The sequence below is a fragment of the Cololabis saira genome, chromosome 7, assembly GCF_033807715.1.
Source record: "Cololabis saira isolate AMF1-May2022 chromosome 7, fColSai1.1, whole genome shotgun sequence".
Classification (NCBI taxonomy): Eukaryota; Metazoa; Chordata; class Actinopteri; order Beloniformes; family Belonidae; genus Cololabis; species Cololabis saira.
This window is the reverse complement of record NC_084593.1, coordinates 37780361-37851630: the sequence shown is the minus strand read 5'-3', so window position 1 is coordinate 37851630 and position 71270 is coordinate 37780361. Positions and strand designations below refer to the sequence as shown.

At 42.4% G+C, this 71270-nt stretch overlaps 3 protein-coding genes across 6 annotated transcripts; 2 read left to right on the top strand and 1 right to left on the bottom strand.

Moving 5' to 3' along the window:
* The first annotated feature begins 8992 nt into the window (after nucleotides 1–8992).
* On the top strand, nucleotides 8993–10669 carry LOC133447395 (serine/threonine-protein kinase pim-1-like). The gene is made up of 7 exons (XM_061726066.1): nucleotides 8993–9260; nucleotides 9389–9483; nucleotides 9559–9606; nucleotides 9718–9939; nucleotides 10041–10218; nucleotides 10298–10471; nucleotides 10563–10669. The coding sequence occupies exons 1-7, from the start codon at nucleotides 8993–8995 to the stop codon at nucleotides 10667–10669; spliced, it is 1092 nt and encodes a 363-aa protein (XP_061582050.1).
* A 3010-nt stretch (nucleotides 10670–13679) lies between these two features.
* Nucleotides 13680–53285, top strand: afap1l1a (actin filament associated protein 1-like 1a). 4 transcript variants are annotated; one of them, XM_061725810.1, is made up of 19 exons: nucleotides 13680–13795; nucleotides 35104–35229; nucleotides 36498–36581; nucleotides 36690–36772; nucleotides 37191–37329; nucleotides 37494–37589; nucleotides 37681–37895; nucleotides 38870–39049; nucleotides 39128–39211; nucleotides 40474–40546; nucleotides 41617–41736; nucleotides 41822–42033; nucleotides 43149–43294; nucleotides 43389–43461; nucleotides 43862–43976; nucleotides 46107–46274; nucleotides 47693–47868; nucleotides 47950–48075; nucleotides 51720–53285. In XM_061725810.1, exons 1-19 carry the CDS (start codon nucleotides 13765–13767, stop codon nucleotides 51744–51746), a joined length of 2274 nt encoding a protein of 757 aa, XP_061581794.1. In that variant the 5' UTR covers nucleotides 13680–13764; the 3' UTR covers nucleotides 51747–53285. The 4 variants fall into 4 exon arrangements, with proteins under 4 accessions (XP_061581794.1, XP_061581795.1, XP_061581793.1 ...); XM_061725811.1 differs by lacking the exon at nucleotides 13680–13795 and adding an exon at nucleotides 30948–31110 and having other exon boundaries at nucleotides 37494–37577; XM_061725809.1 differs by lacking the exon at nucleotides 13680–13795 and adding an exon at nucleotides 30948–31110.
* On the bottom strand, nucleotides 53101–61142 carry gabrp (gamma-aminobutyric acid type A receptor subunit pi). The gene is made up of 10 exons (XM_061725814.1): nucleotides 61060–61142; nucleotides 59566–59648; nucleotides 59322–59434; nucleotides 59179–59246; nucleotides 58864–59081; nucleotides 57409–57491; nucleotides 57168–57305; nucleotides 56936–57088; nucleotides 54126–54319; nucleotides 53101–54036 (listed from the first exon to the last, which is right to left on the bottom strand). The coding sequence occupies exons 2-10, from the start codon at nucleotides 59616–59618 to the stop codon at nucleotides 53704–53706; spliced, it is 1353 nt and encodes a 450-aa protein (XP_061581798.1). The 5' UTR covers nucleotides 59619–59648; nucleotides 61060–61142; the 3' UTR covers nucleotides 53101–53703.
* Between the last annotated feature and the right edge of the window lie 10128 nt (nucleotides 61143–71270).

Genomic DNA, 71270 nt, shown 5'->3' with positions numbered 1-71270 from the left:
TGTGAGATAACATCGTCTCGCCTTTAACTGTTTTATCAGAAACATCTGTCCCCACAGTAGTTTGACCAAGTAAACGTGGAAGATTTCAATCAGCTGGCTCAGTGGGAGTAAAATCAGCTGACGTACCGGTTCCCAAATAGGTCCAAACATCACAAGACTTTCTGTGCCCAAAGGTCAAAGCTACTTTTGCACTTGTAGCCTATAAAATCCCACTGGATTATGTGGGATCATCAATTCTCCCTGACGGTGAAGGGCATCAAGCACAGCTGTTACACACACACAGGGGTGTGTTGACTATAGGTGTGTATTTTGTAAAACTGAAGGTAAATAACTAAAATTCTTGACATTGTGCAGAATCGGCCATTGATGCTTCGTATGTACGACGTTGATGCAGTCAAAGGAACCGTGATGCTTGATACCTGCTGTTTTCAGTCTCACGGGTGTGGAGTACCTCAAATTTGGTAATGAGCTCCAAGCTTAACTTCAAGCTCATTCAGTGGTCAAAGAACGACTTCCTGCCGAATAGATCCAAGAAAAACCTTGGATTGTCAACATGGCGAGCTGTTGCTCCCAGACCGGCCAATCATTCAGTGTCAGGTCTTTCTCCTGTAACTGCCCGAGACCTAAACACCCTGGTAAAAGTGAAACCAAGACCCAGTAAAAACATCACACTTGACATTTGATCAATAAACTTTTTATTTTCTTTCTTTTTTACAATTGAGGCGGTGTTTCAAAGAAATCATGTTTGAACCCACGAGGTGAAGAAAGTTACCTTTTATATAAAAAAGGTAGATAGATTGATGATACGCCTACTGGCCACATGAATAACTGATGATTATCCATCATACGACCAGTCAAAAGTAATTATATACAAGATAAAAAATGCCTTTTTTTTGTTGTTAAATATCGAGATAACTACCTATGTGGTCCATATTAAAAGAACCAGTGAAATGATGAGGTGGACGTGAAGGGAGCCACTTTTGGCCTGTTTGAGCAAATCTCCAAAGGCACGTCAGGGCTGCTCACCAGAAAGATGTCACAATAGATTATTTCACACAGCTTGATGCTGATGTCCCCATGCTGACCCTGCATGCTGCTAAAAGCATCCCGAGTGAGCCTGAGAGGGTCAGATGTGGGCTACAGTAGCACCAGTGAAGGTCATCTGGGGTGATGGAGAGGCGGCGGGGGGATGGGAGGAGGCTGAGCCAACGGAGACGGTGTGACGTCCTGGGAACTGTCCCGCTGGGTCTTTCCACGTGGTTTAAAATAAACCACATCAGGCAAAATTATATGAAGCAATACATGTATGTATGTATAAATAGCAGCACAGATTTGATTGGTGACTGCCTGGTGGCGCCAAATCACAACAAATGTAATCTAAACGCACTACAATAATACAGTTTGACTCATTACAAACATGTCTGATTAATACAAAGCCAATACAATAACAATGCTAATAATTATTATTGCTTCGCAATCGAAACCATCAGATTGCAAAAACACTTGCATCTTTTATATACTTTTTTTATAAATAATACTCTTCATGTAACTAATGGGGTGAGACAGGGTGGCACCTGTCCTCTTCAATATTTACATAGATAATCATTCCATGAAGCTTAGTCAGTGCAAGACCGGATGTATGATAGGTGATAGTCTTATTAATCACCTCATATATGCTGATGACCTGGTAATGGTGTCTCCATACAGTGCTGGGCTACAGCAACTGCTTAAAGTGTGCTCTAGCTATGGAGTCCAGTATGACATTGTGTTTAACCCTAAGAAGAGTGTTATTCTGATTGTTAAAGCTAAGGAGAATCAGAAACAAAAGTTTCCCCCATTCTTACTGTCTGACCGCCCCTTAGATGTTGTTAAGAGAGTACGGTATTTGAGTCACATCATAAATGAGGATCTATGTGATGATGATGACATCCAGCGTCAGTGCTGTAAGCTCTATACTCGCCTATTGTCCACCTCTTTACACAGCTCACCTTTGGTGTAATTATACCACCAAAGCCAAGCTAAAGAAGTTGCAGGTAGCATTATAATGATGCGTTCAGGTTCCTACTTAAGCTTCCAAGATGGACAAGTGCAAGCACTTTATTTGTTAATTGTTATGTCCCCACTTCCATGCTCTACTGAGGAATTTTATGTTTAAATTTATGTGTCGATTCCATGAGTCAGAAATTGTCTAATAACTGCACTCACTAACATCAAATGGAGCTACACATCTGGACTATGGAAACATTGGAACAGATGTTTGCATGTATTTTAATGTGTGACCTGTAATTTGTATGTATTTTTATGTATTTTATATGGAACCTTTTGAGTCTGTAATAAAGTATTCATATCATAATCCTCCATCCTTAGCAAACATCAGGCGACTGTGTACAGGGATATCTCCCCTTTAACTGGAAGAGACGTCTGGCAGGACCAGACTCAGGATTGGCACCTGCCTCACCCGGGTGGAGGTGGAGAAAGACAGGAAGGAGGAGAAAACAGCAACAACAACAAGTCAGGCCTGTTGGGAACAAGGTCAACAACAACAACAGCCATGTGATTGATGGATTTGGAGCAGCAGAGAAAAGAGTGAGGAGAGGTGCATCATGGGAGGTCCCTCAGCAGCCCGGGCCTATAGCAGCATAACTGAGGGATGTTTCAGGTCACCTGAACCTCCCTAAGCTTTATCAAAAAGGAAAGTTTTAAGTGAATCGTAAAGGCAGAAAGGGCTTCCCAAACAACTGCCATAAAGTTTATCTAAGCAGTTAGCCCTTTGAGCTAATCCAGTGTCGCAAACATGGCTTCTGCTAGAAAAACTTGGCACCAGATGACGTGACCAGCAGGTTTTCAATTTACCGGACAAATGTTTGAAATGCTGGTCAAATATTATCTAAAGCTTAAAATGAGAATAATATCAAGGCATGTGGATTCAGAATATTTTTTTTATTGAAAAGTAGGCAGCTATATAAAATAAAACGAGTACTGTCAATTAACTCACTTGCGTGACTAAAATAAATAAATAAATAAATATTGCACAAGCCCAGTCTCTTTAAACATGAACATGAAGAAACTGAACGCCTACCTGTTCTCAGGTGAAATAATTTGCAAACAAAAACACATCTGCACGGGATCATGTTGATAACGCTGCGTGCTGCTGACTCTCTCGCAGCATTTGCAAAACATTTTTTCTGATCCATCGATGATGTTGCACCTCAGCCAGGGATATTTCTCTTTCCATTCGGGCCAGAACGCCAGACTTTTCTGTTTCTTTTTGACTGGAGCCAGGGCATTATCCGTGACAATCTCAGTGATTTTAGCATCTCGGTCTCATCATCATCTTTCTCCTCAGACTGGTTTGGTTTCAGAAAATTGTTTTTAAGATTAGCCTCTTTCAACATGTTTGCATGTTTTAACTGGAGGAGCCTAAAAGAAACAGACAAGCTTCGTTTCACATAAAAAAAGGAAACAGTTTTGTTCCACATATGCCTGGCCTGCACATAACACTGACAAATGCTTAGAGGGAATATTTCGACCCAACATTTTGACCAGATGGGTTTAAAAATGCCAGACGTCTGCAGATTTTACCAGTCAAAGTCCGGTAATTACCGGATAACGGAAACCCAGGTCGCAAAGATGCCGCAATCAGTGCTGATTTCACCCCAACAAGATATTTGAAACAGGATATTCTGCTATAATGTCAATAGCTCCCCCGGTGTAAATCAGCTGAAAAAACTAATTCTTCAGAAATCCTATAGGTGACATAGATGAGTTATTCAGTAGATTTTACAGTCTACGCGTTTGACACTTCACCTCTGAGTGTTAACAACTGTTAACCAATGAAATCATAAAGTTTGGGTGGAGGAGTTTCAAAGCATTGGGTTGTGTGAGTAGGGAGCATACCTGTCAAGTTTTGTATTTAAAAATACGGGACATTTTCCGCCGCTGTCCCTCCAGCCCAACCGAGGTCCATTATTACATTTTAAGACGGATTTACGAGAACTTCAAAATAACTACCTGTCAACCACGTACAAACTACAAATATGTGCCCATAGCCTGATAGGCCGACCTTTGTTGACACTGAAATGCCGTGGACATTCCTATGTATGTGATTCCTATAATAGAGCCGAAATGAAAACACAAAAGTGACTTAAACGACACTTGTTTTTTTAAAAATATATTTTCAGTTTATATACACATTGATTGTCTTCAAGTGAAACATTTACATTTTCTTTTAATTTGTCATTTTCAGTCATGTGGCTCTCTGGCGCCGCCCTGGTGCTGCTGATGGACATCGATCCTTCCCCCGTGAGAGACACTAAAATCACCCCATCCTGCTCCTCTTTAGGAAAGTAAATTTAATATCCCATTTTAGAGATATTCATACGAAGTCTTTGGTTTTTTGGCAGAAATGTCTCCTCTCTTGTTACATCCATCCATTTCTGATTTGAGACCCTTTCTGTACCCATGCAAGACTGTTTTCAGGTGTTTGGGTGCAGCAGTTCTATCCACCCAAGCATGCCAGTAACAAGAGACTTTGGCTGACAGATTATTCTTTTGCTCTGGTTCAAACACGCCTTCATATTAACACTGAAATTAAGTTGTTGGAAAATATCAGTTTGAGTTGGGTTTTTCCTTTTAAGATGAATAAGATTGTACGTGGGTGAATATAAATTCACATCATAAACAATGTACACATTTATGTATAGATGAATACAGGGGCTCAGGGTAAATAGTGTTCGTATACAGTGACATAGAACTGCACATGGCAATAATAACTCTGGGATCTGCTACTTTATACTCAGGTTTACCACAATATATTTTTATACTGTGTAAAACTATGACTATTATACTATACTATTAATTGGTGTAACTTCTAAGTACGTCAAGATTTTTTGATATCTAATAACGAGGGCCGAGACTGCTGCTACCAAAAAAAAAGTGTCTCTTGCATTCATTGTTGAAGTATCTTTAAGCATGTCTGTTATTTTATACTGCCATCATGTTTGACATAAAGATCTTTGAAATTAATTGAATGTGCAACTAAAAAGAAGTTGAAGTTCTTTGGCTGACGGCTGGAGGCTGACTCTAATAACGTGTCAATATTCACCGACTCACATGTTGAAAATGTCCAACTTTACAGCAGAGATGAACATATTTAAAGTCTGGTTAAAAAAATAGTTTGGGTCTCCACAGAAAGATTTCATCTCCATGACATTTGAGAGGTTTGCTGTCTGTTACCTTTGCTGTGTTTCATTTTAAAATGCAAATTTTCCAAATAAAACCATCGTCAGATATGATACGGCTACAGGTTGGAGGGGGGGGGGGTTGCGGCATCACAGGCTGTCATGGTCTTAATGTGATGTTGTAAAAGAGGAAATCAGAACCAAACCAATCCCAACTAAACCCCCAATGAGGTCCTTTATTTTGAAAGACTTGATAGGTTGAAAACACATCAAGTGTGACAAAAGAGACATATTAAATCTGATGGGTTGTGACGATGCTTCGTTGTTGTGAAGGATTCAGTGTTTGACAGAAAATGAAGGGAAATCATCGTTATTTTTTCCCCTTCTGGGAAGTTTGTGACTTTTTTAAAAACCACAATTTTTCTACCACCAGTGTGCATCAGGTGATGTTGGAATGATTTCTCCTTGTTGTTGTTGTCCCTTGTGATGTCATAGAACTAATTGCATCACAGTGGAATCACTGAGTTCCAAAACCAACTGTTCCAAAACCAACTGTTCTGCCACATTTACATTCGACCTGAACTTCTGGATACCAGCGGTGACGTTTGAGTGTGAATTATTCCTGTTCAAAATGAATATGAATAACTCGGTTTGTGAGTCGTCCGACGTCCATAATCCTCCAACCTCTGAGAGAGACTCAGGTGACACATCTGCCGGTTTTCTTGCAAAAACCTTCCTGTTGACTCTGTGTTAGTCTGTATTGTGTATATTTCTCAGCTAAACTAGAAAATATGATAAAAACAAATATTTTTACATATTTTTCTACTTTAAACTAAAGATTCTCAGTTTTTAATCATCAAATTGTCTTTGTTATTCTATGGAAAACGTGTTTTTTCTCTTTTATGTCAAGAAACACTTAGCTCACTGAACGCTGCTGAAAAAAATGACCTATATTTGTGTTTATACCGTGTTACTTGCTGTTAAACAAGAGTTAAGACGCACAACAGCATAAATAACTTATTTCCGGGGGGGGTTAGCAGTTCGTTGCTGAAGTGTGCTGCATCAGAGTCAGTAGTGAATCAAAACTTACAGAAAAGTGTTGAAACCAAAGTCTAAAGACACTGTTGACAGACTTATATTCACATTTTATTTATATAAAAAGCTCATTGCCAATATGCTGCTTACTTACATGTTTTCGCAGGTTACTAACTTGTTGAATTACTTGGATGGGTTTTGTTAATTGTTCTGTTGGAAAATGAATATAAATACATTTAAAATGAATATTTCACCGCCAAACCTTTTTGAAGTTATGATAAACATAGTTATTCATATTCAGCCAAGAACTTAACACATACAGTTCATAATAATTGCATATAACTGTAATAATCAATCAATCAATCAATCAATCAATCAATCAATCAAATATTAACTCTCTGACGTCAGAACTGCAGGTTTTACTACATGCATCCAAGTTAATATCAGCTTCTTTACCTGGTTTCAGTGTCATGTTTAGCTCACCACCTATCCATCTATAGACATGGAGGGGTTCTTCACTCTTGTAGTAAATGTGTCTGTGTACTTACAAAGTACTATCAATAAGTACTGCACACTGTGCCACTGCGCCGGTTAGTACAAAGTACGTTACTATAAAACCACGATGCTACAATGTATTAAACACTAACAAAGACAGTTACGTGACTGATTGCTCCAACCGTCTCCCCGGTAGTGGTGCATTGCATTGTGGGGCATATTATTAGGGGTACACAGGTAGAAAATTTTGTAGAAGTATCAAACATCTAAATACTGTCATAATAAGCAATATAATAATTGCTCGGCGGTCATGTTCTGGGTCTCTGGAAAGTGCCTAGAGACAACTTCTGTTGTAATATACGCTATGTTAATAAAATTGAATTGAATTGAATTGAATTGAATTGAATTGAATTGAATTAAATTAAATTTAATTGAATACTTCTTACATTCTGCAAACTGTGTAACTGTTCACAAATGGTGTACTATGTAGTACATTTTGGTGAATCAGTTAACACTAGTAGTTCATTTTTTTTTACGGTAAACAAAAGATTTTCAGTTTTTTAATCATCAAATTGTCTTTGTTATTCACTAGGACACTTTTTTTTCTCTTTTATGTCAAGAAACACACTTTGTTAAAACTCACTGAACGCTGCTGAAAACAAATGACATATATTTGTGTTTATACTGTGTTACTTGCTGTTAAAGGAGCCGTCTGTAAGAAATGTCCAAAACTGGTACTGCAGTCACTTTCAAAATATTGTTGAGCGGCGTGTACCCTCCCCCTCCTCCCCCCGACCAGAGGTTGCCAGGTAGGCTGCAGAATGCAGCAGGAACGTAGGCTGCCATGGCTGCCATAATTAGAGCCGAGCTGGCAACCCGGATGCCGAAACAATACTGACTTTGTGATTGGGAGATAGGTGGAGGGTGGAGCTTCAGAAACAATACTGACTTGGTGATTGGGAGATAGGTGGAGGGTGGAGCTTCAGAAACAATACTGACTTGGTGATTGGGAGATAGGTGGAGGGTGGAGCTTCAGAAACAATACTGACTTGGTGATTGGGAGATAGGTGGAGGGTGGAGCTTCAGAAACAATACTGACTTGGTGATTGGGAGATAGGTGGAGGGTGGAGCTTCAGAAACAATACTGACTTGGTGATTGGGAGATAGGTGGAGGGTGGAGCTTCAGAAACAATACTGACTTGGTGATTGGGAGATAGGTGGAGGGTGGAGCTTCAGGCCAAAACAAAAAATGACAACATAAACATCAGTTGAGGGCTGCAACTCCTCTTTTTAAACTGGAATATCCTGGCTTGAGTGCTGTTGTCAGTGACATAAGTATTTGAAATGAACATGATTTTTAAATGTCTGTTGACATATCGGGGTAATTTTATGATTCGTTTTATTATTGCTCTTACATACAGCTCCTTTAAACGAGAGTTTAAGATGCAGAACAGAATAAATTACTTATTTCTGGGGGGCTTAGCAGGTTGATGCTGAAGTGTGCTGCATCAGATGTCAGTGGTTGACATTTCCCCCAGTTTGTGTTTCTGTTTTGCCCCGCCTGTCTTCCATCTGCCCTGATTGTTCACACCTGTGTCTCGTTACCCCCTTGTGTATATCTGGTCTTGTCTTTCCCTTGCTCCTTGTGGTTCCGTACTGTTTGCTCCCTCCATGTGTCCCATAGTTTTTCGATCCCTGTTTCTATGTTTTTTGATCCTGATAAGCAGCGCTTTGGTTTTTGGTTCTTAGTTCTTGCCTTTTTTTTTAAATAAACCCTTTTGGCTGAACTCCTGCCTCTCGCTCTCCTGCATCTGGGTCCTCATCCTACCACTCCGTGACATCAGAGTCGGTAGTGAATCCAAATTTAGAGAAAAGTGTTGAAACCAAAGTCTAAAGTTACTGCTGACCAACCTATATTCAAGTTTTATTTTTATAAAAAACTCATTTCCAATATGCTGCTGTACTCACAGGTTACTAACTTGTTGAATTACTTGGGGGGGTTTGTTAATTTTTCCATTGGAAAATGAATATAAATACATTTAAAAGGAATATTTCAACCTTTTTGAAGTTATGATAAACATAGTTATTCATATTCAGCCCAGAACTTAACACATAGTTAATAATAATTGCATATAACTGTAATAATGCAGAACTTTATAAAAGAGAGACATCAAATATTAACTCTCTTATGTCAGAACTGCAGATTTTACTACATGCATCCAAGTTAATATCAGCTTCTTTACCTGGTTTCAGAGGGCGGTGGCAGCACCACCAAACCCATCATGGTCCTCCGGGAGGATGACAGGGTTCCTGCCACTAAGAGGAAGGCCAGCAGGCCTCCAGAGGCCCCTGGAAAGAGGTCCAGGGATGCAGGTGAACCCGCTGTTGTCTCAGCAGAGACCGTCAGGGAGAGGAAGAGGGAGAGCTGTACCGAGCGGCTGTCGACCACAGAGACCCCTGGTAGCTGTGATGTCCAGCCAAGCTCCAGCAACCCCTCAACCCCCCGACAGGACAACGGGAACACCTACACGTCAGCCTCAGAGAGCAGAGGTACTCATGGTGGTCTGAAGACACATGAAGGAACTTTTACTGTCATGTTTAGATCACCACCTATCCATCTATAGACATGGAGGGGTTCTTCACTCCTGTAGTAAATGTGTCTGTGTTTGTGTCTGCAGCACGTTTTGAAAGAAAGTACCTGCAGCTTCAGATTCTCGGGGAAGGAGGCTTCGGATCAGTTTATTCTGGGAGAAGAAGAGCTGATCATTTCCCGGTAGGTATCACACCTCTGTTCTCAAGCCTCATGAGTACCGACTCTATCTGACACACTGCTGACTCTGACCTGCAGGTGGCCATCAAACACATCCCTAAAGAGTGTGTGGAGACTCAACCAGTGGTGAGCAGTCTGATCCTCAATTTTCTTTTCCCATTTATTTGTTGACGATGAAGAAGTCACACATACGAAACTACATCTACTTCATCGTCTGTTTTGTTCCTCACATTTCAGTTCCACCTTGGGAAGGTGCTCCAGGTCCCGCTGGAGGTGCTGCTCATGATGAAAGCGGCAGGCCGACCGGCTTCAGTGGGGAAATCTGCAGTCGTGTCGTTCTTGGACTGGTATGACCTGGAGCAGGAGGTTCTCCTGGTCATGGAGAGACCAGTTCCCTCCGTGGACCTGTTCACCTACATCCTGAACAACGATGGTCCCCTGCAGGAGGACATGGCTCTGGTACTGAAGCTGGGTGGAAACCTGCTTTGTTGAAGCTTCCACAGAGACAGGAACCAGCTCCTCCTGCAGCTCTTTAACCCACGTGTATCTCCGTGTTTCAGAGCATCATGAAGCAGCTGGTGGATGCAGTCATGCACATGCACTCCAACGGAGTCTTCCATCGGGACATCAAGTCAGAGAATATCCTCATACAGACCGACTCCGACGGTCTTCGAGTGAGGATCATAGACTTCGGATGTGGGTGCATCTTGACTGACGGAGCTTACAGCGAGTTTGCTGGTACGTCTGACTCCCGTTCTCCGTTCCTCTGCTGATCTTCGTGCCTGGTCCTTAACTTCTCCTTCCTCCTGGCTTGTAGGAACCTCTGACTTCACGCCCCCAGAGTTTTACAGGTGTGGGGGCTACGAGGCCGGCCCCACCACAGTGTGGCAGTTAGGTGCTCTGCTCTATGAAATGCTGGATGGACTTCACCAGTTTACCACCACCAAGTTCATCCGCAACAAAATCAGATTCAGCAGTGAGCTGTCGCGCGGTGAGAGGAGGCTGTTTTTGGGACAATTCGAATCTCCCAGAAATAGGTGAAAGTATTTCCTGATCCGTAATGTTTGTGGCCTCTCTTCCAGGCTGCCTGGACCTACTGAACCTGTGTTTGGCTGTGGACCCTTCGGAGCGGGCCACCCTGGAGCAGCTGCAGCGGCACCCCTGCTTAACACCACACTGCTCAGGCTGATTCACCTCCCCTGAGCTGTGGACTTTTTTACTGACATTTTTTTTATATGCTATTATCTGTAAATAGGATCTCAGGTCTTCACTATTCAAATGCACCTTAAACTTTTTTATATTTTTATACTATTTACATTTCTTATATTCTTATATTTCTTATTGTTTGCACTATTGTTTCTTATTTGTCTTGCACTGGAGAGGTGATGCTGATTTCAATCTCACTGTACCCAGGTACATTGACAATAAAGTATTCTATTCTATTCTATTTTACTTTCTCTGATATTTCCATACTAGTTTTGATACTAGAACTCCATCTCCAGTTATGAAACTGGCTATTAAAGTATTTTTATTGTGTGATTGGTAGTGTTGTCCAGATCAATCGGCCGCCCGATCGATCGGGCCCGATCACGGCATTTTCAAAACATCGGTATCGGCCAAAAAAGTAGCGGGAGATACCTAGTTATTAATGTTTTTAATATATATTAAATTGTTTTATATATCGTTGCATTTAACGTCACTTCCGGTGTAGCTTGCGGCCCGGCGGAAGTAAGCGAAACTAATATGGTTTACATGTTTGAATTGTGAAATTTTATATATTCATGTTGCATTAAGCTGCTGCTGCTGTTCATTTCATGCCATTCAGAATGTTGCACTAAGGTTAAGCCAAAAAGTATTTTAATTTTCTTGTGTTTGTGAGTTTGATTGGATGTCATTCAACTACCTCTTTTGAAGTTAAATGTATTTATTTTTGTTATTGCACTATTTCCAAAAATACCATTTAGCTACCAATAAATGAGACAAGGACCACTGCACCAGTCATATAACGAGAAAGCACTGAACAGTAGTCATACTAGCATCCTGAAACTAAAAACTGCACAAAAAACAAGTCAACGCCTGGGTAACTTTGCTTCCTACACTTTAGCCTCCATTAGCATCTGTTGGCAGTGATGCTAACAGACAAATTGGAGCTGATCAACTAGAATTACTAAGTTAACAACATTTGGAGCTGTAAAAATTTTAATTTTCTAAAGCTGGACATTTGGGAGATTGTCTCACTTTTGGGGCCTCCAGTTGTCAGTGGAGCAACAAGAGCCTCAACCTTGAAGTTAGATGGTTGGCACTTCAGCGACTACCTGAAGAGGTCAAGGCAATGCTGGTCAGTTCAGAAGGATGCAGGACAACTTGGCTGCAGGAGCCGGCTCTTCTGGGCCTGCCAGAAGAAACCAACGAGCTACAATCCTGCAACAGTTAGTCCAAGAAACCAACTGGTTCATTCGTATGAAGGTGGTTTCTGGGAGATGTTGATTTGAGCTTAGGTCTCTGACTCAAGGCCAGATTGTGGTGGTCTGTTTGTACTATTATATATATAGCAGTGGGGAACCTTCAGGGCCTTCTACGCCTTCAGAGAAGGCCTAAAAAAAGTAAATAATAATAAATGTAGTAATAATAATAGTGATAATTAAAGCTGCAAGCAGCGATGAACAGGCCCTCGCACCCTTGTGCATGTTCAGGCTTGCTGCAGTGGAAGCGCTTGTATGACTTGCATGTAGATTCTTCAGGCCTGGACATTTAGCGTAGGACACAGCCAAACCAAGTCCGATGACACCACCCACGACTCTGTATGTCAAACCATTCAAAAGTTATGGCAGAAAATAGGATCTATCAAATATCGACCAATAAGAAGAAGGGGCGGGGCTATTTCAGGCCAATGAAGGTCAAGTACTCAAAACCGAGTCAGATGACACCACCCACGACTCTTTATGTCAAACCACCAGATGAAGGTGGGGGGCGCGCTTTTTGGCGTCTATCGTCGTCACGGTAACGCTTTTGACTTAGAAAAGTAATGCACGTCGTCGCAGGATGGAGACGCACATTTTGAGGTATAACACACCTGGGTGCACGTTACGGTTCGGGCCGCATTAACTGCCGAAGGAATGGCATAAATTTCGCCAAAATTACACAATTAATTCAAAATGGCCGACTTCCTGTTCGGTTTCGGCCATGGCGCCAAGAGACTTTTCTTTAATTTGCGACATGATACAGGTGTGTACCAATTTCCGTGCATGCACGTCAAACCATAATGTGGGGCTTGAGGCACGAAGTTTTCTAGGGGGCGCTGTTGAGCCGTTAGGCCTCGCCCATTAATGCAAACCATGAAATATCACATTTTTTGCCAGGCCTGGCTTGCGTGCAAAATTTGGTGACTTTTGGGGAACTATCAAATATCGACCAATCAGATGAAGGGGGGGCGTGCTTTTTGGCGTCTATCGTCGCCACGGTAACGCTTTTGAAAGAGAAAAGTAATGCGCGTCGTCGCAGGATCGAGACGCACATTTTGATGTATAACACACCTGGGTGCACGTTACGGCTCTGGCCATATTAACTACCAAAGGAATGGCATAAATTGTGCCATAATTACACGATTAATTCAAAATGGCCGACTTCTTGTTCGGTTTCGGCCATGGCGCCAAGAGACTTTTCTTTAAGTTGCGACATGATACAGGTGTGTACCGATTTTCGTGCATGTACGTCAAACCGTATTGTGGGGCTTGAGGCACAAAGTTTTCAAGGGGGCGCTGTTGAGCCATTAGGCCACGCCCATTAATGCAAACCAATAAATATCTAATTTTTCGCCAGGCCTGGCTTGCGTGCAAAATTTGCTGACTTTTGGGGCACGTTTAGGGGGGCAAAAAGGCCCTCCTTTCATTGGAAAAATAAAAAAGAAAGAAAGAAAGAAGGAAGAAAGAAACATTCCTACAGATACAATAGGGCCTTCGCACTGTAAGTGCTCGGGCCCTAATCAGAGATGCCCCCCTGGGAAGCCAGAGGGGATGATGGGATGACGGTTCCACCATGCGGTTTGGAGAGGAGCTAAACCCAGGTGCCTCTAGGACCCAGCGGATACAGGCTGCCCTGCGGCTCCCGGCCTGCGGTGCTGCTGCATGGATGTATTATATTGCTGCTGTACCGGTGGTGTCTGTCAGCAGCAGCAGCAGCACCAGCAGCTCTGCCAGCAGCAGCAGCTCTGCCAGCAGCAGCAGCTCCGTCCACACGCCCTCACACACTCACCCATGCGTCTGCACCACACTTCCACAGGTCTGCATGGACAGCATCTGCAGCACTATGGACACATGTAAGTGCTGGAGCTCTCTACTCACACACTGCAGCTCTAAAGAGTGACAGGTTGAGATTTTTTTCTTGTTTTGTTTTTGTTTTTGCAGCTGTTGTGGTTTTTGTCAACTTGGATTTAAATGTGCATGCATTTCTTATTCCTTTGTTTGTGTGTGTGTGTGTGTGTGTGTGTGTGTGTGTGTGTGTGTGTGTGTGTGTGTGTGTGTGTGTGTGTGTGTGTGTGTGTGTGTGTGTGTTTGTGTTGTCCCAGTCATTCTGGGGTGTAGACGAGACATAGATTGGTCTGATATTGGACACTGTCAGCGGTGAATTTCCTGCAGATTTACAGCACCCAATGTTGAAATAGCTGGAAATACAAAAAGTCTTTCAACAATGTGTTTTCTCAAGGAGGGGCTCATTCTCCCCCTTTGTCCCCCTCCCTCAAAAATAATATGTCCCCCACACTGCAACAAAAAACAAATACACTTCCTCCCTTGTTTTAGGCTTGAGAAGAGCATTGACCAGGCTGTGATCTGATGATGTGCGTCTGATGTGTTGTTATTCTCCCCCTGATGTTTCCGTATGCTTGTAAAGCCTTAAAATCTTGTTGCCATCTGCCAGGCAGGTAAACACGTGAAAGTGATTATAATAGACTTTTTTTTTTTTTAACTCCACTAACGTTGACCTGAAGAGGGATCCGGATTAACAACATGTGCATTTCTGCTTGCAAAAATGCACCCTTTCAGGCAAATGTGTGACTTTTGGCTTTGCCTGCTCCACCAGTTCCTGCAGATTACCCACATGTCAGTCTGAGCAGCGGGTTTGGGCTGTTTGCAGAGTTTCTGAGAAAGGAAGTCCTAAGTTCTGGTCCAGGGTGGGAGCAGTCCTCATCTGTCATTCCTATCTGTCTCCACACACACACACACACACATGCACACACACACACACACACATTCAAGAATGTAACTTAACTAGCTGTGCTGTGTGTTTGGATAAACACCATAAGAGCAAACACACTGTGATCCCCAGGGATCACCCTGCTGTTTATATTGTCCCCATAGTCTCCAAATTGGCTGCTACTAAATGACTTTTACTTGACTGGCTCAACTCACCCTCCACTGTTTATTCTAAATAAGCAAACTGTCGCTTTCTAGTGGCTTGTTTGGTCTGAACTGTGGTTTGAAAACCTGAGAGGATTCTGTCAGTAATGATGTGACCCAGTGACCATTTGTAAATCCTCATACAAGCTGAACGCTGCAGATAATTGATCGATAAAACCTTAGGAGGAAATCACAGGTAAGATTTGTTTTATTTGCCTCCGAATCACAGCTCAAAAGAAGAAACGTGTTAAAGCAATTAGTACATTTACATGCTCAATTTAATGCAGCCATGGCTACAGCTCAACTAGGCTATTTAAAAGGACTCATTCCTTTTTTCTAGGTTTATGTGCACAAGAAGAGAACCGCCTCGCCTACCAATGAGAGTCAGACCCCAGGTTTCTGGTTGACCTGTAACCCCACGCACCAAAATAACACATAAATCTTTGCACAAGTGATGAATAGTGAAGTGGATAAGCTTGCAACTCTGTACCATTTTCACATTCTGAACCCTTTAATGTTTTTCCTCTCTGTAACGAAGGAGGGAGCTCGTGTAGGGCAGCTGGAGGCCGGTCGAACATGCTCAAGGATTAACCCGACTTTAGTTTCAGTATGAGAAGTTCAGTTTTAGTCCGACTAAGAGGTTTACATGTTTTATATGTTGGGGTTTTTTTTTCAGACTAATGCAACGATTCGATTTTATTTGAATGTCTCGTAAATACACTGGCCGTTGGGCTGCAGGTGGCACAGAGAGGACAAGGAAAGCCTGAGGAGACCATGAGTTTAGCTTACTGATAGTTTGCTATTTCACAGACAAACAAAAATATAGGAAAAGCATCAGTCTAACACGCTGAAGTGAAATAACTGCACTTTTGCTGAATCCTGTCAGAGTGTCAGAGAAGACCTCTATCTAGGGCTGGGCGATATATCGAGATTTTAATATATATCGATATATTTTCAAACACGATATGGTACGAGACAATATCGTTTATATCGATTTAAAAAAAAAAAAAAAAAAATTATATATATATATATATATATATACATTTTTTTTTTTTTTTTTTTTTAATGATTTTGATATAGCTTATTTTGTGACAAATTGACTTGAATGTTTTATTTGAGATTTGCACAAATGTTTTGTTATTTGCACAACTGTCAACCTCAGTGGAAAAGTCTGCCTGTTACTGTCTACATTGTATTAATTGCACAGTGTATTTTAATTTAATTGTTATGCAGGAAAGGGATATTTGTTTTATTTTATTCAAGAAGCATTTTTATTCTATATATGCAGGCAGTTTATTTTTATTTCATTTGTTTTATACATTTTGATATTGTGCAGACCTCTGTTAATAAAGGAACCTGTGTGACATTTGGCACAAGGCTTTGTATTAAAACTGACTGTTTTTTTAAGGGTTTGCCTCAGAAAAAATGAAGCTAACAGAGATGCTATGCTATAATGCTTTGGGGGAAACCCCAATTAAGGCACAGAAATAATATCGAGATATATATCGAGTATCGCCATTCAGCTAGAAAATATCGAGATATGACTTTTGGTCCATATCGTCCAGCCCTACCTCTATCCATACCTAACCGCCACGAATGCTCTTCATATAAGAACAGGAAATACATTGATGTCAGGTTAGGTTTGTAGATTGGTAGAGGGAACTTTTGAAAGTTTTTTTTCCTTCCTTGATGAGCCTGTGGTTGGTAGAAGGAACTTCTCTGGTAAAATAGGAGGATGCTTCTTTCTTCCTTGTCTCATCCAGAACCGGTGTCCCTGGTTTGGCTGAAGACTCCATACGGAAATAACCTTTTGTCGCAGACAGCTTTCACAACATCCAGCAGTAATGTGGACGGCTCACGTAACCATGATTAAACTTTTTAAAACAACACCTCACTGGTGAGGACGTAACCTTAGACAACACAAGCCTTCCTGCTTGGCTACATCAACTCTTCAGTTACCAGCTGTCCAGTATGCTTAAGTTTAAGACAGTGATATTTCTCAGCTCCTGCTCACTTCCAGTTTGTTGTTTGGCACATCATCAGCAGCCTGCTCTGTCCCAGTCAATGCGGTTGCTCCTCTCTTTAGGTCTGGCATGCATGAAATGAATCAGAAGTGCTGCACCAGCATGGGAACTGTCACCAACCCTGTTAAACTGACAAAAACCAAAAAGGAGGAATAATTCAGTTTTCATTCAAGTTTCATAATCCAGCTTCCAGCTCAATTTACTAATCTTTTGACTCAGTTGTGGCAACTTCTGCTTCATGTTTTCTTTTATGTTTGCTGCTGAAGGTTCATTTGCCTGGAGGCTTCATCAGACCCGTCTGTTGTTGTTGTCATTGTTCACGATCTTATTCAAATCTATGGTTTTTAGTTGGCACCTTTTTTTTTTTTTTAAACTCAGATTGTGATGTGGAGTGTCATGACTTCATCTGTCAAGCTTGGTAAGAACGAGAAGAGGCAGGCAGGAGCTTGAATGGCAGAAATCTCTTGCTATGCATCACCCAAGCCAGAAGGAGCTGCAGAGTGGAAAAGGTTTCCTGGTCTATACTGTGAGAGGGAGAGCGTCAGGTGGGTGTGAGGAGGGAGAGGCCGTCCCTTCAGAGATGCATTTCAGTGCTGGGATTGTCGGTGATTTGGCCCATTTGATATGATGAATTGTTTCTATTGTTTGGACTTTTTGGAGCATGTGGAAGAGCTCTCGGACTAACAATGATCTACTATCTGCACTCAAAAATCATGGGGAAGTGTCACAGCGCTCATGTGAGCTCGAGTCGGGATACATGCGAAATGCATGCTGCGCCCATGCCTGTCTGGTCACATGACGTTTGGAGCGCACGTTATGAATGAAACCCTGAATTCAGTAAACTAGCAGGGCGAAAGAGCACAATTAAAATGCAGCCGTCTGATTTAATTTAACCAGAGGTGAGTGACCTCACTGTGTCGGCATTTCTTACTCATTAGACATTCTGTGACCTGTATTTCTTCATAACACAGGCGAGGCTTGTCAGGTTAAGTATCTTTTTAATGCTGTACTATCCCGAAAAGAACACCAGTTTTTTTATAAGCAGAGTTTTCCTGTCAGTTTTAAGCAAAGGTGATCAAAATCAAGCAAACGCTAAGGACAAAGTGTTTGTAATGGTCTAAAAAGAATGAATTAAAAAAGTCCAAGACTCTGCTTGATATTCAATAGTCAGATAATGATTATAGTATATTATTAATAGCACAATAATCCGTGCTTGCACTGACATATCATAGTTTTTCTGAAGTTACCTCCCCCTCCTTTTGAAAGATCTATAAGATATATATATAGTAACCTGAAAGATATATGTGATGCTGCATTTTTGTTTTAATAGAATTAATTTAAAGCCATCAATAACATGGACTCGGATCCAAAAAGCAGGAATATATGACGTGTGTTATTGGATGTATAGCCCAGAGGTTCACGAGGTTGTGTTGTGTTAGCTTGACCAGGTTTCATCAAGAGTTTCTACACCTTAAAAAGCTGCACGTCCAATCTGGCGAGACAGTAATAATAACATATTCAGCATGATGTATATATGTGCGGCCGATCATGCACGACCATATATTATGCATGATTGTAGACCAGCTCTATATGAAGTGGAATTCCCCTCCTTGCAAGAATAGGTCGGTGTGATTTATACGGCTGAGATGTGTGTGAATGTGCACATGCGGGAGTTCACATGCACATTCTGCATGAGCCCCGATCCTTCTCTGCACAGACTCTTAGGTGGGGTTTCAATGGCAATACGCTGCACACGACACCGTGTCAGGGGACAACAGAGTGCATGTGACACTCACAAAGGGAGTGAGTGCCTGCGGTGTGCGTGCACACGGGGGCAAGCCGTGCAGAGAAAATTGTAATTTATTGAAGAGACTTGGCAGGAAAAGACCTGCATAACCTGTTATCTGTTGAGGGTTCATATATGATCCATGACAGCAGCTGCAATTTTGCAGGATTTATGCTATGTTAATATGTTGTTGGAGGTGGTTAATCCCCAGAGCACAAAACTATCTGTCAGGAGCAGGAAAAAAACCAAAACGGATGAAATTCAAGCATTTGTACGTCGGTTCTGAATTTTGTTGGGAACTCGTGAAGGGAGGCTGATACGGGACTGGTAACACACTGTTCTCCTAGAAGACCAAGGCCTGCGGAAGGAGATGAACAGGACCTTTCAAATGTCGGGAGGATGGATGACAGCAGTTGGTTTTTCTTTTTCAAAACTAAAAGAAACAGCTTGGTAATGAGAGGTTCAGAATTCAAGCATTGATCAAAGACCAAGCTCGGTTTCCTTGAGGCCGTCTTGATGGAAGTCAGATTAAAGTTCTTTAAAAGCGCCGCATCTTCCGTCGAGGATTTGAATGACAGCTTTTCCCTGTAATTAGCTAAATCTGTGGCATCCCGGGAGTTTTTTTTTTTTTGTCTTTAAGATGAGGTACTTTTCTGAAAGACTGTTTTGGGAATGGCACACGTTCAGAGTAATGAGATTGATCAGGAGCAAAAGGTTTGGGAAATAACTGCAACAACTTGTTTAAGATATTTTGTTACATTTAAGTCTGAAGGGCAGGAAAAAAGGAAGCAACTGTAAAACTATAGACTGGCTTCTTGCTTACAAGGATTAGGCGGGTGTGCACAGACAGATAGATATGCTAAACATGCAGCATTAGTAACAATGAGCCAGCTTAGTGCTGGAAAGTGGCTGGCACTGACGACACAGTGAGATCAGACGCTGTTTCTCATGTTTAAACGATTTATCAACAATGCTCAAAGTTGATCAGATTCTGAAAGTTTCAGCAAACAGACTCCTCAAGTGAGCAGTAGCCAGATACACGTGTGTCACTGAGAACCCCTGTTTTTTATACAAAGGAAAATCTCCAAACATAAAAATCTATACGTGCATGAAATCGTGTTTCAGAGTTTTGCATTTTAAGACACATCGTGGTGAAACCTTTGCAACTCACGGGTTCCCGGTTTGCCCTTGTAGTCTCCTGGATGTAGAGACTTGTATGAGTTTTGACCGGAAACGACTGATTATATTAATTTATTTTTAAACCCTACCTAAAGATGCTGAAATGCTATCCACTGAGTGCATTAGTAGGTGCAACCACCTACGCTGTCTGGAATTAAGTGATAAGTGTTGGTGATTCATGTTAGTTTCTATAATTTCCTCATCCCAGGTGTCCTTCATCCCATATTTAATAGCTTCTCAACTACACAGTACATGAACCAGCGTTGCCAGGCATGATGGGTGGATTCAGACGGAAGAAAAAAGAGACAGTGTCTGAATTTTCAGCTGAAGAACTGAAGGCAGTGCTCCGGTCACAATCCTATTAACCCGGCGAATCCCAAACCGAGACAAAATAGCCTCTTTTCATGAGCGTGTATGGGTGCGTGTGTCTGTGTCGTGTATATTTTCCTTGTCTGTCCAGCATCAGTACAGCAGGGCTTCCACTTGCAGGACAGCATCTTTTTTTTTTTTGGTCAGTGTGTGAATACTTTTCTGTGAGGAAGACATAGCATTGTGGTGATGTCATAGGACTCAGGGCAGATATGGGATCTGAATAATACTGACTGCACTGTAGGGCCTTTGTCTGGCGCCAGGCTGAGTCAAGCCCTCGTTGCCACCCCGGACCTGAATAAATGAGAGTAGAAAATGAGAAATGGGTGCAAGGGGTTTGCAGCAGACAGACATCCTCTCATATTGATCAGTTTTGCAGCCTCTGACCTTACGCCATACTGGGAAATCCCCAGAGCCAACTGTCGCCACCTGGTCACTGCAGCTATTCTGTTATCGCACAAGCTGCTCCCATCTGTTCATTTATTTTAAAAATCTGTTTTTATATTTTTTTTCATTGTAGGCTTAAAAAAAATATCAGATGATATCACAATCAACAGGAAAAGATTACCAGCACAATCTACTGTAATAATAGTCACACTTACAAGACGATGCTTGGTGGTTTGAGGTTGAGGTTCTCGTATTTTGGTCATAAATAGTAGATTTGACACTGCAAGGAGTGAGGGATTTACCTGGGCTTGAGCGTGCCAGTCGGTTGAGCATGCCAAAAGGAGCGTCATTAATGTTTCAGCGTTGTGGAGTGATGTTTTGGCTTGTTCATGCCTCCCAGCTCTTTGTTCACGGTGTACGTTTGCAAAACGAGCACGCTGGAGGCAAATGCCTGTGAACAGAACTGTATGCACTTCTGTGATGGTCCCTGTGTCATCAACCCCACTGCAGAGGAAGTGCATTCATCTTTGACAGGATTCCTGGACACAGAGCCTGCCGGAACGGGGCCATAGCATTGCAACCTTTATGGATGAACCAAAATTCATGTTTTGTCACTTACATGGCACAAATCAGTCACATATAGGGCTGGGGATCGATTCAAATGTCAAGAATCGATTCGATTCCGATTCTTAAGATTTAGAATCGATTATCAAGATTTGATTCAATCCGATTCGATTCCGATATTGATTTGGGTTAGTGTTATTAAAACAGTTTTTTGAGCTGTTTTGAGCATGAATTATATGACTGTAGTTATGCAAAATATTATTACTACTATTATATTGAGATTAAACAGCAATTATTGGCAGCTAATAATGCTGTAAGGACCAATCAGCTCCCCAGAATGCTGATAGAACTGCTTTCAGAAACATTATGTGAGTCAGAATTACCAAACAGATCCGGGGCAGCAAACAGAGACGGATGAAATCGGTTTTATTTTTCCCACATTACGTTTTTATTTGTTCCATTTTCGGTCTATTTTGCTTTTTTAATTTTTTTTGGTTTTTAGCATTTTTTGCAAATGTAACCCCAAGACAGTATATAAAGTAATGAAATATAGACAATTTATGCAATTATAACCTAACACTTTAATGTTTTCATCCCTTTAAACATATTTAAAGGCAAAAACAAAACATAAACAAAAAAATAACCAAAAGTTGTAATGTAATGATGAAAAAAAATAAAAGAAAAAAGACCCCCCCCCTCAAAAAAAAAATCTATCTTTAGACATATGAATCGATTTTTAGGAATTAATATGAGAATCGATTTAGATTTGGGAAATCGATTTTTTCAACACAGGCCTAGTCACATATACCACATTATCAGGGATTTTTCTACCACTCTGCATGACTTCGGCGGTGTATATCCTTGTTTTGTGAAGTTGTCCACTTGTCAGTTTTATCCGTGACTTGAGCTTCCTGAAGCAAAGTAAAACCACAAACCAAACATGAGGCCGGAGGTGGGAAAATGGGCAGCAATGCTTCACTCGCCTAACCTGGAGCTGAGGCCCTTGACTCTTTTGAGATAAGCACTCTGGCGTTTGCTTGCTCTCCCAGAGTCCTCGGCTGTGGATCTGTGTGTGCGGACATGTGTGTCTGAACATCAAAAGCTTCATTGTGTAATGGCTGACCTTTAAAAGTCTGCTCATGCTCAAGCAGGTGAGTGCACAGACCCATCATTCTCCCACACAGTCACCCTAGAAACATCCAAGCTGCCCAGGAGGCCAAACAACTTTGAGTTGATCCATTTTATTCCCTAAAACCCCTGGATAAGCTCATCATGAGTGAGAATGTAAGCCAGAAATTTGTCAGACACGATGACTGCAAGTTGCTTACGCACCCCTTTTTTGAAGGATGCAGACACAAATTTGATAAGAGGGGCTAGATTTAATCTGAGCCTTGTTTTACCTCAGAGATTTGGCTGAAGTGGTGTAATTGTGCTATGGAATGCATGTTTTTGTATGCATGCTCTTGACAAATGTAAGATTGTGAAATCATGTTTTGCAGTCAGCCGTTCGCTGACGCGTGAGTCAGTGTGAGTCTATAGCGGCTTTTTCTGCATCCAGGGTGGAAGAAGACAGATTGCATTCTTGGGGCATTTTCCATCTTCGTTGCCTTTATTATGTTTGTGCACTTGTATCATGGAGTGTCGGATCTTTGCGGTATTTTATGATAACCTGAAGCATCTTCGAGTGCTATAAAAACAGTAGGGAGAGTTTTTATTTTTTTCCTCCTCTCTCCCCATAATTTGGTAAATCTTTACAACTCCTCCAGAGTAAATAAGCTTTTCCACATGCTCCGGTGGTTTTTCAGCGTTGTAATTTGGATTACTATATGTCTTATAGTATATTTCAGCCGTATAATAATGGTAACTGGCAAAGTATGAGACAGAAATTCTCACTCTCAAGGGGGTCACCATGTAGATGCTAAATAAAAACTGAACTCCAGTTAATTATCTTTTGAAACGCAGCTCTGTGAGGAGACACATTCAACTCTATCTTGCAAGGGGCTCTGGACAGCACAATCAGAACAGGGTCACCAGAGACAGTACGGTAAAAATGGGGATTGGGTCAGCTGTCAGGAAGAGGAAACAGAAGGCCGGAGGTGATACGTGATGTCATCAGGAGAGGGAGGAAGTCCATCTCTATAGGGGGCACATGGGGCAACCCCATACTGTTGGGCAGACTGTTTATTCATCTAAGAGAGGAAAGGCATTCTGTCCAGAGCCTGGAAAATAAAACCTCCTTTTACACGTGGAGTTTTCCATTCATTGTCACAATTAGTGATGGTAACAGTTAACAGTAACTATCTGATTGGTTTGGACTCATTCACTCATATGTGTAACTTTTAGCACCAATCTGAGCTGCTCCAGTTAGGCCACGTTTACACGTAGCCGGGTATTTACAAAAACGGATATTTTCCCCTCTACGTTTTCAAAAATATCCTCGTTTACACGGACCCGCATGAAAACGTTGTTAACGTCATGCAAGCCAATCAGAATCCTGTAAAAAACATCAACAAATGACACGTGTAACTTCCAGTTAAGGCTGATTTATGGTTCCGCGTTACACCAACGCAGAGCCTACGGCGTAGGGTATACGGCGACGCACACCGTACGGCGCGCATCGCCGCGTACCCTACGCCGTAGACTCTGCGTTGGTGTAACGCGGAACTATAATTCAGGCTTTACTTCCAAGACAGAACGAGAGTCTTTCGTTTGGAGTGACAGAGAAGTGGAGTTACTTTTACGTGTGACTTTAGAATATAAAACAGGTAAAATACAAGAAAATATTGACGGTGGCCAAACTAATTGTAAACACAGGTCGCACACATGACGCTGGTGACGTTTCTTTTGCATAATGTGACGTTCTGAAGCCTAAATCTCCGTTTTCCTCTGTTTAGACGCAAATGTGAAAACTGAGTTTTTGAAAATCTCCACTTTGGCCGGAGTTTTCAGAAATTATCGTTTTTGGTGACTTTGAGCTCCGTTTTCGTGTAAACGAACGGCCAAAACGCATGAAAACGCCTCCATTTTTGCTCCGTGTAAACAAGGCCTTACTTTAACAAACAGGGATGCGCTGCAGTATGTGTTAATTTGGATCTTGATCAGCTTTTCGTAGGAATGCAACAGAATCGTATATCGTCCCTCATCTGGGATTGAGATTTCAGTGGCATAAGCCTGAGTAGAGACCCCAGATTCTCCTCCTGCTCTTCTGAGGCATTCTCAAGACAGTCCAGAGATATTATCTCTCCAGCCAGTCACTGGTCTGCCCTCGGGCTTCCTTCCGATGGGGAGGAGGAAAGTTCGGACAGGGCTGTTTTTGTTTACTTCTTTAATAATGCTGTCCCTCTGATTCCAGGGGGAATCAAACAGATTGCATTTTCTAAAATAAACAACACTGTCCCACATGTCCTCCTGTTTAAAAGACGTACCTGTGTAACATTGCATCACATTGTATCTAAAACACGTTCAAAAGTACAGCTTGAAAATTGAAAAGATGAAGATGGAAAAAGTGTGTCTTCATGAGCTTCTTCAAGGTAGAGGGACAACCCTGCCCTGATAGCAACTAGCACATCGTATATAGTTAGGTGAGACTTGACTTTCTTTAGGTTGTACAGTGGACGTTGGTGTAATGAGGTAACTGCAACAACCTGGTTAAAGAAGAAAGCTGGTACTCAATCTTGACAGAGTTTTTCACCACCTTGGAAGGTGTGATAAATGTTGAGGTGGTGTTTATTCTGAAATCCTGGTGGAGATATCATAGAGGTAGGTAGATATTCTTGCTGCTTAGTCTTAGCCATCTGGTCATCTGGCTTAAAAAATACAAGAAAAGCCGGGTTTTTCTCACAGCAGTGATATGAGAACACAGATGATGTGGACCATTGAAGTTGTGTAAAATGCAAATAGAAGAGACCCAACCACGAGCCTTGGGGAACCCCTGTGGGGAGACGATGAGACACTTTGAATGATCACCTTGTGAGATACAGTTGAGAAACCATGAGTGCTTTATTAAAGCATTCATGCCATATTAAAGAGGACTGATAGAATAGTTATCTATACCAAACCCAAAAGGTCTATTAGGACAAGGACTGCAGATTGACACGTAACTGCTGCTTTCAAGGACTCTGTTACAGATAGAGAGCTGTTCCAGTTGAGGGACAGGAAAGAAAGTAGCCAGACCAGCCTGTAGTTCTCAACCTGATCAGGATTAAGAGACTTTTTTTTAAGAAGAATCTTCACCCACATCTGAAGCACATAATTTAAAGAAGTCTGAGACGAAAGATCCAGACTTTCAGCTGAAGGTTCGGATTCTGTGTCTAATAGAAAAAACAAAAAAGCAGCTACAGGAAAATTCTAACTGTAGAAGGATTTATGGGAATTTTCCATTATATAGTAGGCTTTATTTGTTTATTTGATCTTTTATTTTTCTATTGTAGGTAGCGCCACAACTGAACCTTTGGTACTAGGCAAGGCAAGTTTATTTGTATAGCACAATTCAACACTAGGTAATTCAAAGTGCTTTACATCAACATACTACCCACCGCTTCCTCACTAAAGGTTGCACTACCAGATAGCATATACCATCACAACTCAACTACAGTAACTAGGTGATTTTAAGTGGTAGTCGAAGCATCCAGGTGATTCTGCATGGCTGTTGTCACCATGGTACATAAGACTGAACCCAAAGGGAAATGAAGCATTACTTTGGGTGATGTTCACATCTGTCAGTCAGAGGCCAGGTGGGGATACCGTTATCTCATTATTTCCAGTTTTATGGTGCAAAAACTTAACACAGACCTGTACCGGGTAAAACTCATTCAAGTATGAGGAGGACATGCAACAGAAAGGCCCCAGCTGGGATTCAAACCTTTTACATCTGAGCAATGAGGCCCAGGGCCAAGCACCGAGCCATCATGCTGACATGTTTCCAAATTCAGAACTAAACACTGCAGAGCGAAAGATGCCAAAATGCTCCAGAGAAAAGGAAACTGCAATCAGTTTTTAATTGCTAGAAACCTTCCAGTCTAAACAAGCATGTTGTTCCCTTGTCTCTACGATCAGATATGAGCCATTTAAGTGTTTTTATGACAGTCAGAAGCCCTGGAAGTCTATCTCATGCGGTCGGTATGGAGTGCACAGGAGACCTTAACATGATATCATGTGAACATTTTATAGTTTATTGGTTTGGTGTGGGAATATATGTTTCACGTACACTTAGGCTGCCTGTCCGTTATGTCGGGAGTGATTATTGCATTCAGATGCATCACTTTCCTAAATGTCATCATGTACAGGTGGACACTTATGGAGAAACAGTACCTGCTCATTGAATGCATTGACATAGACCAGGGGTCGGCAACCCGCGGCTCTAGAGCCGCATGCGGCTCTTTAGCGCCGCCCTAGTGGCTCCTTGAGCTTTTTCAAAAATATTTGACCTTTTTTTCTCTTTTTTTTCTTTTCCTTTTTTCCCTCTTTTTTTCTTTTTCCTTTTTTTTTAAATTTTTCTTCTTTTTTCCTTTTTTTATCTTTTTTCCTTCCTTTTTTCTTTCCTTTTTAATCTCGACATTTTGACTTTTTTCACGAAATTCTGAATATTTCCTCAACTTTTTTCTCGACATTTCAACTTTTTGCTCAAGATTGTACTTCAACATTAATCTCGACATTTCAAATGTTTTTCTCGAAATTTTGACTTTTTTCTCGTCATTTCGACTTTTTTCTCGACATTTCGACTTTTTTCTCAAGATTGTACTTCAACATTAATCTTGACATTTCGACTTTTTTCTCGAAATTTTGACTTTTTTCTCGACATTTCGACTTTTTTCTCGAGATTGTACTTCAACATTAATCTCGACATTTCAAATGTTTTTCTCGAAATTTTGACTTTTTTCTCAACATTTCGACTTTTTTCTCGACATTTTGCCTTTCGACATTTTCCCTCATTCTAAGGCTTATACATACAAGACTTTTCATTTTTTGCGGCTCCAGACATATTTGTTTTTTGTGTTTTTGGTCCAATACGGCTCTTTCAACATTTTGGGTTACCGACCCCTGACATAGACAGCACTGTTTGGGCCGGCACCAGAACTCTGACTGGATAACTCCTTCAGATGGATCGTTTGCATAAAGTTTTTTTTTTCTGGATGCGTTCCTTTCCTGAGAAGATTTTTATGGGTATTGATTTCTTTGTTCTCCACATTAAACGAAGAACTAAAGTACTAAATAAAGTGTAAATGACATCTAATGTGAGCAGATCAGCTCCTCCTCCACTATTGACGTAAAAGAGTTTAACAAAAAGACTGTCGGGTCACAGTTTCACTCATCAGGCTGATATGCATTATCTTCCCAACGATCCAGCACCGTCTGTGTTTTACCTGCTGTGGGCTCTGGAGATGTGGGTGTGTGAACGCCCAGACACGTTAATAAGAGGCTTCAGGTCATCATAAAAACCGTTTGCGTTTTCTGAATTTTCCTTTTCTGAATGTTTTTATTCAGCTGCTGTCTGTAAGCATGGATGCCTCATGGTGGTGTTTAGATAACCCTCTCACGGTAGGAAGATAGTATTCAAACTGTGCTGTCTCTACTGAAACATCTCTCCTATGACTGGCTTAACGCGAGATAATATTATGCTCTGTCAGAAAACAAAGAAAAGAAGCTCCTGGGTTATATTGTTCAGCTGATAGAGAGACTCCCACGCTATATTCCTGGACACCTCAATATCTTCAACCTGCAGCGCTCTTTCATCTCAGATCAGGTTGGGAAGTGGTTGCATGTCCAAAAACAATAAGGAAGGGGGAGACTTCCAAGGAAAATCCAGCAGTTTTCATTAGACGCTGATCTCTTGTGGAGTCACAGATGGTACGGGGCGTTTGAAGTTCTCCCTGCAGCTCTGTTAGCGGGACCTACGGTTCGGACTTTGTTTGGTATTGTGGACCAGACTATCGCTACTCCAGTTTCATGAATGTTGTCTGTACTGAATGTTGTGTTTTTGTTTTGCAAAAAAGAAAGTATGAGCTCATCTGGTGAGGCAACGCGACGTGGATCTCTGCCGTCCCTCCTGCCATTTCCACGGCTCCGCATGGGGTCACGACTTCATTCCTGAGGTCAGAGGTCACATTTAGTCACAGTGAGCAGTGGTTTGTCAGGCCGTAACCGGGCCTAGCAGGGATTGCCTGTATATTTGTCACAGTTCAGGGAGGTTTTGAACTAGTTGTGAAACACTATATGCCTCCAGGAAGTTCTGTCTTTTATATCATCAAGTTTGGAGGCAGTCCAGTCTCTCGTATTTGTGTATTTACCACATTGGTCCTCGGCCCAAATACATACTGCTTTACACAAGAAAGGCTCGGAAGTCTTAATATACATATGTTGTGCCTGTTGTGTTTTTGTTTTCTTTTCTTTTGTGTTTTGGCCTCTTCCCCTCTGTGTTTGCCTCCGCGCAACCTGATACCCCAGCAAAGTACCGGAGAAGCCGCATTAGAGTTGTGTTTTGGTTCAAGTGTGAAAGGTGCAAGTGCACAACATGTGACAAGTGTGTACGAGTCTGAATTCAAAAACTAAAGGGATGGTGGAGACCTGGATTCAGATCCGGGGTGACATCAATACTTTTACACTTTCAACTAATGTCTTTAAACATTATTTGCACATGTTTTCGGTTTGCTTTTTTTTTTTTTTGTTAACATTATTTTAAGATTCTTCAATTTGTGGTTTAGTGATGTTTAGGCACCAGAATACTTAAAGGTCGTCTTTATTTTTATAGCAATCAGTCTAGCCAGGGGTTGTCGGATAAAAACCCTGCCCTTTATCCTGGCAGTGCTCTGCTGTCGGTGTCCTGGCGGCTCTGAATGTCCAAACGCTTTCGCTTCTTATCTCAAATCATTTACACCTAATAGTTAAAGTGTTCTTATTAAATTCAACCTTGTTAAAGGGGACATATTATGAAAAACAAGTTTTTTCCTCGCTTTAACATATATAAAGTGGTCTCCCCTCAGCCTGCCAACTCAGAGAAGGAGGAAAGCAAACAAATTCTGCAGTGTCTGTACAGCCGCCCGGATGATCCATCCAGTGTGATGTGACTTCTACGAGCCGTTCAGATTTGCGCATTTTCGTTACGTAACCAAAATTCAAACCACGGCCACAACTATAAAACCGTGTAACTGTTTCAACTAACTGGATCAGCCGTTCCTCATCATGACTGTTTCCTACAGCGATTTCAACCAGCTTTCAACCAGCTTTCAATGCGAGCGGCAGGAAACGGCCAGCTCAAAACGGCGCGCTGCATCGCTGCGTCACTGCGGCCAGTTAGGACAGTCCAATACAAAATAAAGCAATGGAATTGATTTTGTCGCTGATGCTCTCTCGCATCGCATGCAGTTATGACACGGTGTAACTCCGCTGGCCGAAGCTTCCACCATTTTTTCGTAGCGGTGTATGGCATCATTCGCGTCATTGCGTCAGGCAGCCAATCAGCACAGAGCCTCATTATCATAGCCCTGCGCACTCAGAATCCTGCATAGAGAAGGAGGTTAGAGAATGGGAAGATAAAGACATTGTTTAGAGGCTGAACTTCTAATTTATTTAGCAAAATCAATCAAAAGCTTGTTCTTAAGACATTCAAGGCCTGTTTAAAATAGGGATTAGATGCCATAATAGGTCCCCTTTAAGTTTCACCTTTTGGAAAGCTTCTGTTTCAACCCTACAGCTGAAAAAAAGAGAAACATTTATTTGACACTTCTATGTACTTTTTCTTTATGAGCAATCAACACATAATTGTGTGAAACTGATGTTTGACAGAAGGATGTTGCGCCAGTCTTCCCTCTCTCAGCTTTTCCTTTCATGGGGTCGCCACAGCGAATTACGGCGTTCCACATATTGATTTGGCACAGCTCTTTTACGTGGGCTTGAGACCGGCAATATGAGAGCCCCGGTTTTTTAACCTTTTTGAGGCTTGCTGCCAGACGCCGTGGCATACTTCCACTCTGACGTTCACTAGCCGTGTTGCTACACAACCAGTCAACATGAGTCCTCCTTCCTCGAGTTTGCTCAGCCAACACGAGCCTCTAACTCTTAACAAGAAAGCAGATTCCCAGAGGTATGATACCCAGCTTGGCGTTTTTCATGTCCACCTCCTCTCTGGTTACACCAGCGATTGTCTGGAGCTCTGTGGAGGAGCTCCAGTCAGCTGATGGTAAAAGGCTTCTGGTATGTCTTTCTCTCCATATTGTGCTGTGTGTGTATTGAAATGTGTGTGTGCTTGCTGGGCTTTTTTTGTGTGCAACATTTGTACCTGTACGGCGAACAACGTGTTGCGTCGTGTTGGGCCACATGAGTCAGCCTCCAGGCAACAAGTCATCCACGTGTACCTGTGTTAAAGGTCTCGACTTGTCTCGGCTTCAAACTCCCTCCAGCTACAACATCCTGCTTCTTTGGGGGGTTTTTTTCACGATATACTTCATACCTGCTCTGAGTGGGAAGTTGGTCAGTACAGGTTAAAAAGTTGCGAAAGAATGTAAGAGAATAAAGAATGTGGGTTAGCCATTAGTCGGTGTGTGTGTGTTTACATAGCAAGCTTTTCCCAGGTGCAACACAATCCCTGGGATTACAGTGGAGGGAGATCTAACATGCACACACACACACACAGAAACACACACTCTCTCACACAGAGCCCAACCACCTCCCTATATCCCCCCCCACACCCCGCCAGGAAGAAAAGAGGAGGGGAGCCCGAGTGTGAGAGGGAGGTGGAGGGAGATAACAGATCAGATGGAGGAAGGGAGAGGTAAAGGGAGTGTGTATTCACTACAAAAGCTTCCCAGGACGGAGCAGGCAGGGAGGCTTCGGCTGGAATATTTCCTACGTATCTGCTTTGTGTATGAATGAGCTGGTTTGACTCCTTTGTGACTCTACAGCATGGTGGGACTCTCCTCTGGTGCTCCTGAGGGTAAGTTCTGCAGAAAGGTCTCTGGAAGTTGTATCCACAACCAATGCCAGGCTGTTTTAGAGAAAGGAAATGCGAGCTCTATAGGGGATGTAAAGGTGCCGGAGGTGTTTTTGTCTTGCTGAAATAACAAGAATGACAATGGTCTTCGTTGTGATTTAAAATCCTTTAAACACTCTTTGTGGTTTGCACGTGTTTGTGTGAGTATTCGGACGAGGTGAGGCGATAATGTTGCGAAACAGAACTGTTTCTAAGTCACTTCAAACTGTCACCTTTGACGCGGTTTGGAGGTCATTTACATATGTGATGAGTGAGGGACGTCTCATCTGGAGGATGGAAACAGAAAAACCTGCGCACACACGATCTGGGTCGCGTTATTCCTCAGATGGGAGTTTGTTGGACATGTTAGCACAGGTGCTCCACGTCGCGAGCCTCGCTCCCCCGGCCACCCCCCTCTCCCCTCTCCCACACCCTTCCCTCCATCCCCTGCAGAGCTGGTGCAGGGAGGCTGCCGGTGGAAGCTCCTCGTAAAGGAGTTAAGCAAACTACTCTCCCTGCCTCACAAAAGTGCACAAATACACAAGCAAATGCACCAAGCAGGGCTTCACACTGTTAACAAGGTGAGGAATGTGGCTGGTGTTTAACGACGATCGTCAGGGAGGTGTGAAGGCATGAATGTTTCAGTGTGTTTAGGGTCTTCAAAAGCTACACACATTCCTGCATGAACCTTTTTGTTGTGTTGGTTTGTTTTCTTCCCCTTAAATCTTTACACAATCAGAGCATCATCAGTCCAGAAACAGGCTCGTCCCTCTAAACCCCATCAAACCTGTTTGATGCTGAAACACTCAAGAAGTAGTTTCATTGACTTAAGACGTTAAAGTGTCATTTAACAAAGATTTAAAGGGCTTTGTGCTGTTTGGAAACCCATCTGAGGCCCCGTTTACACGTAGCCGGGTATTTACAAAAACGGAGGCGTTTTCATGCGTTTTGGCCGTTCGTTTACACGTAAACGCAGCTCAAAGCCCCCAAAAACGATCATTTCTGAAAACTCCGGCCAAAGTGGAGATTTTCAAAAACTCCGTTTTCCCGTTTGCGTCTAAACGGAGGAAAACGGAGGAAAACGGAGATTTAAGCTTCAGAACGTCACATTATGCACCAGAAACTCACCAGCGTCATGTGTGCGACCTGTGTTTACAATTAGTTTGGCCACCGTCAATATTTTCTTGTATTTTACCTGTTTAATATTCTAAAGTCACACTTAAAAGTAACTCCCCCCCCCCCCCCGTCCAGCCTCCTGCTCATTCAAGCCTGTGAGCGCGTCAGCCAGCAGCATGAAGCCTGAATTACGGTTCCGCGTTAAATCGACGGCGTAGGGTACGCGGCGACGCGCAAGGTACGTGCGCGTCGCCGCGTACCCTACGCCGTAGGCTCTGCGTTAATGTAACGCGGAACCATAAATCAGCCTTAACTGGAAGTTACACACGTGTCATTTGTTGATGTTTTTCCAGGATTCTGATTGGCTTGCATGACGTTAAGAGCGTTTTCATGCGGGTCCGTGTAAACGAGGATTTTTTTGAAAACGTAGAGGGGAAAATATCCGTTTTTGTAAATACCCGGCTACGTGTAAACGTGGCCTGAGTGTCATGTTGTTGATTTTGAGAGGCGTGACCAGCTGTTTAAGTGTGTTCTCGTGCACTTTACATGTAAAACACTACAATGAAGTTCCTCTTTGCTCATTTTGGCTGAACCTTAATAGTGCCGTAATCCTCCAATTGGATAATCAGCTTTTTAAAGTAGTGAAAGAGTTTTTTACGAGTGTGCCGTCCGATTTCACGCCAACTCCCTGAAAGCGCTGCCCTGATTCCTGGGTCGTATTTGATTTAGTGCTGACTGGTGTGAATTTGGACTTCTCTCTGCAGCGAGTGAGTCATGCTCTGGAAACGGTTTCGCCTTACACTTGGTTAGGGGAAGCCCAGCGCTGCGCTGCAGCCAGGATATCAACAGCTGGAACCACTGGCAAGGATGCAGCATTCACCAGGCCAAGACATGACACTCTCATACACGTCTTCTCCATGAACTTCACTTCCTCGCCACCCCCCCCCACGGGTGAACGGGATCCTAATGAGGAGACATTCCAGGTTCCTGCATGGATGCATTCCTCATGCCCACTTTACAGAGGGTGAGATGTTGTTACAATAGGAGGAAACCGCTCTGGTGAATAGACACAAGACAAATAGCTGCTGTTGCTCTCGACCACAGACTTGGCGAAGTATTAAGCCCAAAGGAAGACCCACCTCATGGAAGCATTTCTGCTTGTGGAGGGGGGGATGACTCTGAGATGAAGAACATGCATCACTGCCCAAACAATCAGCTTCATCCAGCTTATCAGGGCCGTCGACATGACGATAGGGCTGGGCGATTTTGGACAAAAATAAAATCCCGATTTTTTCTTTTTTTTTTTTCTCTGAAAACCCGATTTTCGATTTCGATTTTTTTGGTAAAACTACAAAAGACAATGGTATACATTGTTTCAAATATTTTATCTTTATTTTTAAAGAAAAATAGCAAAGAAATTTCCCTATTGGGAATGAAGTGCAATTGAAAGATACTGTAAATCCTCCTTGAGTTTAGTAAAGTGACAACATTTACAATTTTCTTGACCAAACAAAGATGACTAGACGAGCTCTGTCTGTAATGCAGCCAGCTGCAAAAAAGGAAAATCGATTTTCCGATTTTCCTTTTTTTAACATCGTCTTGATTAATAAATCCGATTTAGATTTAAAATCGATTAATCGCACAGCCCTACATGACGACAAAAAAAACACGATTGCTGAGTCAGGGTAATGCATGCAACAGAGTCAAGAGACTTTTCTAAACATACACCATAAGTCCCCCAAGGTTTCTTTCTTTCTCTCCGTGTGTGCATGTGTTTCTCGTGCAACAGGTCTTGTTGCCATATGACCGCCCAGTGAACAAAGCGGTTTCTGGCTCAGCGGCTGTCCTGCGCCTGACCCCGGCGAGGTGCACGGCTCAGCAGCTTTAGTGGGACTGGACTGTGAAAGTGCAGCTGGTGGGGGGGGGGGGGTAATGTAAACAAATGTGCCAACAGTGACTCAGGTCTCACAGAGGATGGCAGGAAGTGAGGTTGGCTTGGTGGCACTTGCTCGTAAAGGAGGACTGAACACCCGGATCAGCAGCAGGTTGGAGAGGCTTGCTCAGGGAGTCCAGCCCCGCGGGAGTTCCAGGCCGTTTATTTAAGTTTTGCTGTGAAAACAGGGAGTGGAGCAGCCCCACCCCTCAGGTCAACACATGTTGTGAAGCATATACTTCTATAATCTGAGTTTTACTGGATCTTAAGAACCATATGACATTCTTGACTTGAGTCTCCCAACTTTTAGATAAGGATCGGGTCTCTGTGAATGAATACGTGCTCGCTGGCTCGCTCCGGCTCGCTCCGGCTCCTTCAGTCCTTGTCGGAAGCCCATTCCAGTGGTTAACATTAGTTAAATCTGCTGCAGTCAGTGCGCACGGTCTCAAGCGTCTGCCAAGATCATTACGGTCCTGGGAGTCGGCTTGCCTTCTTAGGATTGCGAGTCGCGTTTGATTGAAGTTTGAGTTTTTGCCCATTTGTTTGCCGGCCAATTACATTTCAGAGTTGCTCTTTATTCAAACAAGCGCTGCGTAGATGCTTGTTAGTTTTGACAACTTCACGAACTCTCTAATTCCCCATTAGCTAACATGTTTCATGTCCCCGAAGCCTCTGGCTGCTGTTTAGTCTGGTTTCGGCCGAAGATGGAGACTCTGTGATTAGATGGCAGATGGATATTGACCCTCTGTGAGGCAAAGTGGCATGAAATGAAAGACGGACTCGAGGAGAGCGGAGCACAAAAGGGCCGTTGCACAAACACCTGGGGTTTGTTTAGACTCGTCCGTCTGACCTCTGCCCTCTCTGCTCAGACACTGAAATGGTGACCCTTTTTGCCTCCCTTCCCCCAGCAATGGACACGCTGGTGAGTGAGCTGGGCGTGCTGCTGAAGATGCTGGACCAGGAGAACCTCAGCTCCTCCACGCAGGAGAAGAAGACGTCCGTGTGGAACCTCCTGCAACAAGTCCAGCCTTCAGGTCAGAGAGGGGAGAACACATGGGACCTGAGGGGGGGGGGGGAACTGTGGGACGTCCACGATGCACCAACGGGGATCCGCACATTAAATATAAGTCGTATTCACACTCACAAAAGTTTTTGCTCTTTTTTTTTTGTTTTGATATTTTTATTAGGGGGTAAGGCACAGTTGAACAGGAATAAACAAAAAAAGATATACAGTCTACCTCTTTTTTTTTTTTTTTTTTTGGATTAAGAACAGAACAAAAAATCCACACAAAATAATGACAAATACATGAAAATTATTATATTCTTATATATAAGTAATATTTAAGTATTAAAGCTAAACAGTATGAATTAAAAAATAGATGAATAAAAAGGGGGAGAAAAAAAGAAAAAAAAAAAAAAATCCAAAGCAAAAAAAAAAAACAAAAAAACCCAAAAACAAAAGAAAAGTAAATAAAAAGATAAATAAAAAGGAGGAAGAAAGAGAGGAATGAGAGAAGAGAGGGAGGGGGGGATCCGTCAATCAGGACTGGAGAGAGTGGAAGAATGTAAGAAAGGGAAGCCACTTATTATAAAATTTGTTGCAACTACCCTTCAGTGAATATTTAATCTTTTCCAGCTTCAGAAAAAACATGGTGTCGTAAGTTTTTGCTCTTTAAAAAAAAAAGTCATAAAGCCTTCTTTCTATTCTTTTTAGAGTGGTACAGCCAAAGCAACGTTTTTATTTTAAGGCCTGCATGATTTCTGCATTATTTCTGCATGATTTCTGCCTGATTTTCTCTAAAGTCTCTTAAGTTGGGACACAAGAACCAAAAGGACAGAAATGTTCTGTGGTTCATTGCACACGTGCACAGCCCCGAGGCCGAAGGCCAGGGCGTCTTCGGTGTGCATCTGGTCTGGATTTGGAGGTAGTAACAGAGGTATAAGATGTGAGACGAGCTCTCTATGACGCAGGGAAATGCTGCTTTTATCTCTCAGATGATTCTTGGAATAAGGCACGCACAGACCTCACTTCAAAAGGGAAACAGCAGCCGCTTAAATCCTGGCTGTACAGCCGGGGGGCGAGTCAAGCAAACTGTACATCATAGCGGGTCTCTCACTAGCCCGTCCTGGGAAGTACACGCCACAGATTTGAGGGGTTTTATTGTGATGTCTAAACTAGACTGAAAGACCAACAGACATTGGAGTGCAAACACACCACAGGGATTTACATGTAATGTTTACCTGAATGAACATTATGAATGAACTGGTGCTGATGGGAACCTGTTTTGACTTTGTCCCCCAGGGTCGGGAACAGATTACATCTACGTGAACTCCTCCGTGTACAGAAATGGCACCAGCTTTGTGGAGTCTCTCTTTGACACGTTTGGTGCGTCCCAGTCCCGGCTTGGTGACATGTATATTTCATATATATATATATTACACTCTTTTATTCATGCAAAGTTTGAATTTAAAGTCCAGTTTTGTCTGTGTGCAGACTGTGAGCTTGGAGACTTGAAGGATGTCACAGATGACCCGAAAGAAGACAAGAAAACGCAACCCGACTCTTTAAAAAAACAGGCATGTATAAACGTTATCTTTTCTTATCGAGTACAGTTGTGTTGGCTTTAAATGTTTGAGGGTGTGTGAGTGCGTGGGATGGCTGTTTTGGTAAATCCATACCATCAGCCATCAGCACTCTTACGCTGCCTTGCACAGGCTTTGAAAATGAATATTACTGCTTTTTGTAACGACATGTGGAGACGAGGTGGTGAAAAACCAACCCCGTTCCGTGTATGTGGGGCTTTCCCACGTTCACATGCTCATCAGTCTGCACCCCGCCTGCAGAACGGGGGTTGAGGGGACCCACCCATGCGTCTAATTTATGAAAATAATTGATCGTAAAGGTTTATGCAATGCCGCTCTTTTTGGCTTTGAAAAATATTTGGCAAGTGGAGGGAATCTGACTTTGTTTGTGTTTGTGCGTCTCCCTCTGCAGAGCGGTGCAGACTCCCCCCCCGCCCCACACTCGCCCCACTCCCCTCCTCCGCTGCCCACCACGCTCCCTCCAGAGGAGTACTACGAGGAGGCAGTGCCCCTCAGCCCCGGCACGATGCCCGAGTACATCCTCGCACGAGGTCAGCACCTTGTCAGCACTTGTCAGCACTCACAGTTTTATTTAAAAACCTTGAGGTCAATACTCGGGGAATAACTCATGCAAACATAGCCGCACGGCAGTAATTAAAAGCTCAACTTTAAGTGCTTCAAGATAAAGTTGGGGTTCAACTTCTTCCACTTCCAGGGAAGCCCAGCCCGCCCAACTCGATAGAAGATGGTTACGAAGACGCTGAAAACCACTACCCGACCACCTGCATAAACTCACAACGTAAAAACTCCTGTGAGCTTAAAAACACTGAATATGGTCCCAGATTACAGCATTAGGCAGGATTAACAAATAACACATCCTTTTATCTCTTCTGCTTGCTCAGACAATGACTCGGACGCTCTGAGCAGTTCCTATGAGTCGTACGAGGAGGACGAGGAGGAGAGGAGCCCTGGAGTCCGGCTGACTCACCAGTGGCCGTCGGACGAGAGCTCCATGCCTCCTGCCAGAGACTGTCGCATCTGTGCTTTCCTGCTGCGGAAGAAACGCTTCGGCCAGTGGGCCAAACAACTCACGGTTATACGGGAGAACAGATTACAGGTGAAGCATTTTACTGTTACCGCTTTTTATTTTTTCCTGCCATTACAGTAGTAGTAGTTTATTTGTTTTGGTCATTTACATTAAAGATATTTGCATATACACACTGTATATGTATACACACAGGTATGTGTGTATATATATATATATATATATATATATATATATATATATATATATATATATATATATATATATATATATATATATATATATATATATATATATATATATATATATATATATATATATACTGTCTGTGTCTGTGTGTGTGTGTGTATATATATATATATATATATATATATATATATATATATACAAATTTCTTTTTTTTAGACCAAAAAGGTATAGGCTGAAGCCTCATGGCTTATTTTGCCTATCCTTTTCAACAAAAGGCAGACTAGAGAAAAGGAAGGAAAAAAAAAGATACTAATAAGAAAACAAAATGAATCAACAAAACAAAGAAGATGACCAAGAAGAGAAGAAAATAAATTTGGTCACTCACGATTGAGGACAACATAATTTAGACAGTTGGATATTTAAGAAATAGCTTGTCATAGTAAATATATAGTTGGTAATAATTAGTATAGTTTCTGTTAGCGTATCAAGATAATTTATATTAGTGTTCTATATTTATCTATTATTTCAGATTTTTTTTGAATTTGTAAATTAAGTTACTTTTTTTTAGTTCCTCATCCAGGCGGTTCCACAGTTTCACCCCTTCGACACTGATACATCTTGACATTTTATTTGTTCTTGGCCATTTCTGCTCAAAAATGCCATAGCCCCTTAGGTTGTAGCTACTTTCTCTCACCTGGAACAACTCCAGGATACAGCGTGGGAGAATCTGGTTGTGTGCCTTGTACATTGCTATTGCTGTCTTGAATTTGATTAGATCGTGTAGTTTTAGGGTGTTTGTCTGAATGAAAAGTCAAACACCCTACATCTCATTAACTATTTCCTCTTTGCTTCTGCAGTGCTATAAGAGCTCTAAGGACCCGTGCCCCTATGTGGACCTGCTGCTGCCTCAGTGCACCGTTGTCTACGTGCCTAAAGACAGCAAGAGAAAGCACCACGAGCTTCGCTTTACCTTACCCAACGGGGACGGGATCGTGCTGGCGGTGCAGAGCAAGGAGCAGGCCCACCGATGGCTGACGGTAACCACAGAGCGTCCGCAGGAACAGATCCCTCGCCAGCGCGCGGCGGTAGTAACACGTGTGAATCCTCCGTCACAGGTCGTCAGGGAAGCCAGCGGTCAGAGTGCGGGACCCGAGGAAACGGCATCGCCCGTCACTCCGAGGAAAACTGACCCCGACAAGGTATGTGAGGAAAAGAGGATGCCGCCGTCTTCCTCTGCTGCTGCCGGTTTGATTCCCGAGGTGTCATTTAGCAGCGTGGCGAGGAAAGGGCTGCACTTAGGGGTGATTGTGCTGTCACCATCCGTTTTCCTGGACACATTATTTGGCCTGACGGAACACACCGCAGTGCCTGCGCAGGCCTTGCAGAAGCATGGGAGATATGGAGTAATGAGGTGTTGAGGCGGCAATGACGGGGGGCAGTGAGTCAGTGCGTCAACAGACACGTTGTCCGCAGCTTTCCTCTTCAGAGGAGCATAAACTACTCCCACAGAAAACCACAGACAGGATCTGAGTCCAAGAAGACAACAAATCTGAGTAGCGCTGCACTGATTCCTCGAGTAACTCGATTACTAAAAATGATTGGGGAATTTCCTCTGCCTTGAAGGCTTGTTTAAATAAAAATCAAATTTAAACTTCAGGTTTCCCACGGATTGTTTTTAATATGACACAATGTGCTAACAAGCATGTGTCCCTTAAGACTCTTGTTCCGAGTCCCGGTCCACAGCCAAGCATTTCTTATTAAATGTGATGGTTCTTCAACTGGGTGATATAATGGGGAAAAAATCGGGATAAAAAATAAAATAAATATATATATATATATATATATATATATATATATATATATATATATATATATATATATATATATATATATATTAAAAAAAAAGTGTTGGTTCTGAATGTGAAGTTGCACAATTTAAAAGCAGTGTCTTTTTTTATTTTTGATACTTTTTTTATTTTTGTTTCAGAAAATGTTAAGTTTAAAATAATTGTATTTATTTTTATTGGAAAATTTAACAAACAGTTTACTAGTTTGCATAATATGTAAATAATTGTCAATTATTCTCATAAAAGAAACAAATTAGTTGTTTTTAATCAAGTAATCTGTCTTGTTTTCTTTTGTATATTTATAATTGGGCCTTAATAAAGCAAACGTAAGTTTTATCCGATTACTCGATTAATCGATTGAACATTTCATAGAATAATCAATCACCAAAATATTCGATAGCTGCAGCCCTAACTCTGAGTACACGCCCTTTTTTGTCTCATTGAATCATGTCTTCATCCTCGTGAATCAGCTGCCGACACAATCCAGCGAGGAGGAAACTGGTCGTAATTACAGTTATTGAGCTTGCTGCTAGTAAAAGACAAGCTGCCATTTGCAGGGGGGAGGACGCAGGTGTGGTCTCTCCAGGTGAAAGTGTGAACCTTGTCTCCCACAGAGGTTGTCTGCGGAGAGGAACACGTCGGACTCAGACAGCGTGGGCGTGTCGGCGGGAGAGAACAAGGAGAACGGTGAGCTTCATCTCTCCTTTATGTTATTAGCGGATTAAGTTTGCTCAGAGGACGCTGGTCAAACTCTGGACGATGCTATAGATGTATGAATATAGTATGAATATATAAACTGTAACGATAGAAAAATATGTGTTTCAGAGTATTTACAGTCCCAGTATGTTGGAGATTAAAGGGGACCTATTATGGCATCTAATACCTATTTTAAACAGGCCTTGAATGTCTTAAAAACAAGCTTTTGATTGTGTTTGCTAAATAAATTAGAAATTCAGCCTCTGAGCCATGTCTTTATCTTCCCATTCTCTAACCTCATTATCTATGCAGGATTCTGAGTGGGCGGGGCTATGATAATGAGGCTCTGTGCTGATTGGCTGCCTGAATGACGTGATACACCGCTACGAAAAAAATGGCGGAAGCTCCGGCCGGCGGAGTTACACCGTGTCCTAACTGCATGCGATGCGAGCGAGCGTCAGCGACAAAATTAATTCCATTGCTTTATTTTTCTATTTGACTGTCCTAACTGGACGCAGCGACGCAGCGCCATTTTGAGCTGAACATTTGTCGGACGCCCTGCTTCTATTTTCTTCCTGTCGCGTGCGTTGAAAGCCGGTTGAAAGCGCTGTAGGAAACGGTCATGGATGAGGAACGGCTGATCCAGTTAGTTGAAATAAGAAGTTATCTCAATGATTCCTCCTTATTTCACTACAAAAACCTCAATAAAGTGGCAGCTGCTGGAGGGAGATGGACAGAGAGCGTCTGATGTCACGCAGTGCTACGTGATAGTCAGACGCTCACATGCAGTTACACGATTTTATAGTTGTGGGCGTGGTTTGCATTTTGGTTACGTAACGACGGGGGCAGAATCTGAACGGCTCGTAGATCCACATCACACTGGACGGCTCATCCGGGCGGCTGTACAGACACTGCAGAATTTGGTTGCTTTCCTCCTTCTCTGAGTTGGCAGGCTGAGGGGAGACCACTTTATATACGTTAAAGCAAGAGAAAACCTGTTTTTCATAATAGGTCCCGTTTAAGTTGGGAAAAAGCAAGTAATGACTTTTTTTTTGATAAAGGTAAGGTGAAAAAGGGCCCCTTTTCTGCGGGCCGTAAGATCACACGCATCATCAGCTTCTCCAAGAAGAAGTGCTCCCGGCCGGGCGACTCGCGGACGGCCTTTAGCGACCCCCGACAAGGTACGGGCTCGCCCCCCCGTCACTCCTCAGGTCTCCAGGTTTGCAGACCTGTCATGATTCTTCTCCCTCCCCCTCCACCACACAGGCTACCTGGCGGTGCTGGTGAACCAGGTGTGGCGGGAGCACTGGTGCTGCGTCTGCAGGGGGTCCCTGCACTTCTGTCCTGACAGGGGGGACTCGCGGGCCTCCAAGCCCTCCCTGCCCCTGCTCGGCTGCGACGTCGTTCCAGGACTCGGACCCAAACACCCCTTTGCTTTCCGCATCCTGCGGAGCGGCGTGGAGGTGGCTGCTCTCGAGGTAGGAAGCTGTTCGGGGGCTATTCAGGTCCTCCGGTGTGTGTTTGTGTTGTGTTAGAGAAGCTTGGTCACACAAGGAGAATCTGGCTCCCAGCTCATCACATCCAGCTCATCTTAGTTGGTACCGTAAAGATGCTGTCACCTCCAGGTTCTGATAAACCCCCTGTCGAGCAATAATCCGCTTGTGAACCAGATGTGTTTCCTTAGACTGGGTGGAGGCAAAATCACAATTTGAAGATGATTAAATATTGTACTTGCAACAGGTTAATACACTGCAAAAACTCACAATCTTAACAAGAATATTTGTCTTATTTCTAGTTAAAATTCTATTAAAAAATCTCATTACACTTAAAACAAGACTCATCACTGGAAAAAACAACAATTTTCACCTGTTTCAAGTAGATTTTCACTTAAAATAAGTAGAAAAATCTGCCAGTGGAACAAGATTTATTTTGCTTGTAATGAGAAGATAAATCTTGTCCCACTGGCAGATTTTTCTACTTACCCGGTATTTCAAGTGAAAATGTACTTAAACAGGTGAAAATTGTAAAATAACAAGTTATTTTTCTGGTAATGACTCTTGTTTTAAGTGTAATGAGATTTGTTGACTAAAAATGAGACATTTTAAATAGAAATAAGACAAATATTCCTGGTAAGATTTTGAGTTTTTTCAGTGTATGTCAATGTGTTTCCTAATTCTTGCTCCACTTCTGCATGGCATGTCTTCTTTGAATTTGTGACCTGGTAGTCAATGCATATATTTATAGAAATAAATGTATCTTCTCAATGTATCTTCTACGTCACCTACGTCACTTTTTGTAAAGATTCATATCCGGCACTTTTTGATCCTCATATTGTACATTTCTGTTTATTTCTGTTATACATTTTACTTTATTCTATCTCTTAGTTTATCTCCATATATTTGTTTGCTTTTATATTTTTATTTTTATTTTTACTGTATTGCACCAATCACCACAACAAATTCCTTGTGTGTGTTAACAAACTTGGCAATAAACCCCCTTTCTGATTCTGATGATAAATAACCTATAAATTCTTATATCATCCAGTTATGGATTACAATAAAAGCACCTTCTTTTCCTGTCTTTCCTTCACAAGGCGAGCAGTTCTGAGGAGCTGGGCCGCTGGCTGGGCGTGCTCCTGGCTGAAACGGGCTCTGCCACGGACCCGGAGTCTCTGCACTACGACTACGCCAACGTGGACGCCATCGCCAACATCCGCGACGCCGCGCGGCATTCCTTCCTGTGAGTGACTTGGGGGTCGGGGTGTTTGGTGGAGTTCAGGACACAGTGGGGATGGTTCGACTTCATGCTTCCTCTCTCCTCGCTGTCCTCTCAGGTGGGCCACCTCCTCCGGCAGCGCCTCCACAGACTCCAGGACGTACGACGAGGTCCCTAACGAGGACATTAAGGTGGGACGTGCATGCTGGGATTCACAAACGTTTCCACATTTACTGGTGTGTCACGCTCAGCTTTGATAAGATAAGGAGCTGATTGAGTGTTTGCAGCTGTTGGGATCAGTCACTTAGATAGATGGAGGGAGTTCTGTTACGTCTCCCAGGCAGAGGGAAAAAAAAGTTGGACTCAGACCAGTGACAGAAAGACGAGAAGGCCTTGGTAGTTTCACAGCCTGTAAACTCCTCGGTTAACCCCTGACGCCTGTCACCACCTTCTGACAAAAGCAGTCACACCTCAGCCAAGATGAAGATGAAGAGAAGTTTACAAGTTTAAGTCTAACGCACCAAATCTGTCCTTTTTCTTCCCGTCCTCCCACATCTGTCCTGCCCACCCCCCTTTCTCTGCTCCACCCAGTTAAGGGAGAACCGCAAGCAGCAATCTGGGAATCAAGGGAAGCGGCGCTCCAGTTTCTCCAGCAGCGACTCAGACAGAACCAAGCCGCTCGTCTCCCTCAAGAGAACGGGCTCCAGTAAGTGTGCATAGCTGGTTCTCCAAAATTACACGGACGGATGGAGTGAAGCCTTTGTGTACTAAAAAAAACAAAAAAGTTGCTTTATCCAGTTAAAGACAGAGGACATAGAAAGGGCAAATTCTTTACATCAGACTGGGGTTTTTGTTTTAATTTAATGCAGAGAAACTCTTCTTCTGATGAAATGAGGGCCTTTTTGCCCCCCTAAACGTGCAAATTTTGCACGCAAGCCAGGCCTGGTGAAAAATTTGATATTTCATGGTTTGCATTAATGGGCGTGGCCTAACGGCTCAACAGCGCCCCCTAGAAAACTTTGTGCCTCAAGCCCCACAATACAGTTTGACGTACGTGCACGAAAATCAGTACACACCTGTCTCATGTCGCAACTTAAAGAAAAGTCTCTTGGCGCCATGGCCGAAAACGAACAGGAAGAATTAATCATGTAATTTTGGCACAATTTATGCCATTTCTTCGGACGCTTTTTCGCCCGAACCGTAACGAGCACCCAGGTGTGTCATACATCAAAATGTGCGTTTCGATCGCATTACGGCGCATTACTTTTCTCAGTCAAAAGCGTTACCGTGGCGACAATAGACGCCAAAAAGCGCCTTCATCTGATTGGTCGATCTTTGATAGTTTCTATTTTCTGCCATAACTTTTGAACGGGTTGTGGTAAAGACATGTGGGTGTTGTCATCGGACTCTGTATTAAGTACTTCACCTTCATTGGCATGAATTAGCCCCACCCCTTCTTCTGATTGGTCGATATTTGATGGATCTTATTTTCTGCCATAACTTTTGAATTGTTTGACATACAGAGTCGTGGGTGGCCTGAAGAATCTACATGCAAGTCATACAAGCTTCCACTGCAGCCTGAACGTGCACAAGGGTGTGAGGGCCCGTTCATCACTGCTTGCAGCTTTAATTTTTCTCTGCTATTATTATCATGATGTCATGTTTGCACCCGTTGGAGAGACCAGCGCCAGGAAGTGCAGTATACTGTGGTATATACTGACGAGTGATACAACGAACAACGCAATTGATTGGGAATTTGTTGGTTTATTGAATGAATGTTTTACTAAAGCTTTCCACAAATTAAAATTAACCGGATGCATTTAAGTTTTTTGTCAGCCTGGATATCACTCTGGCCTCAGACGGTCAGAAACTAGTTATTGGCTGGGGCTTCTGGGTACGGCGTGGTGTGTATAGCAGAGTTAGGCGTCTACTTACTCCAACTTCCTCCCACAGTTCAAAGATATGCGTGTGAGACTGAATGGTCATTGTAAATGTTTTATGGATGTGAACCGGCACTCCATCCAGAACCCCCCCACCCCGTGCTGTCGTGATAAAGATGATATACTGAATAAATGGAGGGAAAAACTACACCCTTTGATAAATAAATTGATTAATGCTGCAATATGTTTCTTTTTATAAAGATCCATTAGGCGTTTCATTAAAGACTTCTTTGGAAGTAAATGCATCCTCAGCATTTGATGTCACATTAGATACCCATCTCTTTTCTCCATCTGCCTCCACAAGCAGAGACTGAGGAGACAGAAGGGAACTAAAAGCGATACGGATGGCCCGTGTTAATGTATCTCAGTCCCATCCCACACACGGGTCATAAATCCCAGGGCTCTGGTGCCGTATAGCTCACACTATCCTGACAGACATAATCGCAGTCTCCATGCGGTTCACTATTTCTCCTTTCCCTCATGATCATATTCTCATTTTCCATCCCTAATCTGTCTCTTCTCTTGCGTCTCCCACCTGCCCTGTTGTCATTTTCTTTACCAGTGGAGGAGATTAGTGGCTTTTCTAAAGGTGATACCAGTGCAGGTAGTTTGGATAGTGTTGCTTCCCCGTCCAGGGATGAGAGCTTCAGGATGCGTCCTGACATTTATAAGGTGCTCACATTAGATGTGCCGTCTCACCTTCGCCTTTGTCTCGTCTCCGTGCACCATATCATTTTACGAATGCTTTGAATTGTGGAACAAAGGTCAGGTTGGTGTGCTTTGCTTTCATGAGCTTTCCAAAGGCATCGCCGGACTCCTCACGAGGAGGGCGCGGTATTAATGAGGCAGAGACGCAGATCAGCTTTCACACTTTTTTCACCTTTGATCCCGTCTAGATGCCAACCAGTATGGAAGATATGGGAAAACGCGAGCAGAGGAGGATGCCAAGCGTTACCTGAGAGAGAAAGAGGAGCTGGAAGGAGAGAGGGATGGGATACGGAACACGCTTGTGACCCTCCGGCGGCAGAAGCGGGAGCTGAAGGACGAGCTGAAGACGAGCTCTGGTAAAGACAGAGGTGTCAAAAGTATTCACATTCATTACTCAGGTAGAAGTATAGATACTAGAGTTTGAAAATACTCCTGTAGAAGTTGAAGTCAAGTATCAACTCAAGTTTAACTCAAGTAAAAGTATAAAAGTACTGGTTTCAAAACTACTTAAAGTATAAAAGTAAAAGTAATGTAAGGGGGAAAAAGCCATTAAGGACAAAAGCCATTGAAAATGCATCTTAGTATAATGCAAATATATTAAAGAACCATATATGTGTACTATTGAGCATTAACATGTGTTTCAGAGAGCAGGAGATATGATGACTAGTTGCCTATAAGTATTGTAATGGTGCAAAAAGTCAAACTTCAGAGGCATGTTATCATTTATCCTAACCTTTATTGGAATGTACATCCAAGTTTAGTTGCAGGAATCTGAGGGAACGGATGTAAGAACAAAACTGGACAAGAACATCTGAAACAACCACAACCAAATTCACTCTATCCGGATGGAGCAATTTAACTGGATAGTTATTTTTTAAAGGCCGAAATGAAATAGAGTAACAAGGCTGTTTTTAAAATGTAAGGAGTAAAAAGTACAGATAATTGCGTGAAAATGTAAGGAGTAAAAGTAAAAAGTCGTCTGAAAAATAATTACTCCAGTGAAGTATAGATAACCAAAATTTATATTTAAGTAAGGTAACAAAGTATTTGTACTTCATTACTTGACACCTCTGGTAAAGATGATGAGAAACTGAACCTACAATGAACAGCGTGACAATATCACGCATCTGCGTCTCCGTTTGCAGAGTAAAACAAGCACCAGGACCCAGATGAAGGCTCAGCGCTTCCCAAAGCCCTAACATGGCCGTTAAACAAATAAAAAATATTCATAACTTTGCAGCCAGACAGTTAATATTTAATCTATCCATTGTACAAACTAAGTAACTGTTATTTATCAGATTCTTCCCTCTGAAGCCCTTTATTAGAAGGTCGTGTGAGAGGACAACTCCCCTACAGGGAGAAATAAAAACTATCCTTATTAAAACCAACAACGTGCTTAAGAAAATGTATTCGTCTGATTTAATTAATTTCCTGTAGTTCCACATGGCAGGATGCCAGCAGAGCAAGACTTTGATCTAGACTGATTTTAGAAATCTTTTACTCAAGTAAGTAAGTTTGACCAAGTTTTATAATCATTATACACAAAGATTTCCCTTTAAAAAGGGAAATATAGGTATCCCCCCCCATTATGATGAAGGTTTCTTCCCTCCTTAAGGGGAGGTTTTCTTGCCACTGTTTGGATTAAGGTTTTCTCCCACCAGGGGAGTTTTTACCTGCCAGTGTTTATGTTATCTTTATGTAATAATTGCAATTTATTGAAAAGGTGAAGCACAAATGAGCAGCTGTGTTGCTTTGATTCCTGATTGCGTGACAGACAAGAGGAAGTTGTTCCTGAACAAGCGTGTGTTGGAGCTGGAGGAGGCGTGCCGGGTGAAGGAGGCTGAGAGAGTGGACCTGGAGCTCCGGCTCACGCAGGTCAAAGAAAACCTGAAGAAGAGCCTGGCAGGCGGAGCGCTGGGCGCCCCGGTGGAGGGCAAGCCCCCGGTCACGGTATGATTGGTGCCTTATTATCAAATGACAGGGTTGCTTTTAATTGATCCTCAAGATTTTCTTTCTTTTTCTCTTTTATAGCCCTCTAGGAAAAAGATCCAGAATATCTACAGCGATTCTTTACCAGTGAACTGCGCCGCAGAGATGCGGAAGAGACCTCCGCCCGTCTATGCCTCCTCTACTGGAACCGTCATGCAGAAAGCAAAGGTCACTACCATCCATTTATGCTGCCTTTTGCCTGCTGACTTTATGAACAAATCCTCACGTTGTCGCTAAACATGGTCTCCACAGGTAGTTAATAGAGTCACAGCAGCAGGTGTTATCTTCATACGGCCTTTCACTTTTCCCACATACCGAGTCTTTGTGTGGTGAACATTTACAATTAACTCCTGTCCGTTTGTTATGTGTGCCACAGTAATTATTATCACATGTGATTCCACTGCTATACGTGGAGTAGGTACGCAACTGCTTCAGCACGTCAAAAACTCATGTTGCGAGGTGATTAAGCAGCGGGTGCCACGTAAACCGGCTTTTTTACACTGCTGCTCTGCACATTTTATTGATGCAGTAGTGTAAAAAGAACGGCCAGGTGCTTCCGCTGTATCCGGACGATAAACAACGAATCCCGTCCTTGCCAGGTTTTAAAATTGGGTAAATAAAACTTCATATGAACAACAGTTAGACGTGGTCATGATAGATCTTTACTGCTTTTACTGGAACTAAAGAGTCAGTGGCAGTCCAGCGCTGCTGATCAAACACACTTGGGAGCTGGAAAATTCAGCTGTGTGTTAACACGATGTCTAAATGGAAAGACATCAGCTCTGATCCCAGCAGTTGTTGCTGCCCATCAGTCGGGGGAGGGTTATTTGCAGTTATGCAGGTTATTTGCAATTTTACAATCCAAAGATTATTCAAAAGTGGCAATCAAAGCAAAAGCTGGAATAATCTTCTCTGTAAAAAGACCATGGTTTAGGTTTCAAAGCAGCATTTAAACAACCACATGACTTGGTGTAATATTTCCTGTTTTGGGGCAGCTCATCGTAACTCATTCTAACTGTCAAGCACGGTGGTGGGGTGGTGGTCGTTTGGGATTGTTTTCCAGTCAAAAGGTTTGCAGGGATTTCATCAGCTGTATAGGTCTACTGTATACTGAGGTCAAATGTCGAGCCCATTTGTCCAAAAGCTTGGCATGAATGAAGTCGTACAGCGGGCATTGTCACCCAGACACGCCTGCAAGTCTACAAAGAAACAGAATGAAGATGTTCAGATCACCCTGTCAAAGTGCAACTAAAATGTTGTGGTGGGATGTTCAAAAATTTGTGTTAAAATAATCCCTGAAAACATCAACGAGTTAAAACAGCACTGAAAAATAAGAGTGGTACAAAGCCCCTCCACAGTGATGGGGCTGATGAGGTCATTCAGAAAGAATTACTCAAGGTTAATAACGACAGTGTAACAAGTTACGTGAGGTTTTGTTGATGGTGCCTAATTTTAAGACCTGGTAAAGTCGGTATGATCGATTTTAAAATAAAGTTGTGATAGCTAAAGCCCTGGAATGAAAAGATGGTTTACTTTCTTTATAACGTGACTGTTGTTTGGAGGTCCACGGCCGTTGCCAGGGTGACGGCATCCAGACTAACCAGAAGGCCAGAGAGTTCATTTATCTGGAGTTCAGGTCCAAAGAAAACAGACTAGGCCGTAAATGAAATTAGTGGCAGGAAATTGAAAGACAGCCAATCCTTTATGTTGTTGAATCATGACATCATTGATAAGTTCAGCTGAGGATCATCTGAAAAGCAATAAAGATGTACCGCCTGCTGCCTCACAAAGGTTTTATGGTAGTTTATCTAAAATGCAAAAGTATTGATCCGAGTACAAAACCCTGTGGAGCACCAGAACCAACTCTGGTCCAAGAGGAAGAATCCTCACTTAGACAAGGATATATGTTACTTTAATCAGGCTAATGTGCCTCCTTCAATCTTCATAACATGTTCAAGACTCTGAAATAGAATATTGGGATCAATTGTAGCACCGGAGTGAGTATAGAAAAGTCCACAGTCCCTGGCCCCGAGATCAGGGAAATTTACACTAGTTCTGAATCTGTGTTTTGATGGGACCTAATTCTTTACAAAGGCCCTGCAAACATCATTTCTAAGCAAATAGTCAGTTTATGTGTTATTCTCTTTTTGGGGGACTGTTTTGAATATATAGCTGCGATTGATCACAGATCTGTAACTGGTTTAAGTATGGAGCCAAATCAGGGCCAAAAGTTTTGCTAATTTGAAAATAAAATTTGAACCTGAAATTTTTTTTTTACAGTTTCAGTTTTATTTTTTTCAGTATCAGATCTTTTTTTCAGTTTCAAATCTTTTTATTTCAGTTTCAAATCTTTTTTTCAGTTACAAATCTTTTTTTTTCAGTTTCACGTCTTTTTTTTTCAGTTTCACATCTTTTTTTTTCAGTTTCACTTCTTTTTTTTTCAGTTACAAATTTTTTTTTCAGGTTCAGACTTTTGGCCCGGATCTGGCGTGGGGGGCGTGGCATCAACTGAGAGGGGCGTGGCATCATGAGTGACAGCAGAACAGAGAAGGCGGGGGACGTTCTTCAGTCATGTTGCCTTCAGGAATCGTAGGTTGCAGAAGTTATCAGTAGAAGTTTGATTCAACACTGTATATACACCATATTCACGTGATTGGCAGTGGAAAAAACTGATATTAGTGACACATTTCTGTTTAAAAAGCTGTTTTAGACCGTACTTGGCACCAATCGCAGTATAAAAGCAATAATCTATGCCAGACTGTACAGTTCAACAGCCACACTTTAAAGTTTGACATTTCCCACTTCCACATACTACCAAGTACGGTCTAAAACAGCTTTTTAAACAGAAATGTGTCACTAATATCAGTTTTTTCCACTGCCAATCACGTGAATATGGTGTATATACAGTGTTGAATCAAACTTCTACTGATAACTTCTGCAACCTACGATTCCTGAAGGCAACATGACTGAAGAACGTCCCCCGCCTTCTCTGTTCTGCTGTCACTCATGATGCCACGCCCCTCTCAGTTGATGCCACGCCCCCCACGCCAGATCCGGGCCAAAAGTCTGAACCTGAAAAAAAAATTTGTAACTGAAAAAAAAAGAAGTGAAACTGAAAAAAAAAGATGTGAAACTGAAAAAAAAAGACGTGAAACTGAAAAAAAAAGATTTGTAACTGAAAAAAAGATTTGAAACTGAAATAAAAAGATTTGAAACTGAAAAAAAGATCTGATACTGAAAAAAATAAAACTGAAACTGTAAAAAAAAAATTTCAGGTTCAAATTTTATTTTCAAATTAGCAAAACTTTTGGCCCTGATTTGGCTCCATATTTAAGGAGCTCTTCAAGAGTTTTTTTTTTTTTTTTTTTTTAAGTAATTTTAAAATTTTGTGATGATTTTTGATGATACATCAGTACAAGTTTTGATCAACGGTGCAAATTTTTTACATTTTTGTAAATTTTAATAGTAACAATTTTATATTTTACTCTTTATAAAGTCTCTTTTCGGGGACTGTTTTGAATATATAGCAGCGATCGATCACGGATCCATGACTGCTTTAAGCTCCTGAATAAAAAGCTCTTCATGAGGTTTCTTTTTAAAGTAACTGTTTTGTGACATTTTCTGATGATACATCAGTACCAGTATTTTGACTAATTCCACTATTTATTCAAGAGTAACAATTTTATACGTGACGAAGCTCACGGTATCATTGCCTTGTTGCCCTGAACTAAACGGGCTTCGCTTTATGAAGAACATGGATGTTATTGATGCATAGTTTATACGTTTTTTCATCTGGTTTTCTGTTTCTGCAGGAATGGGAGTCGAAGAAAGGAACCTAGAAGGGGATTATTGGACAGGACTGAAGACTAAAAGGATATCAGGGTGTGACTTCAAGAAAAACCCACCATTTGTGCCAAGGACATATTTAAACTAATAAAAAAATCAAGAACCAACCATCAGCCACTAGGTGGAGGTAGAGTCTTGAATATCTTCTCTTCAGGACTGCTTGGATCATGTTAGTGTTCACGCCCTGTATCCAAGTCCTTTCACTGCCTGGAGTAGCACCGTTTAAAATATGGACAGACGCAAAGCAAGGACACGTAGTTCATGAAAGAAAAGCGCAAGACAAGTGTATTAAGAGCAGAGGGAGTGCATCAAATGTGCCTTTGCAAAGTAGAGAGTGTGAAACGTTGGACTGTTCACGAGCCTGCAAACCTCAGAAATGTGATGTGTTGTTGGAGAAGAGGGTGAAAAGTAGTTCTTACTTTAACGGGCCTTTTTATATGACACAGTGTTTTTATTCTGCTTGTACATAGTGATCTGTGACTACTGTTTTCTATGTTTTCTACTTTTTATACAGTGATTCAGTTTTCATCATGCAACCCTTTCAGCAGTGTGCAAAAGTTTAGGGCACTTAAAGTGTTTTTTATTTATTATTTTCTTCATACAACGCCACACTACCATGATGAAAACCAAACCAAGTGACAGTTTTCCAAGGCGATACACTAGGCAGGTACTGTATGTTGCTAAATTTCAGACTTAACTCCAGACAGACTCTCTGATCTTTAACCTTATGTTGCAGAATTGGTTTTCTTTCTCTTCTTATTGTTTCTATTTTCAAAAAGCCTGGCCAGACCTCCTAATTCTGTCCTGTGGATACTAAGAATTAGTCTGGCTCCTCTGGATTCAACTGTGATTGCTGTTGCATACGACCGATTAGAGAAACGCGGCACGTGCAACAACCAGACTAGTATCAACAAAGGAATAGTGTTGCGATTGGTTTTGGTATGTTTTGCACCAGTGGAAACGGCTGTTAACGAGAGGAGAACCAGGTCCATTTGGACCAAGTATATAAGTATGGCAGGCCAGACTAATTTTAAATGACTGCATTTCTTGACTAAACAGGTGTCTGAAACTTGTGCACATTCCTCTTCCAGACATGGAAGAGGAATGAATCTGTGCTATTCATCTGTGTTACTTGGAAAGTACAGCTTTATCTATAGCTGGTGTAAATATTAACTTTTCCACTTTCCGCATTTGATCCAAATAGAAATGTTAACATCCAGTCAGAGTTTTAATATTACTATTCTAGATAATTCAATCACTAACAAAGTTTTGCAAATCAATATTTTTCAGTTAAGAAAATGGTCAGTTGTCTTTTTTTTTTACACCTTAGCTGAACCTGTGGTTGACTTTTGCACTTTATGCACCCGGATGAGGGACTAATAAATGTCCCCCTTACTGTCCAAACAGACCACACAATGGCATTCTTTCCCAACACGACATCCCCCTCACACAGTCACTTTTTTATTTTAATTGCACACTGAATTTCTTAAAGTAAATATACAGAAATTTGTCTCAAATGACGCATTACAAACGAAGCAAGAAAAAAGCACACCTACACGAGTCACTTAATGAAGGCATTTCATTGCAGCACATCAGACTGGTGGAGTTCAGGCTGTTCGTAAGAATAAGTTAACTCTTCCTGGTTAGTTTTGTAGATTTGTAATTAGCTGCCAGACTTCACCAGGACTCCAACAGGACTCCAACATGCTAAATTAGTGAGACCCATCCATTCATAATGATTTATAGTCATAGCTTTTCAATACAGACCATAAGTACAGGACGGCTGCTACTAATTTGTAGCCCTAAAAAAGGTTTAATCTTTGTGGTGCAAGAGGTTTCACGAGATCAGTTCAGATCCAGGCAGTGGCGACTGGTATTGGAGCTCAAATTGAAGAGGTAGAGCAGATTGGAGATGTTGAGATTAACTATTCAGCAGCCTGGAGCCGGCGCTCAGAGGAAGAGATAATAAAGCCAGTACAGGATATTGACGAAGAGAAAGGCTGAGGGGAATGCGGTGCGGGCATGGCGATCGATGTTGTGTGGGTTTTCCACTACGAAAACAGCCGCCGCCCTGCGGGACGCGTGCTTCACGGATGACAGGCCGCAGCCCTGGCTGGCCGTCTCCTCCTCCTTGGATGCAGCAGGCTTCTTCATCTCGCTGCTCACCGGGTGCTCTGTGGACTCTGCAGCGGAGCCCAGCTCAACGGACGGGCTGGGCCGGCTGGAGCTGATGATGGGGATTAAGCCGTTCCCGTTGGACTCGCTTAACTCCCTCAGCAGCTCCTGGCGGATACACAGATTCATTTATAATTACAGGGTTTGTAATCATATGTAAATAAAAGACCTTTAAGTCACGCGTCTGCGTCTCTCACCCTGTGTAAATCCTCTATGGTCTGATGCTGCATGGTGTAAAAATGGGCGCAGGCGTACTCCAGCAGTGCCCCGAAGATGAAGGTGAAGCAGATGCCCAGGTAGACGTCGATGGCCTTTATGAAGCAGTTGGCGTTGGGCAGAGAGGTCCGGGCCCCCATCATCAGAGTGGTCATCGTCAAGACCGTCGTCACCCCTGAGGGACACATCAGGGATTTGTCTTTGTTTCTCAGTGTAAAAAAGTGGTCCAATGTGAGTGTGTGTGGACTGGTGACCTGTCCCTGGTTTACCCTGCATTTCACCCACACAGACCTGGGATGGACTTCTGTGACCTTTGACCCTGGATAGGTCTAAGCCAGGGGTCGGCAACCCGCGGCTGTAGAGCCACATGCAGCTCTTTAGCGCCGCCCTAGTGGCTCCCTGGAGATTTTTCAAAAATCTTTTTTTTCCTTTTTTCTTTTCTTTTTCTCTTTTTTTTCTTCCTTTTTTTCTTTTTTTTCTTTTTTTTTCTCGACATTTCGACTTTTTTCTTGAAATTGTACCTCAACATTAATCTCGACATTTCGACTTTTTTCTGAAAAAATTTTGACTTTTTTCTCAACATTTCGACTTTTTTCTCGAGATTGTACTTCAACATTAATCTCGACATTTCGACTTTTTTCTCGACATTTTGACTTTTTTCTCGACATTTTGACTATTTCCTCGACATTTCGACTTTTTTCTCGACATTTTGACTATTTCCTCGACATTTCGACTTTTTTCTCGACATTTCGACTTTTTTCTCAACATTTCGACTTTTTTATCAAAATTTCGATTTTTTCTCAACATTTCTAATTTTTTCTCAAAATTTCGATTTTTTTCTCAACATTTTGCCTTTCGCCATTTGTCTTCATTCTAAGGCTTATACAAGACTTTTCATTTTTTGCGGCTCCGGACATATTTGATTTTTGTGTTTTTGGTCCAATATGGCTCTTTCAACATTTTGGGTTGCCGACCTCTGGTCTAAGCAGGTGCAGATAATGGATGGACGGACTAAACGTCACCTCCCTCATTAGATCCCAAATAATTTTCTCATGTTGGTTATAATTTAACTTCTTATATTGATGATAAGGATGTCACACAGATGCAAAAGAAAAACAAACATCCACACACCCTCCTACGGGTTAATTATGAATCACCACCATGTATACTCTAATTGGAGGAAAACCTACCTCACCCCAGAGCTAATACTTAGTAATACAAAGTCCGTCCGTCCATCCATCCATCCATCCATCCATCCATCCATCCATCCATCCATCCATCCATCCATCCATCCATCCATCCATCCATCCATCCATCCATCCATCCATCCATTCATCCATTCATCCATCCATGCATCCATAAGCTGTCTTATTTCCTGTGGAAGCAGACAGATGTACTTACCTTTTCACACACTGCCTCTATATTGTGGCTCAGGTGAATGCAGTGAATGAATAATGAATGCATGAATAATGGAAACATGTATTAGGTTGTGTTCTTTTTTAAATCTATTTTTTTAAATGTTTTAATTTAAGGCATCCTGATGCATAAAACCATAGGAATCAAAGAGCGTGTAGTTTGTTTTTCACATGAATGCATATATGTGAACATTCCCAGAGTCCTATATGTTCTATAGATGTTTTATTGAATCTATAATCTCTTTTAGTTTAGTGTCCTGGTTTGGCAACTTACCCCTAAAAAATAAAAACTGGCTTAATCAGATTGTGAGGTGGGCCAGTAAGCTAATTGGAGAGCCACAACTCAACTTAGAGCCTCTTTAATGTGCAGCTACAGAAACTAGCTGAGTCCATCTTAGATGATACATCTCATCCACTATACGGCCAATTCCAGTATCTCCCTTCTGGCCGTAGTTTTAAATGCCTTTGTGCAAAACTAAAATGTATAAATGTAGTTTTGTCCCCTAAGCTATTAATGCCCTAAATAGGACATGAATTCCCATCCTCCATCTAGGTCAGGGGTCGACAACCCGCGGCTCTAGAGCCTCTTTAGTGCCGCCCTAGTGGCTCCCTGGAGCTTTTTCAAAAATGTTTGACCTTTTTTTTTCCTTTTTTTCATCTTTTTTTCCTTTTTTTCTTCTTTTTTCTTTCTTTTTCCTTTCTTTTCTCTTTTTTTTCTTCTTTTTTTCTTCTTTTTTTCCTTTTTTCTCTTTTTTTCTTCCTTTTTCCTTTCCTTTTTAATCTCGACATTTCAACTTTTTTCTCGAAATTTAGACTTTTTTCTCGACATTTCGACTTTTTTTCGACTTTTTTCTAGAGATTGTACTTCAACATTAATCTTGACATTTCGACTTTTTTCACGAAATGTTGACTATTTCCTCAACATTTTGAGTTTTTTTCTCAACATTTTGAGTTTTTTCTCCAAATTTTGACTTTTTTCTCGACATTTCGACTTTTTTCTCGAAGTGCAGAATGAAAAAAAAATCTTCCCCCAGTTATAACTGATATAGATACATGCAGCATGTGTTGCCTTCATTCTGAAGCTTACAAGACTTTTAATTTTTTGCGGTTCCAGACATATTTGTTTTTTGTGTTTTTGGTCCAATATGGCTGTTTCAACATTTTTTGCTGACCCCTGATCTAGGTCTATTTATTTATTTATCTATTCTATTGCAAGGACACGTTAGAGTTGGGTTAAGAAATAAAGTCTTAACTGAACTATCTCTTAGGAAAAACACAAAAGCACATGAGACTAAGCATGTAGAAGAAGGTAGTGTGAGGAGTTTTCTGCCACCGAGGGAGAAGCTGTTGAGTAACCTGCAGAGTCTGGTACTGACCAATGCAGGTCCGAGCTGGTACAGACGACTGGCTGATCCAGAAAGAGACCCAGGAGAGCACCACCAGCAGGACGGAGGGGACGTACGTCTCCAAGATGAAGAACAGGACGTTTCTACGCAGGGCAAAGTGCAGCACCAACTTGGGGTAATGGCCTGTGAAGCAGCAGGAAGATCCGGGTTCACAGACAGATAAAGGTGTATGACTCGTGCTCTGCGTGACACCACGCCGTACCTGTTTCATAGATGGCCTCTGACACGGACGTGTAGTAGCTCTCCACGCTGTACTGAGCCAGCCGCAGGGTGTTCAGGCCCTTCACCGAGTCGTTCCCTCTGGTCCAGTAGAACACCACGTCCTGGATGTTGTAGCCCCCTGACAACATAACATGCTTTACCAAATCTGAGATCAGCAGCAGCACAACGTTCCTTTACTTTAATACTAAACACACAAGGATGAATGTGGTTCCATCACTCACAGCTCTCCAGCTGCAGCGTGCACACCTGTTTGTCCATGGGGTATTTGGTCAGGTCCATGTTGCAGGCGATTGTAGCGGTGATGCTGTTGGGTATTCACAGGAAGAGCATCAGAAACCTTTCTCCTGAAAACACCGTTCTGCTTCGGTTGCTCTTTCATTTCTGTGATACGACCATTTACTGTAAAAAAACGTCAGCCGACAGAGTAGCAGATGTACGGAAGAGTATTAGGGACAGGCAAGAGAAAAAAAAGAGTGGAAGATTTTTTTTTATTGTGCACTTAAAACTGCAAGAAAAAAGACGAAATGTCGAGAAAAAAGTCGAAATGTTGAGATTGTTGAAATACAATTTCGAGAAAAAAGTCGAAATTTCGTGAATAAAGTCGAAATTTCGCTTTTTTTCTCAACATTTCAACTTTTTTTTTAGACATTTCGACTTTTTTCTCGAAATTATACTTCAACATTAATCTCGACTTTTTTCTCGACATTTCAACTTTTTTCTTAAAATTTCGACATCAATCTCGACATTTCAACTTTTTTCTCAACATTTCGACTTTTTTCTCGAAGTGCATAATGAAAAAAAAATCTTCCTCCTCTAAAATATTATTTTTATTTTTCTCATTCTGGCCCTAATACTCTTCCGTACAGATGTGACGCTGATCTTACTGCCTCACTGTCCAGATGGTCACTGACATCATCCATCACCACCAACTACTGATCAGCACCTTGACAAGGATCATTCAGTGTACTAAAGGGCCTGGTACGAGCAGATATTTAGGCCGCTGAGGGAAATGCTGCTGGTGTCTTTCATGTTTCATGTCTCCTTCTTTACTGTCAAGAGTTAAGAGCAGATTTGAGCTGTGTTGAATAACATTTCTAGTCACCTGCTGAAACCAGCGGAGGCAAAACTGTGTAGGAAAACTGTCAAGGATCTGTGTCACGTTCGGTGTTGTGTTCGCTTTTGTTGTTATTTCAAAGCAGTCTGAGAGTGGAGGAACAATAGATTCACAAGTACACGGGGAGGGGGGGACTCAAAACAAATGAGCAACCTTTCACAAGCAAGATCAAATCTGAGCACAGAAACCCAGATGTGTGGTGCTGCAAAACATATCTGCTGATAAGCAGGGACTTTTTAAGTGTGAGGGAGAGCAATATCTGAGCATGAAAGCAAAAACTCTGCGCTCTTGACTAAAGATAGTAATATACCCACATACGCCGGCGGGGCTCTAACGCATGCACTGTTGAAATGCCACCATTACTGTTAACAGACATGAATCTACATGTCTGTTTGCATTCATGCACAATAAGATCTCCATCTCCACCCTGCAAGTCAAACCACGAGGGGTGTTGAGTCAAAAGAGAGATCTGTGGCAGAGTGACAGCTCAGATTAGACGTCAAGACACATTTTTACATTTTGAAGTGTGTGTTCAGTAACAACAGCATGGGAGACGGTGTACCGCAGGGCGTAGAGAACCGTCCCGTTGCTGAAGATGCGGATGAGGCGGTTTTCCACCGTGACATCATGCAGGAAGGAGCGCTTGGAGTCTGGGATGAAGGTGTCCGGGATCCAGAGCAGCGACACCAGGCGTCCGTCCACGCTCACGCTCTCATTCCCCGGGAACACCAGCCTGGAGTCCCGCCAGCGCTGACGGAGGAAGATGGTTGCAGTGTAGTCCTGAAGGGGTTACATTAAAGAGACGACAGCTTTAACACCCTTCACCTTCTCCGTCACTGACCCCGTGGCACAGAAACATGAGGGGAAGAGGTCGTACCATGTTGATTTCAGAGATGGCATCGATGCTCGCGATGTCAAGGCTCATTCCAATTTCCACAGGACCTTCTGTGCAGGAGAGAGAAGTTTTTTTACAAGAGCTACCAGTAGTGGACGGGAATTAGTGTCAGGTTGACAAAATACCATTGAAATTAGGCCGGAGGTAGCGATTGTATCCTTTCATGAGTCTCTGAATTGTCGGCTGAAGCTGCGAGTCGTTCCATTCCCCCCAGTTGTTGCTAGGAAACGTACAGCCTCTGATAAGAAAAAAAGTGTAGAGAAGTAAATGAAGTAAGATGAGCAGTGGGTGCTGGTGCAGAGCATGGCCCCACATTTAAAACCTCCAGAAATGTGAGCATGTGTTTGTGTTTGGGCTCGGGTCCCTCACCCCCTCACGACGGCCAGGCACAGGACCAGAACCTCACGCAGTCCCACACACATTGCAGGTCAGCAACGCTGCTCAGATAAGTGCTGAAAGAAGGGCCACAGCGTGAACACGTACTCTTTTCTCCTGTCTGCCTCCACACATGATGGGACGGCGCTGCTTCACCAGAGGATGGCAGCAGCTAACTGGATGTGAGGGCAGGTCTCAGGGGAAATCTGCAGCTCAGCAATCGTTCTCACCCTTTCATCACAAAACTGTGCTGTCTCCCCGCTCTGATCTCAGGAAAAGCACTCAGACCTTTATATCGATTCTTTTCTATCTATTTGTTGTTTTTCCCATTAACTCACCGGTAGCGGCTCCTTTTAGCTGTCTCACACTCTTTCACAAACCAAAACATTATTTGTTGAGAATTACAGATGGAGAGTGAATAAGGATGTGAATCCAGCTGTATATTTACCTTTGTTCATGTGTGTGTGTGTGTAGATGTGTGTGTTTCTTGCAGGTAGGAGTGTGTATTCTCCTGAATTTCTGCAGCCAATACCTCATGGTTTATTCACAAAGCCTCCTTGACAACTAATCAAGCCATTAATCAAGTGCTTGTCGTTTTGTCCCTCCCCTCTGCCCTTCCTGTTGTGTTTTGCTGCCACTGATTTACCTCTTGTATGTTCATCCCTATCATGCGAACGTGCCGTGCAAATGTCGATGTTCCAGCTTTTCCCAAAGGAAACTAAACGTGCAGAAGTTGCACTGATCAAAGTGGTTAATGAGCACGGGAACACGGCTGATTTGGACACTGACATTATAAATAATACAGGACAAACAGAGCCGTGTCAAGCTTCGTGCCATCATCAATCAGACTCATAAACAGCTGATCTTACCTATTCATTTTTGTACCCGCTTCTATACATATTTTTTAAAAAATCATTGTACTTATCACGCACTTAACGGGGGACTTATATTTTTTATCTCTTTTTCTCTCGTATTTTATCTATGCTATGGTTTTACAGCATCTAAGTCCAGCAGTATTTGTGATTGCCCAATGTATGTTGCTTTATATTGATTGTTTGGTTTGTTTCTGTACTGTCCTGTTGCATATGTTATCTATACACGCACTGATGCTGATGCTTTTCCACAAATGAAGTTCCTAACGGATAAATAAAGTTATTTATTATACAGACGTGGGTATTACTGGGACACATTTGCTTCTCTGTTCATGTCAGTCAGGATTAATTCATGACTGCATAGTTTTCTGTCTTTTCATTTAAGTTGCTTTTGACTTTAAGCTGATATTTTACTTCTGATTTAGTGTCGTCTTAATGACCCTATCTCTCAGACGAGCCTCCTTTCCTCTTTTATACTACTTTTCAGCACCACATCTTTCCTTTCCTCCCTTCCTTGTTGCTCACACTTGCACACGTCTATCTCTACGTTTCATCCTCTTAATTCTCTCTAAAATACCTCCACGCCTCTACATTTCTCACGTGAAGTTTCTCTCACCTGTATTTGCTCTTGCCACACTTATCTTCTGCTTCTATTCTTCCACTCCTCCCCCTCTGCAGCAGTATCCTTTGTTTCCTTCCCGGTTCCTCTGGCTGTGGCGTACACACGTGTCCTCAGGTGTTTCTGCTGATATCCCAGGGTTTCTCCCAGTTATCAAGAAACCACCGTTGGATCTAAGATGTAATCCTGATGTGTGAGCTGCAGCTGGTTGTTTCACTGTTTGTGCAACTGCCGTCTCCCCCTCTCTTTCTCTCTCTCTCTGTCTCTCTCTCTCTCTGCACAGCTGGAATCATCACCCCCCCCCCTCCTTATCCATCCCTCTCTCAGTTTATTCCACTCAGCATCACTTTTGAGCTGCCCGCTATGTCCACACATGAAAAAACACATTTCCCCACTTTTTGTGAGGATATTCACATCTCAATCCCCAGCTCCTTGACTCTAATCTTGGCCGTGAATAAATGCCTAGCTGAATCCTCGCTCAAACACAAACCAAATCCTTAGTCTTAACCCTCCACCAGCTTTTGACAGTGGTTTAAAAAGGTGAAGCCACTGTCTTCTCCTCCAAACTCTTCTCTAAAAGAAGCGAGCAACCCACAGAGACACACACTCACACAAGATCTAGTTTGAGCCCCCAAATCTCTTTTACTTTTTTTTTCCCTCATTCCCGTTATCCCTCTGGGGCCTAATCTCTATCCACCTCTTCATCCTTCAATTTAGCCTGACACTGGCCCTCCTCGTGGGCTCCGAGCTCGGCCCTCTATGCTTCCCTCGCCACCCTCATCGCCGACCTGCGTCCGTTCGCATTAGCATCATTATTTGAACCGGCGTCCCCCTGGGCTCTGTCTCTGACTCGACCTCCGGAAGGTGCCCGTGCTGCCCAGATAAACGCAACATCTTTTAACGGCTTTTCTCTAACAGATATACCTGTGAGTTGACGCTTCGCCGCATGAGCAACACATTTGAACCTTTGATAACTAAAGAAATGGAGATATTCATGATGACTACAGGCAGCTTGGTGTTCCTTTTTTTGCAACTTTCTCTTTATTGGTGATTTCAAGTTTTTTCCAACAATAAAGGAAGTAAAAAATTGTATTTATATTTAAAATTAAATAAATAAAAACTAAATAGGGGAACAAACAGGTTGACTTAGGGCATACAGTGTACTCGAGTTGTAAAAATAAATCAGGGGGGATGGTGGATTTTATCATATGAGGACAGATAATTTGTGCTGATTACAAATAATATAATATATTACAAATAATAGCAGTGACCAAAACACCTGCAGAAATACTGCAGGAATGACATAGCAGCAGTTAAATGCAGCCTTCTGTAAGCTTTAAATATCCACTGGGCTTACATCAAATACATCAAAACACAACAATAAAAAACTGTTTTCTGAACTTATCAATATGACTCTGTCCTTCACAGGATAAGTAACATGGATCACTGCAAAAACTCAAAGTAAGAATATTTGTCCTATTTCAGTTAACATGTCTCATTTTAGTAAAACAATCTTATAACACTTTTCATCACTGGAAAAAACAACAATGTTCACCTGTTTCAAGTAGATTTTCACTTGAAATAAGTAGAAAAATCTGCCAGTGGATGATTGATTTTTTTGCTTGTAATTAAAAGATAAATCTTGTCCCACTGGCAGATTTTTCTACTTATTTCAAGTGAAAATTTACTTGAAACAGGTGAAAATTGTCAAATAAGTTATTTTTCTGGTGTTATTTTTCTGGTGATGACTCTAAATGTTGAAATAGCAGTAAAACCACATTCATTGATGAAATGACATAAGGGATGGAAAGGAGGGATGGCAGTTTTACAGGGGGGATGATTTGGACCGTTTTTATTTCAGGGGGGGATGATTTTGACAGTTTTTATTTCAGGGGGGATGCCATCCCCCCTCATCCCCCCTCAATTCGAGTACTGGGCATACATTAATAAAAATAAGAAAACAGGATTTTACATTCACACAGTCAATTAGTTACATTCCACAGAATGTAAAGTCCACCTTTCCCAGTATTTTATATGCAGCTCAGCCTGTAATCTTAAGGAGAAAGTCAGTTTTTCCCTGCGACGTATATACTCAACTATTGTGGTCCAGTCTTTGATGGCAGATTTGTTTGCAGCCATTTCCATGTAACAGCCTTCTTGCTTGCAGCCAAGAGCACTTTATAGAGGTAGTTGTCCTGGACCATAAATCCATCTGGGATTTTACCCAGATACAATGCAGCTTAGAGTTCCTAACAGTGATAATGGTGACTCGACCACACACAGCAGTCGTCTGTGCTTAACACTGAGCTATGTTTCTCTGGTGCTGCTGATATTTTGGTCATTAGTCTTCATGAAGTCCTTGCTTCCCCGTGGCTCTGGAGCTGAGCCCCATCTCAGACCCTCAAGAGCCCACTGGTAGGAGTTACGTCTCATTACAGGTGCTCACACCCTCTGCAGGGCTGCAATCTCCGTGCTGACCCCACTAACGGGTCAGTAACCAGCTGACATGTCCAAGTCCAGGGGGTTAACACAACACAGTCACAAAGCAGTGTTACACTCAGTACTGGAGTTGAGGGGGGATGAGGGGGGATGGCATCCCCCCCTGAAATAAAAACGGTCAAAATCACCCCCCCTGTAAAACTGCTACCCCCCCTTTCCATCCCTTATGTCATTTCATCAATGAATGTGGTTTTACTGCTATTTCAACATTTAGAGTCATCACTGGAAAAATAACTTATTTGACAAATTTCACCTGTTTCAAGTACATTTTCACTTGAAATAAGTAGGAAAATCTGCCAGTGGGACAAGATTTATCTTCTCATTACTAGCAAAAAAATGTTGTTCCACTGGCAGATTTTTCTACTTATTTTAAGTGAAAATCTACTTGAAACAGGTGAAAACTGTTGTTTTTTCCAGTGATGAGTCTTGTTTTTAGATTTTTTTTACTAAAATGAGACATTTTAACTAGAAATAAGACAAATATTCTTGTTAAGATTTTGAGTTTTTGCAGTGATCCATTTTACTTATCCTGTGAAGGACAGAGTCATATTGATAAGTTCAGAAAACTGTTCTTTATTGTTGTGTTTTGATGTATTTGATGTAAGCCCAGTGGATATTTAAAGCTTACAGAAGGCTGCATTTAACTGCTGCTATGTCATTCCTGCAGTATTTCTGCAGGTGTTTTGGTCACTGCTATTATTTGTAATACATTATATTATTTGTAATCAGCACAAATTATCTGTCCCCATATGATAAAATCCACCATCCCCCCTGATATTTTTTTTTTACAACTTGAGTACTGGTTACACTTTATTCTTCTTAATCTGAGTGATGACGTTGCAGCGCTTTGTGGGAAAATAATGACTGGATTTGCATTCACCCGAGAACATCGTGTGAATCAGACAGCCCGGAGTGAAAACGGCAGATGAAAACGTTGGAGAAGTGCCTGAAGGGGAAGACATACGTGTCTTATCTGTGAGTTGGGAGTTTAACGAGTAATCGCAGCCTCAGCGTATTAGTCAGCATTCAGCTGACTGCGTCATCTGCCACATTTGCTTTCCAATTGCGGTGTCTTCCTTTGAATGTTTTCAAGACTTCAAAATGCATTTTCCTAACCATCGTCTGTCGAGCTGTTTCCCTCACTGGTTTATTAGCTGGCTCAATTCACATATTATCCTTTTATGCGCTCAATTGGTCTCTGCCTATTGACTGAACTATGAAGCATCCTCTCAATACAAAGTAAAGTCATGTGCAAACGTTGGTAAGTGAGTTTAATCCTGGCTAATGGAGAACACATAACTGTTGTTGACTGGAGATGCAGAAATCGGGATCTGTGTGATATCTTAAGCGGGGGAAAAAAGTGGGTTATGCAACAGGGGAAGGATTCAAACGACAAGCAGCAAAGCTGCATCAGAACGGCGGAAAAAGTAAAGGAATCTCTGTTTTGAAATCCTCAGTTTTAAATCAAGCTGAAATGCTGTGGTGGGATGTTAAGAGAGCCGTGCATAAAAACTTCAACCAACTGAGCAACGTTGTAGAGAAGAACATCGATGTGAGACCCTGATGAAAGTCATGAAGTGACTGCTAGAGTTTGGTTTTCAAGCTTCTGAATCTTGGGGGTACTTTGTATTATTTTTGGGGTTTTTTGGCCTCATTTTTGTAAACTAGAAAAATAAAGTAGTAAATAAAGTAGTAAATAAGTAAAATAAAAATGGTGGTGGTTGTTGTTTATCCTTTTAAAACTGCAGGCGCTTCATCTGCCCTTGTTGACCGTCTGAGACCTGGTGCAGGTTCAGAGCTGCTTCACATCTCTTCCCTTTACTGTACTCTCAATCTCTGTCCAGGACCGCCGTCCAAAATGGACAACAACCACAGCAGTTTTTTTACTCTCTACCAATAACTTATCGTTCCACTGCTGCTTTTTTGTTCTTCTCTTTTAGATAAAGCCGGCTGGAGGCTGCAGTTGCTCTATTTCTTAAATATAGAAGTCAAAATGTTTTAGTCATGCTGGTTAGTGACTCATTGTCTCAAATTTATTCTGCACTTTGGTCAATAGATCGTAGAGAGATAGTTGTTCTCCTCGTTGGATTCAGATCTCTTCTTATTTGAGCTTATTCCCATGTTTATATATTGGTATTTAATGTTCATATAGGGGTCTTTTTTTAAGTTTTTGGTTTTTGTAATTTAATCATTTGTAAAAGGGACTATGACAGACCTGAGTGCAAATGTCTCTTGTGTATAAACGTGTGCTTGAATGACAATAAATCTCCTTGAATCCTGTTCAGACGTTTCTTTTCCCACTAATGCGTCAACATTTTTAGTCTCACCCGTTAAGATCAATATATTATTCACAGGACCCTTTAAAGCACTCCATCCCTTCATTTTTAAGTCACAAGCAATCAGTTCATCGTTCTCACAGTGCCCTGCTGCCACGGCAACCAACCCTGATTCATGTGTCACTCATCTGCTCCATGTCCCCTGTTGCTGCTGTTATTTGAAATATTTAAATTACTTCATGCTATCCTCACAGTCTTCCCTTTTTCCTTCCTCTCCCTCCCATCCATCCACTTTTCATACACCATCCTGGCAACAGCAAAACTCCAGTTGGGTAACTTTCCCGTGAATCCCATGCTGCTTAATCCCATCCTCCCTAATATCCCCCCTCTTCCTCCATCCCTGAGGGGATAAACTCTCCCTGTGTGCTGTGACGTCTGCCACGTCCAGGAGGAACTCTTGAATTAATGTGGCGCGGACGCTTCCTCCCCTGAGCCAGCTGTCCTCCCATGACTGTTGCGTCTCTTTCTAGGCCTGTGGAGCAATTAATAATTAAACTCAGCGTTATAATTCAGCAGAGTTCTTCCTATGGGATGTTTCTTGTGTTTGTGTGTTGATGCTGCAACGCTGTGTCATGTTTCTGTCATTGTGCTGGTAGATGTGGAATAAGAATATGCTGTAAGTTCCTGTCAAACACGTATTTCTTGCAAATATCTAATTCTCCTATTTCATCTCTTTTTCAAAAAAAAGTTTCTTTCACAATCTTGTTACAATCTTGTTACCACTTTCTGGCATTGCAGTCACTTATGTAATGGTAGCTGCTGGGTCTCTCAAGATCTTTGTATTCACCAAAGTGCAATTAAAATGTTTTGAAAGCAATGATCATAGAGCATGGCACAGCATTCTGTTCGGGACTGGGAGCAGGCCATCCTTAAGGACTAATAACCACAACAGTGCAGAGAGCATTATTAAAAGAAAGCTCATGCAGGATTACAATAAAACCATGCTGAAAATTGGGAGCGAATCTTTACTTCGGACACCAGAGTTTGGGTGACTTTCTTACCAAATGTACATCAGCTTCAATAATAAATAGTGTTGGAATTTTTACACTTAACGTGTCTTGGGTAATTTTGTGCTTTATAAAGGATTCTTCCTTATGAAAAAATTAAAAAGCAGTGGTCCTGCTGGTGAGGATAACTGCGAATATAGTGCAACTATTCAAATAATAACAAAAAAAAGTCTGCTGTCCTATAGTTTCCGCATGAGGAGTTCAGGATTTGGAAATTCAGTCGAAATAGCATGAAATAAGCTGCTTAATCTCTTCATCTTAAAATCTTATTTCTCTTGATCCGATTGTCTTTTGGATGCTTCCAGGTTGATTCGAGCATTAAAAAGCTGCATGCTACAAACTGGGTGACTGGCGTGAGGTAATTTCCTTGACGAAAGGAAAACCAATGTTGTTATTTTCCTTGTGAGGGCAGGTATCTCTTCAAATGGGAGTCATTTGCCACGAGACATAGCTGGAGAGAAAATTAACACAAGTGTTCATCTTCCTGCTGTTCTATTTCCACCGTGTTGGCATTGATCTTGGCTCCTCGGGGATAAACACAGACGTAACAATAACGTGGATGTGACTCTGTATTACACCGACTCAGTGAGTGTCTGCTTGGTAGAAAAAGCCAGAAGTCCCGCTCTCCTGCCAACAGAGCTCCATCCTGTCCTGCCCGAGGACTGCCGTGGTTGTTATTCGAGCAGACAAGCCAGAAAGCTCATCTTTATAGGCAGGATTGACCCACCAGGATGCTCCGTCTCCCTCTTGTTTCAGAAATCCACTGTTTACCTTCCCCTTGCACAGCTGGGGGACGGGACTGTTTCCCCCAAGCCATCACACTCACCAGGAAACTAAGAATGGAGAGTTGTGCTTCAGGGAAAATGCAGTTATTACCCATCCTGGGGAATTGTGGTCATTACCAACACATTGATTTGCACTCGTCTGCACTCCCCCCCTAGCTTCTGGTTGTGTTTTTTTTCTCTTTCACTGCTGTTTAATGTAATGATCAATTCGTTAAAGGTTAGAGAGATATTCTAACTACTGACAATTTAAAAAATGTAATTAGGCTACCTTCTTGATGACAAAACTTGTGTTACTGATTTGTTTTTGTATAGAAATACACACATAACCTAGATTTTAATTAAATAGCTTCAGATGTGCTTGTTATAAAGTTTGGCTGTCTTCAGCCATCCTTGATGTTTCATTCTGTTTGCAGCATTTCACTGTGAGCAGTAACTGTTTCTGTGCCAACAAATAAACAAATGAATGGGTGCACTTCAACACTGTGTTGCTCCAAACCAGGCTGGAACCTGGCTTTCTCCGGTCTGGAGACTCTCCACCTTCGTGGAAAACAGGAACTTTGGAAGTCACCCTTGTGGACATCCAGGGGCTAAAAGCAAAATTGTGTTTTATACAAAACTCTTGAGGCTTACCAAGTGCCCAAACCTGATATGTCATGACAGTGTAGGGCAGAGGAACAGTCTACGCTCTGATTTATCTCTCTCCCTCCCTGTGTGTTTACTTCCCCTCAGTTATCTCCATCTTATTTTCATCAGTCTCTTCTCTGGCCAGTCAAGTAAGACCCGTCGTTCTCTGCTCTGAGTTCTTTAATCTGTTTTTATCGGGTAACTGAAGTGTCAATCCGTCAACCGGCCAAGCAGATCTCAGGGGATTTCGTGTTGATTTGTGCCCTGTAATCACCCAGAACCTGGCAACAACACAAGGACAGGACCGGTCAAGGATGTCACTTATTTCAGTACCGAACCTCCTGCAACCCAATCTGGCAACAGCAGAGCTACCTGACCCAACAGAACAAAGAAATGCAGTTTCAATAATTAACTAGAACATTTCAGGAAATTTTGATATGGGCATGCCCTACTGCCCATTCGTCCCCTCTCGCTGCTTTGGTTTGGGGCTGTAGTGGTTGTGTTTAAGGTTGTTTTGTCAATGTCAATGTCAATGTCAATGTCCATTTTATTTATATAGCACATTTAAAAACGACAGAGGTCGACCAAAGTGCTGTACAGTGTACATTTAAAATACAACAATATCAAAAGAAAATACAGTACAAAGTGTAGAAACAATAAAATCACTAACGTGCTAGGATGATCAATAGAATAGTAATAAAAATAGAAAATAGAAAATAGACGGCAAAGAACAGACACCCAAAGTGCACAATCACTTCTCACAGATGTAGGCCACTACTCACCGTACACCAAAAGCCAAAGAAAAGAAATACGTTTTCAAAGAAGACTTAAAAACCTCTAGGGTCTGAGCAGATCTAATATTTAGTGGCAAGCTATTCCACAGCTTAAGCTGGGCTGGGCGATATTTTAAATCGTTTGAGACAGCCCCATCTCACACTGCATGACTAGATTGCGGAGTTCAAAAGTTCACAGCCCACGATTTATGTTCTCACACTGTACGACCCGATGCTCGGATGCGACCCGTCTGCTCACACTATACGATCATAATCCTCCCGTCGGACTTCTGAGTACTGGAACTCGAGGCCGGTTTTGGGGCAGGGGTGGGCTGTGCCCACCCAAACGTGCGTCCTGCCCACCTGATCAAAGGTTATGGGGATCCTTTTTTTTTTTATAATTTTATTTTTTTATAAATATAAAAAAAATCTCAAAATATCTGTACCGTTTCTGATTGGGTGTGCACTGCGCATCATTTTTAGACACAACAATGAACGCATACCGCAAAAGTTGTGTCTCGGCGGAGGGACCTGGCGTCAGTGCCGCTGCAAGGGGTGTGCGAACCGTGCGACCGCACGGGGCCTCGCGCTATGGGCCATTTTTTTTTATTATTTTTTTTTTTTTTTCGTTTTTTTTTCGTTTTTTCCCCTGTGCATATCAATAAATATATGTGCAATGATGCGCGTGTGTGTTGTTCAACACAACTGCGTCAGACCAAGCGCAGACACAAGCTGCTCTGATCCAGACGGGTGGAGTGTGGAACAAACTGTCACACAATGTCGAGAGAACGAGACAGATTCAGGAAATTTCCACCAGGGGATGAAAGGCTCGTTTGATAAATTTGTTACAAAAATCACCGATCCGACCGGGTCTCAAGCAGCCGTGGGGCCCCGCGTCGAGGCAAGCCAAATGATGATGAGGCAGGGGAAGGTATCCAGTATTTTGCTAATTGGAGAGTTAAAATTGCGCATATAGACAACCGATCCGACCCGAAAAACCCAAAAATTATGCGCGCGTGAGCATAGCGAGCGCACGAGGGCCCCCCCCGGCCATTTCGCACAGGGCCTCGCAAATCTCCCAGACGGCTCTGCCCGGCGTCCCAGCAAAATGAGCACAACAGAGCGCACACTAAAGGCTGATTTATGGTTCCGCATTACACCAACACAGAGCCTACGGTGTAGGTTACGCGGCGATGCCCCCCGTACGGTGCGGGTCGCCACGTACTCTACGCCGTATGCGTATGGTTGGGCAGACGTGGGAAATGCGGTCTTTTTTTTTTGCTATTAAAACATGATTTGTAATGTGAATTTGCAACACTTTAAACTACAAATAATAGTTTTTGACGTGACATCAGAGATTGCGCGTGCTCTCTGCGAAAGGATGAGGACACGTTTGATTTTCTTGCGAGCACACGATTTGTGATCGGGAGCTCGTCGTAAGGTGTTAATCTCTCGTCGCACGAGGCACGACCAACGATTGGGTCGAAATCCGGCCCGATCCAAAAAAAAGCTGGAAAGTGCCCCAACTGGGGACTCCATCGAATCTGTTGGGGGACTTCAACGCTCACGTGGGCAGCGACAGTGTTACCTGGAGAGGTGTGATTGGGAGGAACGGCCTCCCCGATCTGAACCCGAGCTGTGTTTTGTTGTTGGACTTCTGTGCGAGTCACAGTTTGTCCATCACGAACACCATGTTCGAGCATAAGGGTGTCCATCAGTGCACGTGGCACCAGGACACCCTAGGCCGGAGGTCAATGATCGACTTTGTAGTCGTGTCATCTGACCTCCGGCCGTATGTCTTGGACACTCGGGTGAAGAGAGGGGCTGAGCTGTCAACTGATCACCACCTGGTGGTGAGTTGGAGTCGCTGGCGGAGGAGGAAGTTGGACAGACCGGGCAGACCCAAGCGTATCGTGAGGGTCTGCTGGGAACGTCTGGCAGATTCCCCTGTCAGGGAGGTCTTCAACTCCCACCTCCGGGAGAGCTTTGACCGGATTCCGAGGGAGGCCGGGGACATTGAGTCCCAATGGACCATGTTCTCCACTTCCATTGTTGACGCAGCCGTCCGGAGCTGCGGCCGTAAGGTCTCCGGCACCTGTCGCGGCGGCAATCCCCGAACCCGGTGGTGGACACCGGAAGTAAGGGATGCCGTCAAGCTGAAGAAGGAGTCCTACCGAGCCTGGC

Coding starts and splice junctions, on each gene's coding strand:
- LOC133447395 (XM_061726066.1), top strand. CDS start 8,993: ATGGTCCTCCGGGAGGATGACAGGGTTCCTGCCACTAAGAGGAAGGCC. Junction 9,261..9,388: donor GTCAGCCTCAGAGAGCAGAG/GTACTCATGGTG, acceptor TTGTGTCTGCAG/CACGTTTTGAAAGAAAGTAC. Junction 9,940..10,040: donor TGCAGGAGGACATGGCTCTG/GTACTGAAGCTG, acceptor TCCGTGTTTCAG/AGCATCATGAAGCAGCTGGT.
- afap1l1a (XM_061725810.1), top strand. CDS start 13,765: ATGGACAGCATCTGCAGCACTATGGACACAT. Junction 36,773..37,190: donor CCGACTCTTTAAAAAAACAG/GCATGTATAAAC, acceptor CTCCCTCTGCAG/AGCGGTGCAGACTCCCCCCC. Junction 47,869..47,949: donor AGGGCAAGCCCCCGGTCACG/GTATGATTGGTG, acceptor TCTCTTTTATAG/CCCTCTAGGAAAAAGATCCA.
- gabrp (XM_061725814.1), bottom strand. CDS start 59,618: ATGTGTGTGGGACTGCGTGAGGTTCTGGTCCTGTGCCTGGCCGTCGTG. Junction 59,247..59,321: donor CCTCCGGCCTAATTTCAATG/GTATTTTGTCAA, acceptor TCTCCTGCACAG/AAGGTCCTGTGGAAATTGGA. Junction 57,492..58,863: donor ACGGTTCTCTACGCCCTGCG/GTACACCGTCTC, acceptor AATACCCAACAG/CATCACCGCTACAATCGCCT.